This window comes from Erithacus rubecula, assembly GCF_903797595.1.
Source record: "Erithacus rubecula genome assembly, chromosome: 6".
Taxonomy (NCBI): Eukaryota; Metazoa; Chordata; class Aves; order Passeriformes; family Muscicapidae; genus Erithacus; species Erithacus rubecula.
Genome location: NC_136688.1, coordinates 3,859,809 through 3,921,742, shown reverse-complemented (window position 1 = coordinate 3,921,742; position 61,934 = coordinate 3,859,809). Strand labels below are relative to the sequence as shown.

Below are 61,934 nucleotides of genomic sequence, written 5' to 3'. Positions count from 1 at the left end.
ATTCCCTACTTTTTCTGCTTCCTTCCCTGCCCCCCTCTCCCTCCCCCCCCCCCCTTCAACTCCTCTTCTTGGTTTTTTTCCCAAGCTTTTGGCTGACACCCACTTTGGCCCACTCACCCATCCTTAGAAATACAAATTGTTCTCACCCTGTGTTATGATTCCAGGAAGCTCATTCACTTCTCCTGGGGCAGGGTAGTAAGTCACACCACCAGAGCATAGGAAGATGCCTGGAAAAGGCACCAGTGAGCAGCTCCAGCCAAGGTCAGCATCTCACCAAGCTAAATATGAATCTGGCACCTGCCTGCAGTGTCATATGTGGAAATCTGCCCTCTTCCTGCCAGGGCACTTCCCTCCAGTGAATAATCTCACTTCTGAGCAGCTTCTGAGCCAAGTATTTTCACACTCTGACAGTCTTCCCAGCCATGCATCCCATACCCAGGAATGAGCTCTTAGCTATCACACATTTCCTACACATGTATGTTGAAATCAAGTCAGATTCTTCCAAAATCATCCCATTGCCCTCAGGGATGAGTTGGTCCAGAGCTTTGTCACATTCACCAAAACTTTCTGTGCCCCTCAGTAACAGCCCATGCACTACATGGCAGCAGGGACCAGGAATGAATAGAAGTTGGCCCCGTTCCCTAATTACTTATGCTGAGTATGTCCCCATTGTGGGCTTGCCATGGATTCATAACCCCTTTGTCTCTAAGCCACATTCACTCATCCAGGCTTACCAACAAAGCTGGAGGTTCACCAGGCTATTTATGCATGTAGCTGCTGTCCTGAATTATCAGCATGACCCATCTGATTATGGCAATAGCTGTAATCCTGTGTGGCTCCTGCTCATCAATCCAAATGTTAACGGCAGCATCCCAAAGCTGCTCACTTGCCACATCACAGTGTCACAAAATATCTTCTTTTCTGCACCTCCATCCTTCACAGCTATAAATAGCAAAACACATCCCCCCAAAAAAAGGAAAGGAAAGGAAAGGAAAAGAAAAGAAAAGAAAAGAAAAGAAAAGAAAAGAAAAGAAAAGAAAAGAAAAGAAAAGAAAAGAAAAGAAAAGAAAAGAAAAGAAAAGAAAAGAAAAGAAAAGAAAAGAAAAGAAAAGAAAAGAAAAGAAAAGAAAAGAAAAGAAAAGAAAAGAAGTTGAAAACAGGAGATTATATGAACTGAGAAGCATCTTGTACACCTTGCAACATCTTGTAGACCTAAGCAATTATTCCCAGAAAAAACTCTCAGAGATGCTGCTTGGAGAGGAAGGAACCAGCAGCAGTAAGGCCTTCAGCAGCAGCAGCCTCACTGCCTAAGAGGAAAAATGACTCTTAGATCAACTTTTGTGCACTGGAGGGCAGGCAACCCCAGCTGCCATCACTGCCACAAAGCTGGCATTGAAACTGCTTCCAGGGAGCTTAAGATTGCTTTTTTTGTGTGTGTTGTTCTTATCCCTCACACTATGGCTTTTCTTTTCTTGCTTTCTGCCCTTTTTTCCTCCTATTCTGAGGAGTGAAGGAAAATGGAAAGCAAAAAATAAACCTTTTGTATTCTCCAAAATTGTATTAGGCACAATTTGGTTTGGAGACAACACAGTCCTGCTGCTAGGACCTTCCTTCAGGTTCTCTTGGAGTACATGCTGGTCAGGGATAGCTGTGGCCCTGGCAGGGGCAGCAGGGGCACAGTCCAACACCTCCTACATCAAGAAGCTCCCAGTTACAGCCTAAAGCCTGCTGGGTTTAAACAGGCCATGCCAACAAAGTCTTCTCCAAAAGCTGGAAGTGGAAAAGCATTTTCAAGCTTTGCCTTTTCTTATTGTTGCTGTTATTTTAAGCAGCTCAGCTGGGTATATTTGAAAACTTTGGTCTTTAGGTAGAGGGAGAAAAATGCCATCACCATAGCACAGTGACAAGATAACATATACTGTTTCCCAGGACTATTTCAGGTGTTGCATACTCATTTCTCATGTTTTGTACTCATTTCTCACACTGCATCACTTGCTGTACAGCCCATAAAGTACCACAACTACCTTCGCAAAGCTCTCAGTGGCTTTAGCAGCTCTTTATAAATAAGCAAAATTTGCAAGAATTCAGTTTGTGTCTGGGTGTCACATGCCAGTATCTGAGTGTGAGTGCTATGAATAGGGCTGATGACTTCCCTCTTCAGGAGGAAAAGCTGGTTTGAGTGCTCAGGGCGTGCAGTCATTCACAGAGCAGCCAGCTGCAGACAGGGCTGTGAGGAAGCTACCTACCTCCCTCAGGCCTTTCATCCTTGAAAGAAAAAAAAAAAATAAACTCTAAAAATACATTTTTTAAATCCCTCAAACCCCGAATTAAAAAAACAAACCCATCCCCAATCAGCTATTTGATGTGCTTCTGCAATTGGGTTTGCAGGTAGAGTGGAACAGCTGAGAGCAGAGGTGCTTGTGGTGTTTTTTTGTGTCTGTTTGGTTTGGGTTGTTGGGGTTTTTTATGAGCCTGTTTATAAAAGCCAGTGTCATGCCTGTGAGTTTTTACACCTCTGGGTGTGACTCACCAGGGTCCGTTGGAGCAGATGAATTTAGCAGAACATCCCTTACCAGCAGGACTCAGCAAACCCTCAGCAAGCCCTGGGACTTGGAGCCTGATTATCCCAGAGAGACACCCACCTGCCTTCCAGCAGCTTTCCCTCAAAACCCCTTTTGTTTAATAAAAAGTGAGGGAGGGGGATGAGAGTACAGACACAGATCCTCCCCAGCTCTTACACGGGCCTGAAGAGCTGGCAACCAGGATGTGAACTGATTGCCATCAAGGCAGGGTCTAAACACCTCCTGACCAGGGTCTCTGGGAGATTTGGGAGAGCAAATGGGAATCCATTATCCACTGAGGACCACAGGGTGGCTGCTTATGTCATACTCTGACTTGCATGGCAATTCCCCTGCCCTCCTCAGCCAGCTCAAAACTGACAGATAAACCATGGGGGAAAAAAACCCACATCATCTTTCTGGGGAGATCCTAGTTAGCTTTAAACCACTATTTCTCATTTTTATTGCAAAATACAACAGAAATAGCCTGAATTTCCAATTTACCTCTGGTGGTAAAACACCCCCAAACAACTGCAGCATCACCAAAGATCTTTAAAGAGGACATTTTGAAGATGCATGATAGGAAACTCAGAAACTGGTCCCGTGGGAGGCTGATAGTTCCAGAGCACACAGGGGTAACTTCCTTGGCCGCCAACACCCCACAAAGCTGTTTTTCAAGAAAGAGACTTAAGCAAGGGCAAAGTGCAGTGTATGTACCAGCCTATGGAGCTCCATCACCTGAGGAGAGATCCATCTACACCTCTGGGAAGTCAGCCAATGCCTTCATTTGGAGAAAAAACCAAAACAATATGAGGAATCAATCCCCATGTCTAAGGGGACATTTTCAGAATACCTTTCTGTGCCCCAGCAGGAGTGGATGGTGACTACTTATCCAAAAATCCCCGTTTCCATCTCTACAGGCTGAGCTGAAGTACTGTGACAGTGTGGGGGGTTGCACTTGCCTTGCAGCCTCAAGGGAGAGGGATGCAGCAAGCAGAGACCTGTAACTGAGCCTGAAGTTTCTGTTTCTAATAAACTCAACAAATGGTTCCCATCTGCCTGGCCTGACTCTCTGCCATCTTTAAATATTTATATCAAAGTCTCTATGGTGATAGGTCAGGTTATATAAGTGGGGGGGAACGACACCATCAGCTCCTGCTGGTGCTCCAGCTGAGGGAGTGAAAACCCAAGTGGGCTTCCTATCCAAGGAGACACTCTCTCTTCTCAGCTTATGAGCTCAGAAAATGAACATTACTTTTCTCAGGGAATCAGAGAAGGCTGAGCCACAGCTGGGCTGAGTTGTGCTTTGGAGGTGCCATGTGGGACAGCAAGAGCCCAGCCCATCGATGCAGACAGCTCTTATTGTATAATCAATGTATAATTCATTAGTAGGTGAATAAAGACTGGAATAGTTTATTGCTGATGTAATAGGGCTAAAAAGAAGCCTAGCATGTATGTGACCAAGCTGCTGCACACAGACAGGGGTTAAGCAATATCACTTAGTGATGCTGAGGGGAGACAGGGGAATTCTGTCTTGGGATAATATAAACAACCCAGCTAGCTGACTGCCAGTGACTCCAGGGTGAGCAATGCAGGGATATGCATCTTCCTGGCAAGAAATGCTGGGAAGGACCTTTCTTCTTTGCTTGCTGGAGTCTAAGGGAATAGAGACTGGAAGACAGCAGGGCTTTAGCTGTTGGTGGGCACCTCCAGGCTCGTCTGAACTTAGCTCCCAAGATATGCCACTTCCTTGCAAGCTGAACAACCACCACATATATCCCCTCCAGGTGAAGAGGTGTTTTTTTTCCCCTTGACCCTTCTGGCAGGGGTAGATATGCAGTTTGCCTCCAGGAATAAATCCCCAAATGCCAGGTGATGAAGGTAGCAGCAGTTTTGTGCTGGGGGTGAGAGGGATGGCATGGTGGGGAGTGGAGTGGTTTCAGCAGCAGGCCTGCAGTCAGTCACGGGTTTGCCAGCTCTGGCCAAAAGCTGCAAAACACACACAGCCTGTGTTTTTCCAAAACAGCACCCAAGACTTCTCCCTCCTCACTCCCACGCTCTGCCCTGCTGTCCCACACATTGTTACATCTCTGGATATGTTGCTAGTTGTTGCTCATCCTCCCAGAAGAGGAACTACACAGTTAAGAAATACATCCCTTTTCTGCATTTTACTATCAGAGAGAGCTGCAATGACATTTCATGTGAAAGTTGTAGGATGTGTGTGATCTGTGTATTCACAGCAGCTTCTGCCCTCATCTGCTTTCAGCTGTGCTGGCTGAGATCTGTGTGGGGCATCTTCCACCTCTGGCTGCATTTCTAGTGAATTATAGCCAGCTGCTTTACCAAATGCATTACTTCTGCACCTGGTTAGAAAAACATGTGTCTATCAACTCTTACTTCCAAAAATATTTTGTGTGTCTGTAGCTTATAAACACAGCTTTACCTTGGCAGGAGTTGGCTTCCTTATACAATAGCACTGTAAGGGTCCACCCAGATTTGCCAGCTTCCAAGGCTTTGGAAGGACTCACTCAGCAGTGTCTTCTCTAGGAGCATGCTGTAGGCATCAATCCAAGCTGCATAGTGAAGGGGCTGCTGCACGAGGAAGTTGTATTTCAAAGACAGTAGGAACTTGCAAGCGCATGGTCAAAAGGGCAGGAAATAGCAAACCTGTTTGGAGCCAAGACAGTACACCACAGGGCTGAAAGATTCTCACTCTCCTCACCACCAAACCACTGTGTTATTTAACCTGTGCTTTCCACAAGTGCTCCAAGTGCCATCCACTGCCATCAGAGCAGGTGCTGGGAAAGCTCCTCTGGCTCATAAGCAAGCTCTGGTCAGTCCAGCCATGAGCATATGGTGAGCCCCATGCAGGGTCTCTGTGGAATTTAATGGCCCTTTTGGCAGAGCAGTGCCTGAGCAGTGAAAGGTGCAGAGCAGCACAAAAGGTGCTTGCTGTTGCCATGAGCTGGTGCTCCTCAGCCCCACAGACTTATAGGTAGCCCCAAAGGTGGCCTGCTGGTCACTCTTCCTGTGGCCTCAGACAAAGCTGGGAGGTTGTCTATAGTAAAAGGAAAAAGGTAACTCATGAGCAGAGGCTAATGCATGCTCAGAGAGAGGCAGACTGCAAGTGCCCAGATGACCTTAGTGGAAATAACTGATAATTGCTGCAACTTAATTGACAACTAACTGGAGGCAATTCACAACTAAATATTTAACTTTGCACCTTTGGTCTAAAAATTCTTTTTTCCCCTCCTATATATGCCTACCTAAATAGGATTTCTTTCCTAGCAGAGTGTGAGTGTTGACATGTTTATAACAAACAGCTTCCTGTAGAGCAAGCCCCAGGAAGGCTCAGTGCTCTGCAGGTGTTTCCTAGTCTGGCTGTCAGCTTGCATCCCCAAAGCTCAGCTCCATGCTCTTCTCCCAGCAAAATCTCTCTCTCACTCTTCTCAACACTGTGTAAATCTTGGCACCACTTATCAGTAAGTTCCTGGGGTTTTGCTCTGGTCATACAAGAGCTGTAATTTGCCACTAGCCAGCAGAAAATTAGGGACTAGTAAGTGCAAAAACATTAACTGTAGGACAGGGATTTTTTGTTGGCAGAGGTGTAAAAACACTGTTTAACACTCACCCACCCCACAGGTTCCATCCAGCCATTCCTCAGTGCTGCCACTTCTACAACTGTGAACAAAATATTAACACAGCACATTTCTGTAACATGTTTCTAGAAATCAAGGAGCTGAAGGTATCTGCTTTGCTGCTTCTGAAAATCACTGTGGGATGCCATTGCAGGGTAGCAGGAGCACCTGCTGCTACACACAACACAAGCTCTGGGAGAAGAGCCTGTCCAGCTGGGCATGGCTCTGTCACCTCCTTGTTGAAGGTGCTGCCCATTGCAGGGGAGTTCCAGCAACCAGTGAAATGAGACTAAAGTAATGAGATGGCCAGTGACTGGACACACTCTTCTCCTAGAGCCTGTGTTATGTACAGCAGCAGGGGCTCCTCCTACCCTGTAATGATAGCCCTCTGCAATTTTCAGGAGCAGAAAAGCACATACCTTCATAATATATATGCTACTCCTGTCCATAACTCTACCTTTACATTAAAAACTGACCTGGAAAGGTGGAGCACCTAAAGCTTCAGCAGTCCTGGTGGTGATGCTTTAACAGAGATGCTTTGTACCTGTTGATGAGGCTTGAGCAGGTAGCCCACACTGATGACACTGACTCCACCAACTTGTCTGTGCTGTTTTTTGATATAGTAGAATATCAGCAGTTAACTAGGCAATACAGAGCACTGTGCAAGACTTCCTGATCCTTAAAAAAGTGAAACCATAGACATTTCTTCCATAAAAATACTCTGGTTGTTACAGCTTAAACACATCCTTAATCATTTTTCCTGCCTCTGCTTACATTATTCCCTAAGAGGTACCTGCATGCTGTCCCATCAGCTGGCTGAGGGTGGAACAAGGCTGATGAGATGCTCCTTTTCCTCCAAAGGACCAATGCCATCCTCTCCCTCCAGCACACTGCTAGGACAGGTGAGCACCAGCTGCCTGGGGAATATCTCTGCCCAGCACTGAAAGAATTACTGAGTCTCCTCCATAAGGCAAACCCCCAAGCAATGCAGGCAGCTTCATGCATGGCACAAAAAAGGAGAAGCAATGATGGCCTTTTGCAAGAAATTAATCTTTATTGAAGCAACCATGAGTCACATGAGCTGCCAGCTGGCCTGAGGAATAACAATAGCAGTGGCCTGACAGTAGCAGCTGGAGCTCACAAGGGAGATTGTCTCTTTCCAGAGATCAATATATGTGATGATACACACACACATATAAGTGAATACTTCCCCACTAGAAAGGGCATATGCTGAGAAGTGCATATCACACCCAATTCCCTGCCAGAGTGAGGTGTGTTGGTGACTGCCAGGAGGTAGCTTGAATATTACACTGGGGCAGTGTGAACTTCATCCTGCTTCCAGTGAAGTCAGTAGTGAAGCTCTGCTGGTTCCAAGGGCATGGAGTGAAAAGTGACAGCCTCAGCCCCCCACAACACAACTCTTTCCAAAGCAAGGTATTTGCAGCCCAGGTTAAAATGCCAGCCAGGTGCTGTAGGCTGTACTGCTGTTCTTGCACATGCAGCAGCCCCTGCCTGAGGGCCAGAACATGTCGTGAACATCAGCACAGAGTTGTTCATTTTTATCTCAGGAAACAATTGCTACTTACCATTTTTCATGCCTAAAAGCCACTATGTGTGAGAGGCGTGAAAGCTGTTGCTGGTTCAACAGACATTTCACACAGCTGTATAATTTACAGCAGGTGCTACATATATCACAATGATGGGTTTCAGCTCAGAAGTGCTCTGCCTCCTCGACATGAGGGCAGAACGTGCCAGGGAGCTGCTCTTTCAGCTAGACTGACAGCCTTTTACAAATTCTGTTTATTATTGATAAGGTGATGTAAAAAGGACGTGGAGTTGGACATTGTGTTGTTTGACCTGGCTGGAGATCAGTCCTGTTCTTTTATAGATTTAAACTTCTGTTTGTGTGTATAATATCAAAGTCCTTTTGCCACAGGAGCACAGTGGGTTAGTAAAGCCTGATAAACATAGAGCTGGGGCCAGAAGTTACAGAATCACACAATCAGCCAGGTTGGGAAAGACCTTGGAGATCACCAAGCCCCACCTATGACCTAACACCACCTTATCAACTAAACCATGCCACTGGTGCCACATCCAGGCTCTTTTTTAAACACCTCCAGGTGCAGTGACTCCTCCATCTCCTTGCACAGCCCATTCCAATGCCCAATCATCTTTCCTTTGAAGAATTTTTCTCTAATGTCCAGCCTAAACTTTCCCTGGTGCAGCTTAAGACTGTCCTCTCATCCTGTCACTGGTTGCCTGGGAGAAGATACTGACCCCCACCTGGCTGCACCCTCCTTCCAGGCAGTTGTAGAGAGTGAAAAGGTCACCCCAAGACTCCTTTTTTCCCCAGGGTAAATAGCCCCAGCTCCCTCAGCTACTCTTTGCAAGGGCTTGTGTTCTAGACTCATCACCAGCCTTCTGGCCCTTCTCTGAATATGTTTGAACATCTCAACATATTTCCTAAATTGAGGAGCCCGGAATTAGACACAGCAGTCAAGGTGCGATTTAACAAGCCCCTGTGAAATCAGTGTGGCATCAAGATTTAGGAGAGTAAATCCTAAGAATTAAAAAAACAAAAAAAAAAAGTTGTATTGCATTATCAAGGAGGAATAACAGAGAAACATGTCCTTCTGTTGGTCAGTTGTTTCAAAGATCATTCACTACTTTCTGACTTTTTGTCCTGATCTCTACCAAAAGTTCTATAAACCTGCAACATTTGAAAATGGGAAAAGTAGCTGACAGTCATTGGGTGCCCATGTACCCCTGCAGGATCAGAAACATGCCCAAAGTTAAACATTGCAAGTGTCCAGGCTGGGAGAGCACATTTCCCATCAGTGGTGACAGCTCCTGTCATTTATTTACTGATAGCACAACATTGATCCTGGGCTGCAATCCGAAGCCATCTTCCTAGAAACATTCACCTTTGGGGGTCACAGGGAACTGCTCAGATGACAGCAGGAGAGAAGTTTGGTTTAATGCTGTGATTTTTGCTCTGCTTTTCTCTCTATTTGGTTGTAAAGAGCTCCTTGTGTCCTGGTGGAGCCACAGCCTGTATGTCTCGCATCAAGGGAATCTGCATCTCTGAGCCCAGTAGTAGTGCAGGAAAGGGCAATGTGTGACACACATCCCACCACCTGACCCCATGAAATACCTTCCCAGAGCATTTTTCAGGTGACCTCAGACATCTTCCTTTGCCAAGAGCTGGCTCTGCCTGGTAGGATGCCCAGGCATCAGGTTTCTACCTCTCTCGGAGGATGTATTTGCCTTTCCGGTACAGATTGCTGCTGAAGTGGATGGAGAACCAGAGGAATGAAGTTAGGATCATCCCATAAACCTAAAAGGAAATAAATGAGACAGGCATACAATTACTGTGTAACTGATTATGATGTCATAAATATTGCCTGTTGTCACATTTTTCTGAGAGAGCTCGTTTTTAGTGAACTGGTGAACACCATTTCTGATATGTGGGCTTAAAAAAAAAAGGTAACACATGGTTAAAACATCTGATTGGAATTAGCATAGCACAGCTCAAACCTGGCCCTAAAAATAGAAATGAGATGAAACCAGGAAATTCAGATTTCAATTCCTGCCACATTCCTCTATGCAAACAAACATAACTCTGTCATAACAGTAGCCTTTTGTAAAGATGCCGTGGGGAGACAAAACCACAACACCCGTGTCTTGTTTGAAGTAAAAAACCCAGCAAAACAATCAAGCAGACAAACCCCTAAGCCAACCCTAAACACTTATGATTGCAGAGGACAGTGTACTTCCTCTCTATTGTGATACTCTGCCTGGTATATGACACATCAGGCTTAACGCAGGCAACATATCCAAGGTAAGGCTGCTGTGGCAAGGATAATGAGGGCTGCAACAATGTGCTCTTTCCTCAAGTATGCCCTAATGTGCTAGTGCCTTTGCTTGCAGCTTGATCTGGGGATATGTGTGCATTGTTGGCTGGGGGACAGTGACATCAGAGCAGCTTTAACCCTCTTTACGTGCTTCCCTTGCATCCTGCCATCACAATAGTGAACTGTGCAGTGAGATTTCCTTTAGCACAGGCTTCAAAGACAACTGCCTTATCTGGCTATAGCATCAAGCTGTGAAAAAAGCGTATCTATTATAAAAGTGCTCCTCCTTTTATCTGAATATAGCTGCAGTGAAATTTTCCCTATACTTGAGAAAAATTGAAAAGTGACACCAAATATTCACACATGACTTTACATTCACAGCTCCATAGTAATGCCTGATTGTTTTTGCAATTTACTGCTAGCAGTATAAAATACAAATAGCTTGTTCCTCTGGGTTTTACTTAGATGGAGAAGAATCCATGATTGTGCCAAGGTGGACACCAGGCAAACAATCTCCAAAGACACTTTCAGTCAAGAAAGGTCATCCCAGCTGGGGAGCAGCATGGAGATATCACAGCAGATCAAACCTACCTTCATGGTGGAGAAAAGAATCTCCTGGCACATGCTCTTTTCTGGTGTGCATCACCACATAATCAGAGCACTGTGTACAGGTAATTACAGTGATACACCTCTGCCAAGCAGTGGGTGGGCAAACAAGAAAGCAATGTTTAATTAGTGGCCCTCTCCGGCTCCAATTTGGGATACTTTGTCCCCACTGGATCCCATCTTTCAGGGCAAAAATGTTAAAAGACAGACACTGTTACCGTGAAGCCAATGGCGACGCCCAGGAGTGAGAAGACAAAGTCCATGTGCTTTTTCAGAAAGTCCTGGATCTCCCGCAGGCAGTCCTGGGAAGAGAGAAACAAATGCCAGCACAGCAGCAGCTTGATGGGGGGCTTTATCCCCACAGCAGCACTTCCACAGCCTCAGAGAGAAAAGGAGGCAAGAAAGAGGTGCAGCATTGCACAGCCAGGCAGTTCTACCTTCTTCTGTTGCTGCTGTAGCTTGGGAAGACAAACATCTGTGGTATCTTTTCTATTACTCCAACATGCCTACAGTTTTATTGGTGCAATGCATTTTGGACTGTGGGGGATGTGTGCTTAAGTGTGGTGTTGCAAAAGCTTTTTTCTTTTCACCCACTGAAAAATGGAAAGAAGGAAATGGAAAGATAGAAAAGCGGAGCACACCATGATGCCAAATGTTACAAATGTTACCCCAAGGTTACTAATGAACAGCTCGATTTTGCAAGGTGCTGAAAGCATTAATATACATTAGCTTTAAGCATGCCAAGGGCCCTACAGAAATCCCCGAGGTGTTAGCTAAGGCAGCTATTTCAGAAATACAAGAGCATGCCCTTGATGAAAGGATTTGCAGAACTAGGAAAGAAGTGCTCAAAGCAAGGAGTGAACATAGTGCTGCCACCAAACTCTGCGATTTCCTGTGTTACACAAAGCACATCCTCCCACTCACTTCCCCGGCTCCCAAGCGAGGGAAACACAGACCACTAAGTGGGAGGAATGAGTCGCCCATATGATGCCCAGCTTTCTCCTGCTCTCCCTTCCTGCTCTTTGAGTTCCACCCTGCCCTGGGATGGGAGGCTGTGCTTTGAAACTCTGCCCCTGCGGGCTGATGTGCGCCTGTGCATTACATGTGCTTTTAGCCCTTGACATCTTCATCTGCGAACGTGTTTGTATCGCTGCAGCAGTGTGGTTTTGGTTTTACTAGAAACACCATGTATTGATGCTGGTGGCTTTAGCTACTCTGGTGGAAGAAAAATGATCGTGCAAAGATTTGCTCTGAGAGTATGAAGTAATAGCTTCAGTGCACAACAGTTTAACACTGATGGCTTCTCCAGCAGCCTCACTGAGATACTTGATAGAGCCAGAACGAAGCATATTTGAAGAAGCTACTGCCGGGCATCATCACCCTGCTTTGTGAGCTGCTCATTGTAATACCTGTTTAATGCCCCAGGGAAAAATTAATTACATCAAATTCCACATTTGTTTTTACTGGAACACATTTTAAGTGTCAGAAATTAGAGTCATGTGAAAAAATCAAACAGGGTTTTTTGTGCTCTGGTACATGCCTATGATATCTCACACTCTCTGCATGCACAGATGAGCAGGAAGCTGGAGGGAAGTGAAAGGGCTGCAAACACAAGCATTTTGAAAGCTTTCTAGTGCTCTGAAGGAAACTGCATCTGTGGGTCTGAGACCTGCTGATCCACCAGTGCTCTTCCTCCTAATACACAGGATCATAGAGTGATTTGGGTTGGAAGGGACCTTAAAGAGCCCATCCAGTTCCAACCCCCCAGCCATGGGCAGGGTCACCTTTCTCTATACCAGGTTGCTCAGAGCTCCATTCTGCATGGCCTTAAACACTGCCAGGGATGGGGAATTCATAAATTCTCTGGGCAACCTGTGCCAGTACCTCACCACTCTCACAGTAAAGAATGTTTTTCCTAATATTTAATCTAAAACTACTGTCAGTTTCAAGACTTTACCCTTTGTCCTCTCATTACACTCTCTTGAAAAAGTCCCTCTCCATCTTTCTTGCAGCTTTCTCTTTTTCCAGAAGGACACAATTAGGTCACCATCTCTTTTCCTAGCTGAACAAAAGCAATCCTTCTAGCCATTCCTCACAGGAAAGATGCACCACCCCTCTGATCATATTAGTGGCCTCCTCTGGACTTGCTCCACTAGGCCAATGTCTTTCCTGTGCTGGATCCCAGAGCTTAACACACTACTCCCACTGTGTCCAGTGTTATTGAAACAACAAAACAAATCCCAACCCGTTTCAACCCCAGACCATGAAAAAAGCACAATTCCCATTAACACTTCAGCACCAGTGAGGTTTTGACAGCTAGAAAATAGAGGCACAACCCCACTATGGCATGGGAGAAACCTTTCCCTTACCTGTCCTTCATCGTGCACTTGGCCGGGTGGGCACGTCTTGTTCTCAACATTGGTTGTGTCCCCAAAAGGAGAGTGCTTCCCACAGCACAGGAACTGGAAGAGAGGGAGAAATTTGCCAGCTACCTGCCAGGGCTCTCCCCTTGCAGCAGGAGATGCTAGCAATAGGCCCCTGCCCAGCCCAGTCAGGGTGGCAAGGATCAAAGCACATAGGAATCAACAACAATGCATGCTAAATTCAGGAGAGGTGGACAGATCTGGCCTCAAAGTTGCTCATGCTCCTCCAGGACTGCTGCCTGAGACTGGGGCCAAGCCTACCCCTTCTAGTCATACTAATGCTCTCAGTGGCTGCTCTGGAAAGGCCAGGGATACACAGACTCATGTTTCCAGTGATTATTATGGGCCGAGAGGATCCCCAGCAACACCCAGCCTGGAATTGGTTTCCTATAGCTGTGGTGCACTGGAGAGTTTGGAGCTTTGGCAGAAAGAAAAAAAAAAAAAAAACAAAACAACAGGTGTAGAAAGATTGTTTCTGGGTCAATTCAAGTGGCAACTAAAATACGTAACAGGTGAATCCAGGCATTGTGCCTGCCTCTCCTTGTCAAATGGGACCCTGGGAGTGCTCCTCCACAACCCTGAGACCAGCACTTCCAAGCCTGGTCATGGCTCTGAGGGCCTTCATCATCACTGCAAACATTTGCCCTTTCTGTGTTTTGAGAAGCATGGATAGAAACAGCCTTGAAAAGTACTTGCTATGATGATTTAAGAAAACACAGGAGGATACAGGGAGTTGTATGGGAGGTGTCTGGAAACAGCTGAGCAGATCTGACCCATCCAGCCTTGCTGAGTGCCATGAACTCACTCCCCAAACAAGCCCTGCTGTGCAAAGGAATGGCATCTCTTTTACTCAGCAGGGACTCGGGAGTTTCTCACTGTGGGGGACATCCTCACTCATCTCCTGTGGCTTTGGGGGCAAGTGTCCTCCCTGTGGTCTGGGTAACCACCCTTGCCTACCTGCTGAGCTACAGAAAAATCCCTATGCCAACAGCACCCTGGGTAGTGGTTTTTGGGAACCTGATAGCAGTGTCCAGCTGTGTGAGAGGCCACATAACCTCCAGTACTCCTCAGACACAAACTTGAGGGTAAATAGGAATAACCACATGCAAATACTACTGCTGGACTATGTAGAATTCCTGCCCTCTCCTCTCTACTTGACCAGGTGCATATCCACACTCTTGTACCACAGATAGGGAGCAAGTCACAGTGGGTGCTGAGACAGAAAATACTATGGCAGCTGCAGGGTGGAAGCTTTGTAGATCTTGCACCACAGTGATGCTCAGAGAGGTGACCCTTTCTTCCTTCTGATAATCTGGTTGGTCAGACCTGAGAAAGGAGGAATACAAAGGGAGGAACAAGCTCCACAGCAGGCTGGAGGACTCAGTTCTAGAGGGGAAAATAGCATTGCAGCATTCACAAGACAGAGCACAGATGTCAGGCCCAGCCTCCCAAAACCCTTGGGAAGATACCCCAGGGTAAGGTTTTTCTCCTGCAGGTGAAAGACAACTTACTGCTTCATGGATGGCAGTCAGCTCGTGCCTCCTAAAGCTGGAGGTGTTCCTCCTCACCTCCTCGTACACAAAATCATACACATCCATCATGCTGTCTTCCACCTGCAATGGAAAACACGAACAAAACATGATCACAGTTGTCTCTGAGGGGAATTGTGCTCTTCCTGATTTCCACAGAAGCTCTTCCTGGTATAGCAATACAAGCAGTGCAGCTACTAAAACCACCCCTAGGCAGCAGCAGGAGCTGGTGCACTAAGGAGCCAGGGTCTCACCAGCTGATGGCTGGAGCTTTTGGCCAGTTTTGGATTTTGTGTCAGAGAAGAACTTGGGTGCCTGCGACCACTGTGCCTCTGAATCCCTCTGCCAGCCAGGGCTGATGCCATCTCCCCATCCTTAAGGTGGTACTGTGAGGACAGGCACACACAACCATGAGATGCTAAAATACAAAGGTGAGAGGATCTCAGAGAGTTGGTGTTATCTAAGTGGCAGAGCCATTTCTCTGAACAGAGTCAAAAAAATAACGGGAGTGATTCAGTGGTGAGTCAGACCCTAAATATTTACGAAATGTGTGAGAACTTGAAGCTTGACAGATCCCAGCCAACTCCTATTTGGGTGTCAGAGGAAAAAAAAAAATATGGCAGCTGCCTTTAGTGCCTGCAGTCAAAACCTTATTTCTTCCTTCCATTTTCCCTTGCTTCCTCGGCAGCTCTGGTCCGAGGGGGCCTGCAGTCAGTGCTTGTCTTTCAGGAGGGAAAATCGATGGGACAGACAGGCAGAGTGGGTGAGCACACAGGGAAGTCTCTGGGAACAGAGCCATCTCCCAGTGAGGCTTTGCAGCTCAGTCTGAGGGTTCACACTTGGAAATTACTCTAAGGAATAAAACCCCACCACTCTCTGCTCAGGGGTAAAACCACAATCATTCAATCTCTGACTGCAATAGTGCTCTGTCCTGCTCAGCTGTCCAAAACACAAGCAACAAACAGAGGGTGATAAACAGGGAGGGAGGCTACATTATTTGTAGCCAGATTGGCTCTGTGCTTCCAGGAATAGAGTTTGAAGGCACACATCAAAATATTTCCATGGCTATCAACATGGCATAAGAGTGTCCAGTGACAGACAGAGCTCAGGTATTATGGGCCAAGTAAAAAATACTCCATAGCAAAGTGTGTGACACTGAGCTGTCCCACACAAGTGAGGAAGGAGGATGCTCCTTTTGTCCCCCTGGTGTGTCAGAGTGCTTAAAGTGGGGTGGGTGCAACAGTGAGACCAGATTTCTAGATGACTTCTGCACCAACCTTCCACACAGCAAACCTTATAACCCAATAAAGAGGAAAAGATCCAAGTTTTCTAACTTCATGTGGGCTATGACATAGCTTTCCAGAAGCAGCAATTAAATAAATGGATTCGACAAAAAGAACGTTCATTTCCACTGAAGAATAATGAAAAAAAAAAATCTTCTGAGCTCCTCTTGTGGAGAAAGGAACAACAGAACAGCAGGTTTCTTAATGTAAGAGATTATTACCTTTTGAATATCCTCATTCCAGTCTAAGATGTAGGAGTAAAAACTGTTTTGTGCTGTGACAACATACATATGTGTTTTGGTAAGGGAAACAGTGCTGTATGTGCAATATTTGTCTTTTCATATTTACCATGAGGGTGAGGATGCTGAGCTTCCCTCAAAAAGGCCTAATATTGGATGACTTTAAAAAAAAAAAAACCAAAAAAAAACCCACGTTGAAGCAAGCGATAATGTTCAAGCAAGAGTTCAAGGGGTGAAAGCAATCCAAAAGTTTAACTGCTTTCTAAATGTCTCTTGAAATCTGGGCCAGGAAATACTGAGAGAGGTAGCTGTTTGAAGGATAAGAGCAGATAGGAAAGAACTGAAGGAATTGAACTGAAGATGCCCATAAAAAAAACAGTGGCTGAAAATTATTTCAGCTGTTGGAAACAGTAATTGAAGAAATCACAAGCAGTCATAATTCCACAGCCAGCTCAGCTACAGTGATGGAAATGCTAATGGCAATCTCCAGGTACAAAATGAGTACTAAAGACTCCAACTGCACCATTTCAGATCTTGCTTGTGAGCTGACTTCTCAGTTATCTGCTGATTTTTTAATTCTCATTTTGTCCAGCAGCCTCCAAGAGCTGAAAACACAAGTCATTAAATGGAAAATGTTTAATAGCAATAATTTCCCTTTAGAATGTGTGTCTGGGCAAGCCTAAGAGTACAATTTGCTGATTAGTCATTCTCAGCATTTCTATCTAGCAATTATATCTAGAATTTATATCCAGACATTATCTGAATAGGCTATTCAAATCCTAGTAAGGGAATATCAAACTCTAAATCCATTTTTCTAAAGAGTGAATCGCTTGTAGTTTTGCCTCATCATCCTTCTGATTTTTGCTAGGATCATTTGATTTTAGAGGGAAAAACTGCTGTTTTCATACAACATAGTGGTCTGTTTTCAAAGACTACTGCAGACAGCTTTCTCATTTAAATACTTCAGATGTAGGTAGATAGTAGAAAATCTCAGTAGTTATTATTGGCTGTTTCCTTCTGTGCAGAAGACTGTGCCACAGAGCATACAAGAGGTCTGGTTTAATAAGAGAAGACAAAGGAGAGTAAAACATCACACTTAGCTGCCTGGGATGGGGTTATGTTTATACCCAGAGCTGCAGCCAAGCTCTGAGGCATGGGTCTGCATGGCAGCATCTATCCAGCCCAAAATACCGTGCTTGCTCATGCATGCCTGATGATGCAAAAATTAAAACCTGAAAGCGTGAGACAGTCACCAGGTAGTTTCATTACTTATTTGTAACATTGCTACATCCAGCAGAAGTTCATCCCCATATTTTCTGTTGACCCAGCTCCTAACACAGTGAAGAGCTGGACTGCAGCACTGCTCTGTACTCAGTTGCCATCCTCAACAGATTCCCATCACACACTCCCCTCCTGTGCAACTTTGAGTCCATTGCCTCAACACAAGTTTCTTTTCCTGTATCTTACACTGGTTGTTGGGGGGAAAAAAAAGTAATCAGGGTGTCTTCTCTCATGTTTAAACAACAGTATGACTGCTGAGTTAGAGTGCTTACACTGATACTGATACTGTTAATAATGTGCTGTGTCCCATCACTTAAACTACTTAGCACCCAATGGGCAGATACAGCCAGAGAAGAGAAAGTCCATTTGTTTTTTGTAAGGTTTTTCACTCCTCCCACACATAAGCATCATAATAGTCAAGTGGATTTTCCTGTTCCTAGTGACAGGCTGTGATCCACTGCTGGAGGAGTTCTGCTGGACAAAGCTCTCCCTTGGAGGGAGATTGAACCTACAGTGCTCATCAGGAAGAAACAAGAACTGAAGATAAAGCATCAGCTAGGCTTTGGTTAAGAAAAATCTCCAGCTTGAGTGATATGGATGTAGCACCTTACAGTAATTCTTTTTCTGGAAGAAGCTGGGTGAAATGTTTCAGCTCTAAATCAGGTAAATAATTGCTGCCTCCCACTTCTGTCTGCATTCCTTAATAAAATATTCATTTAGGAATTATATTGATGGGTTGCTGGATACAACGAATGGAAAATCACCACTGAAATTGATGCAGCTGACTCCAACTGACTCAGTAAGTACCATTTTTCACCTTAAGTAAAAGAAAAAAGGAATTTTGAGATTGTTTATCATCCTCTAAATCCTTTATCCCCCAAGAAGCAGAATGTATGACTGCAGGAAGACATGTACTGTAAGCAGTTAGAATTCTTGCCCTTGGCCATTAAAACTAAAGCATGTTTCCACCTTACCTCAAAGAGGAAAACTGACATTTTTGACTTAAGTTATTTATCAAGACCATTTTTACATATAACTGGACTTGGAACAGAAAGATGAGACAAGGCCTGCCTGCAGTTCCTGATGCCTTTGCAAGTCAAAGGTGCCAATGAATCCCAATCCTGCTGCCAGTGAATGTCTGTGTCTAGGCAACCTGGAAGTGTTGTTAGGTGGGAACTAAAGTAGACTTGTAAAAGAACAATGGTCTGAGTCTTAATGAACCAGCTTTGAAACTGATGGGTAAAAATGGGTTGGGTAAAAATCTCTTGCCAAAGCTCAAGGAGAATATAGTGAAAGGAGATGTCAGTATTGCCTCAAAGACAAATCCATCTTCCTCCTTTCCAATAAACAGGAATACTCTTGACATGGCAGAGGAGGAAGACAAGCATGGGAAGCAGGAGGAGGATCCTCCTCTCCTGTGGGTCTTTGTGCCTTTGAGGAAATAAACTGAGCAGATGCAGTGCAGGCTCAGAAAAAACTGCAACCTCAGCACTTTGTGTTCTTTTAGCATCACCACAGAGGATTCACTCAGCAGCCTCACTCAGACATGTCCCTCTAGAAGTGGCTACTGCAGACTCCCACACTCAGCTATGAACCACAAGCCAGCCAGTTAAGAAGTGAAACTGGAATAAAGTAATGAGCTCAGTCAAAACCCTTTCTTGTTCCAGGAAGAAAAACACTTCTGCATTTTTGCTGTCTTTGTCTTCCTTTCCCTCCCCAGTGTGCAGAAGTGTGTACATTCACAGTGTGTCAGAAACTGGGGTGGGAGCAGATGCAACAGCCTGGGTTTGGGCAAAGCAATGATGCAACTGCAGTGCAACAGAGGAGAGAAGGCACTGTGGGGCCATTAGCCAGGCCACAGAGCAACTCCCACCACAGAGCAACTGTCCCATGGACAGAGCACATGGTAAGATGGGCTTTCCCCATCCATGCTCGACCAAGCCCCATCTAACACAGTCATTGCAGCCTGCTGATCGTTTTTGCTTCCTTCACTGCACATCAGTTTCTCTCCTTTAGAGCCTTCCTCTAGCCAGTCATTCCCAGAAATCCAGACAGTGCTGTCAAACAGAGCAGCCTTTGAGGTCTCCTGTGGAAAATGAGACAAGAAAAGAAGGTGTTGCTCCCCCTCTGACTGACAGTGGTCACTGGGGACCACTGATGCCAGAAGATCCAGATCAAGCTTTTAACCAAAAGGTTTTCACTTTATTTTTTTTTCCCAGGTCTGTATATAAATACAGAATTTGTATCTATCTGTACATACACACATGAAAAAACACCAAGCCAAACCATACGGAATTCCCTCTACTTTCTGCTATATACACAGAAGGAGACAGACCAAAAACTGCTGTGAAACAAAAAATTCAGAAAAAACAAAAACTCTCTCCAGCCTCAGCACTTCCATCCTGTTCTTTCACAAAACACATAAAACATGAGCAAGTGCTGAGCTGTTACACAGCTCACCTCCTCATTTCCTATCTCCACACCCCCAAAAGAACAGCAGATTCAAGCTGTGTGGGTGCTATACATCTCTCTTGGCTCATGGGCAGGGGGACTTTAGAGCCTCATGCTCAGCCAAGCCATATAACCCAGAGGCCACCTCTGTGCTGCTCAAATGCAGCATTGCTCTCTGTCTGTGACAGAGTTCCAGATGCTTTATAGGGAAGTGCAGAAAACCCAGGCAGGCAGTTAATCAATACCAACAAGGATTTTTTTCCTCTAAATCCTCCAGATCTGTGGCTGCACACCTGTGAATGTCACGAGTATATCAAGATCCTCCTGGATTTTTTTTATTAGCTTTTTATATTTGCTCTTTGTTTGTTATTAGTTTTTGGATTTTTTTTTTTTTTTAGTTTGTTTTAAAATCAAAATTTTGTTTCAAAATCTCAGTCCATTTTATAACAGAACTGGAAAGCCAACAGGCTGCCAAGGGCTCACACTGACCCTTTGTGTCCCTGTCTTTCAAAACACACAACCCAGCAATTTGTAAACACCCCCTCCCCAAAACTGTGGTCAAATTATCTCAGCCATCCCTACATTTTCACCTGTAGCACTTGAAAACAGTGCCAGACAAAACTGCTTCCCAACAGAAAGCACTGAACAACGCTGAAAACAGTTTTAGCTTATAAACCAGTGGTATCAGCAATGGAGCCAGACCCAGGACAGCCCTGTCACCTCTGAGCAGGTGGTGGCTGTCCTGCTATGGTGGGCATCCTACAGGTTGGATGTGCTGCAGCGATGGCAACCATCTGAGTGGCCTCAGGTGACACTGCTGGAGACAGAGCTCCAGCTCCAGCTCTGCCACGGAAAGCAGCAGAAACGGGGCCATGTGGGTTCAACGCCAGGGCAGCCATAAATTATAGAACCCGGGAGTGCAAATGCCTGTGTGGAGGCTCAGACAAAGGACAGCAGTGTCTTGCTGGGGGGAGTGGGCTGTTGCTGGGTGGTGAGAACATAAACACTGGGAAAGAGGCACAGTGTTTAAAAATGTTAAGGAAGAGGGAGGGGTTCCCCCCCCCCCTTTTTTTTTTTCCCATGGAGTTCAGAGACTGGGAAAAGCTTGGTGCTCTTAAAGTGATTGTGCCTCTTAGATTAGCAAAAGCAAGGAGCAAGGAGCTTGTCAGATAGTTCACAGCGTTTTCACAGTAACATCGGTGATTTTTGTAAATGCTCTTGGAAGACCCCTGTGAGGGGCTACAATCCTGATCCAGCCCCCCTGAATCAAAGCCCAAAAGGAATCTACCTGTATGCTTCAGATCTGGTTTCAGAAAACGCCTGAGCACACCTTCAGCTTGTGTTAAAGTCCCACTAAAGTCTCTAAGATTTCAGCCTGCATTTAAGACCCTGCAAGATTTTGCCCCAACACACACCAGAGGCAGTGATGGCAGACACAAACACATCCTGGGGAATCCACAGAGGAAGGACCTCTACAGTACCACTTAAGAAATTAACTGGGAAGTGATGGGCTGTTTCCTTACATACCTGCAGAAACAAGATGCATGTGCTGTTTTTATGCACAGTAGGAGATGATTTCCCTCCTGGAGACCTAGGCAATGCTGTCTCTGGATTTGCAAAGGTACTGCTTGGAAAGGAGACCCACAGACAGAAGACCAGCATTGATTCCATATGCACAGAAGGGAGGAGGGAAGCTGTTTTGCTCAAGAGCAAGACCCAGATGTGGCCACGTTTGTTATTTAACAGCTGTAACTGTTAATTCCAGCTGTGTACCCCAAGCTTTCTAACAAGTTAGAAAATCGCCATCTCAAGAGGTACCACCTTGCATGGACAACTCCATTTCCACCTTAAGCAACAAGAAGCAGAGCAAGGCTACAGGAGAAATAGGATGTAGACAAATGGCTTGTATTCATTCGCTGCCCATAAAAAGCTAAATCCTTGCACTTGTTCTTGAAGTACAAGCAGTGCAGCACAGAGGGGCTAATGCCTTTCCAGTCATGTGTAACCAAAAGCCACAGGTGAAACTCATTTTGAAATCACCCAGTAACCTGAGAAACCACTCAATAATTAAGAGATCAACATATCATTGCAGCTAGTGCAAATCCAAGCAAGTTCTTCATTCAGAGGACACAGCAAATCAGGCCTTTACAGAAATTTACACCAGTTTCAAATTCCTGAGTTGGGAAATTGTAATTTAATCCATTTTATGCTTTCACCTGTGAATGAATCTCTGTAATTAAAATGTCCATTCTGTTGCAATACTCCTTTTATGTTGCAGCAATTTTTGTGTCACTGACTCACCCTACCATCCTGGCTCATGGGGCCAAGGCCACAGGGTTACTGGAAGAACTGGCTCAGCTGCTGCAGAGAAAGGAAACAGCAGAAGGTGATGTGGAATAGAAACTCCTCTAGCCTCTTTCACAGCAGGGCCCAGAACATAACCCAAATCTCAGGTCCAGCAAGGTGAAGTGCCAGGTCCTGCACTTTGGCCAAGTGAGGTCAACAACCTCATGCAGCACTACAGGCTTAGATAACAGTGCCTGGAAAGGGGCCCAGTGGAAAAGGACCTGGGGGTGCTGGGTAAAGCTGACAATGAGCCAGCAGTGCCCAGGTGGCCAAGAAGGCCAAGGGCATCCTGGCTTGTATCAGCAATAGTGTAGCCAGCAGAGCTAGGGCAGGGGTTGTCCCTCTGTACTGGGTAATGCTGGGGCCACACCTTGATTCTTGCATCCAGTTCTTGGCCCCTCACTACAAGAAAGTGATTGAAGTACTAGAGCATGTCCAGAGAAGGGCAGTGGAGCTGGTGAAGAGTCTGGAGAGGAAATCCAGTGAGATAGAACTGGGGGTAGTTTAACCTGCAGAAAAGCAGACTCAGGGGAGACCTTATTGATCTCTGCAACTACCTGAAAGGAGCTTGTAGCATGGTGGAGGTTTGTCTCATCTCTTAGGAAACAACTGACAGCATGAGCCTCAAGCTATTCCAGGTTCAGGTTGGACATCAGGAAGATTTTCTGGAATGGGCTGCCCAGGGATGTGGTGGAGTCACTGTCCCTGGAAGTGTTCTGGAAACAAGTGGACATGCAACTAAGTGCTCTGATCTAGTTGACAGTCAAAGGTTGGACTTAATGACCTTAAAAGAGTTTTCCAACCTTAATGATTCTGTTTATGTGTTTGTTAGTAAGGGTACCAAATCTCTATGGTTGCTGCAAGTACAGTTCTGCTTTAGTCTCTGCAGACAGGTTTGTAAAGCAGCAGTCAATGGGTGAGGAGAGAAAAGAAGCTGGGGAGCAGGAGAAGGAAGAAACATGCCACATCTAGCACAGCTTCTGGAGAGGGCTGCATCTCCTACACCCCTCTCTGCATTCCACATCCCTGATCTTTTTGGCCATGCTGTGAACGACACAGGAACCTCACTTAAACAGGCAGCAGTTTGTGGGAAAGGAACTGCCATAAAAATAACTTTGGAAAACAAGACAGCTCTTCAGCTTCAGGAACCAGGACTTTCTAATGCGGCTGAAAACCAACCAAAAATCTCATTATTTCTGTGGTTACCACAGCAGTTCCAGCAAAGACCTTGTGTAGAGGTCATCCCACCCTCTCTGCCCTCCCATGCACGTCAGTGTCTCGTTTGCTTTGATTGCGCCACTGTCCTTCCTCAGACAGGTTTGCAACACTTCCCTACCAAGACCACATCTCTCACCAAGAGGAGGAACAATTTGGATGCAATCTTTTAGGCTAAAGTATGATAAATTTCAAGTTCATGACTGCTGCATGCCTGGCCTACATCACTTTAAGAAAACAGACTATGGTGACATCGAGTCCATCTGGAATGTGGATAACTCAAAATTAAAGCATTCAACATCTGTCTGAAAGAATTCATCCAGAAGCTACAGGAGGTCATGAAAGCAGAAAAGAATGGGAAATGAGAAGATTAATTTTGTTTACAATGCCCAGGTCTGAGAATATCAAATATTTACAAATAACTCTTCCTTTCTCCGTGCCCAGCTTCTCTGTAGGAATACTGTAAAAAAGGCCCTGAAAGAGCCACACAGGTAAAAATCTCATTTTCATCATGTTCAAACAACATTTCTACCTATTGTCTCTTGATAATAACCATGAAAACAGTTTTTTAACTGAGTATTGGGGTTTACTGTTTCAGATTATTTTCTGTAAGAGGGGTCTGCTTTATGAAAAAAAATGTAGATTATTTTTTAAATTTTATTTTTTTTTACCAACAGGAGTAAACCAGTGAAGCATCTGCCATGCATTAGTGCAGGGGAGACCTCCCATCCCCAGCTTGCAAAGAGAGGGAAGGACTGTTTTCAGTGCTGCCTGTGTTGGGCACCTTGCCAGCAGGGAGGGAGAGGACAGGAACTACTGCCACCAGTTCCCAGCTGGCATTTCCAAAATGAACAGCCTAATTTTCTGTCTGGCATTCCACTGGAAAGTCAATGCATTTTTCATGGGAAAAATTGAAATTTTTGTTCTAGCCATGAACATGGGGGCAGTACCCCTCAGTGCTCTTTAGACACATGTAATGGCCATATTCACCCCTATTTAGTTTCACATCCTCAGTTCCACTCCTTTCTTGATAGCTGTACATCCCATCATACTTACAAGACACCCACTCACTTGGCTGAGCTTAATTTCCCCTCTCCCAGACTACCACAATTAACTATTTTTGAGAGTACTGACATGCAGTAGGCAGCAGAGGAAACCTGCTTGAATTTGATCTTTTATTTTGAGAAAGACAAGCAAACAAAAACCTCCATAATGAGACTTAAGAAGTCATCTCCCTGCTTCATTCAAATTTCTATATCACTGTGATCCTGTCCTGAAGGGGTGGACACATCTGCATTTCTTTCTGACACCTGTATTTTTTTTTTCACATCTGCATTTCTCTCTAGTGAGACAGGTTACTTTTCAGTTAAAACTAAATTTCCATATGTTCTGTAAGTGACACTTCTAATTAAATTTTTCTCATTTATATTCCCTGCTTTTCATTGGATTTTGGGAAGCAGAGAAACACAACATGGCCTCTAATGGTATTTTTTTTCTGTTGTCAGAAACTGCTGGTGTTCTTTGCCCAGAAAGTCAACCTTTTACAGAAACCCCTAATTTTGCCTAGTGGAAGCTGTTTTGCTTTCAGAAACCCAACCAATTACCAAAGCTAACCACAAAAAAAAAAAAAAAAAAAAAAAAAAAAAAAAAAAAAAAAAAAAAAAAACCCAACAAAAAAAACCAAACACAAAACCCCATGAAAATAATTTGAAGTAAAAACAGATGTAGTGATTAAGAAATATACAAAGCAATACTCCTTTAAATATTTTCAGCAAAATAATTTTTGCATGAAATATCCCTGTATTACATAACCCAACATACAACCTTTTTCTTGCAGTCTTTTTATGGCCTACACCATGTACAACTTAATGTCTGCAGAAGAAGGAGGAAAGTGTGCTCCCTTCTGTGTTGTTAATGAAAACAAAATTATTTCCATATTAAACTGTTAGCGGGAATGTAATAAATGTTGATAGTTTCGCCTAAAACAATAAGAAAAACAATAAAGAGGTTGTGAAAAGACATTTTTTCGTGGATGTCTCAGCTCTGATTGAATCCACTTCAGCCAGTTAGGCATACAGATAAAGGATGCTGTTGGGCCTTCAATATTCACCTAACATTTCCAAAGCAATTGGACAAATTCACAGAGGAAAAGCCCAGGGAGAACATTAAAGGCAAAGGCACCAGCAGGTGCCACCAGCAGACACCTGGGCCATAAGTTGCTGACATCTGAAAAAGCATTGCTTTGTGCTCACTGGGTTTGTATGCTGCTATCTTGGCTAACAGCAGGTCAGCCAAAAGTCTCCTTGGCCAACATCTTTAGCCTGGTCCAGTGTAGCCACCTGCACCTTTCAAAGGATTTTCAACTACTGTGGGCACTGGCCAGCTCTGGGAAAACTTTCTAGAGAAGCAGGACCTTATCCCTTACCTTAACACCTAACATTGACTCTGCTTTCAGAAGAACTGGGTTTTAATTTATGCACAGGACAGGGCTCCATGTGCCTGCAAAAGCAACTGCCACAGTCCTAGTATGGACTGAGCCTCTTGAAAGTTGTGCTCCTCCATCACAGAAGGAAACCTCAAGGCCAGACTTCTGACACTTCAGACTGGTCTTTGATTACCCCCAATACCTGTAACCCTAAAAAGATGAGCTGGCAGCATCAATCCCTAATTCACTGGCATGATGTTTCACATTGCATCCTCATTGGTGCCCAGAACATTGCAGGAGATGGCACATGCCCAGGGCTGGGGAGGAGAAAAACAGAAGCAAGGATCAAGCCACTCCATGAAATACCTACCAAAGTCCCAAGCACTTCTCTGAATTATTTTGGTACTTGCCAAAAAAAAGTGTTCTACTTTCAAAAGAAAGATGTAATGATTTTTTAGACTCCCAGGTCTCTTAAATTTTATATTTTTTGAGTGCAGGGATGCAAAAACGGGAATAAAGACCAACTTACCTAGCACCTTGCATCTCCCACACAACCCATCTACCACAGCACCTGCAAGCTCTGGGTTAGCAATTCAAAACTCAACTTTTCCAAATTCAACCTCCTATAATCTTCTCTTTCTGGTCCAGCATGATAGTAACCTAAATCACCATTTTTCACTCTTGTGTTTTTCATGAACCACTGTTGCATGCTAATAAACACATCTCCTGGGTGCTTCTCCTAGCCACTGGCAGGAGAACAACCTGCCACTGCCTTCGAATACAAGCTCCTGATTGACGTCAGCAGGAATTAGAACCAGCTGGAAATGACTTTTCAAAAGTCAAGCATCTCATTTAAAACAAAACAAAGCAAACATCCCCTTAAAAAAAAAGAATCCCAAAGCTAAGGAGACTTGCATTTGTTTTGCCTTCAGCACAAAACATTTGCCCTGCATGAGCTTTTCCATGGGCTTCTCCCTTCAGATGATCCCACTGAAGAGGCAGCTGGTGAAGGTGACCCTGTTCTTCCAAAGGACAGATGCAACAGAGCATGGATCTGATAGACCTCAATATGGATGGCTTAATTAACACCAGATGTCCCTTTTATGGGAGAAATAGCTGCTACAAAAAAAATCTCTGACGAGATGCTGGTGGTATTTCCTAGCAGCCAATACTTACCTCCGTGCTGTGTGTGTATCTCCAGCAGGCAGCTGGGATCAATCCACAAAAGGCCAGAGCAAAACAGAAAAATCCCTGATGATAAAGAGGAAAAATACCAACAGTTACAGCCTGGGGAGAAAAATACCCATTTGCAAACACAATCAGCACATATTTAATATGCTTGTTTGAGCAAGTTTCATTAAAGTTTAAACATCACCTTCTTTTAATATCCCTCATAATGTCAGTTACTTAAAAGAAATTAGATGGACAATAATGTGGTTCTCCATCAGGAGCCCTCTCATTACACTGTGGCCAATTGACGAGTTTGACTAAAAAAACAGCAGCTTCCTGCAGAGCAGTTAATCTATTCTACTCAAATTCCTCTTGGACAAAGAAAAGGAGGTATAAAACATTATATTTACAGTATACTTTCCTTCTGTTGCAGGACTGTGTGCCAGAATAGCATTTCCTTACTCATGGGATACAATCCCTTCATTTAAAACTTGGCTATTGGCTTCAAAGAGGGGAAAACCCACATGAATGGTCCATAGAGAAGCAAATAACTGGGACAGAGATAGAAATCAACCTCTCTGGAAGAGGGGCTGGACTTACTCTGTGAGCAAGGTGACAACTGCATGGCCAAGCTGCCTTCCTTAGATCAGCACCATTCTAGTCAGACAACAGGATGACAGAAATATAATCAAGGCCAGAAACCGACCTTGAAGTGTCTAAACAATAACAGCAATGATGCAGGACATGGCTTGACTTTTTTCTTCTTTCCTAGGCTTGCAGAGCTGGAAGTACATGCTTTGTGTTTTAATTTGAACAAATCTGGACAAAAAAACCACACACCCTGATATAAAAAGCGCTCGCCTGCTGTGACAGCTGGACCAAATGATCTTGTTCACATTAAAAAAATAAAAAAAAAATAGAGAGAGGAAGGGAAAAGTGCCTGTAAAGTGTTTGAAGGCTAAATGGGCTCATCCAATATGAATCCACAGTTCAGTCTTGGAGTGACAAAAGATGATGAATAAGCATCAGCTGAAAATTAATGCCCTTGCAAGTTTTTCCATGAAACTCAATGTCTTTCAACACAACATTATGTGGGAAACTTACCCAGCTGACGGCACCTTATTTTTATTTCCAATTTTTTTCTCTGTTTTGATTGTATGATATAGTTGAAATAACTTGAAAAAGTTCTAATCTTTCATGAAATTTTACCAAATTCAAGCTTAAGTGAGGAAGAAGAACATTGATTCTACTAGTTCTGCTTCACAAAAGAAATTGCTTAAAGATACACTTTAAAAAAAAAAAAAAAAAAAAAGCTCCAAACTCATGCATAAACAGCAAGAAAGTAAAGTGTGCTACTTCAAATCCTGGAAATGAAAGTGAATGTGCCAGTAAAATCCTTTTGCTGGCTGCTGTCCATCTGCTCTGTTTCTCTGCTCTGCCTGGGGACTTTGCTCTTGGAACAAGACTGACACTGACATTCACCACTTTTTTTGGGGCCGCCCTGCTTCAGGCTCTGCATTAGTCACTGGGGAATACCCTGGTACAGCTCTTACGAAAAATCTTAAATTATGTATGTCCACTCTCTCCTTTCATTTATTTTTTTGGCAGCTGCCTGACCATATAGCTGATGAGATCACTCGTTGCCTTGCTAGGAGCTACAATGAGATTACCAAGACTCTAAAGAAGATGAGAGGAAAAGTCTGACCAAACACTGACATGACAAGGTGGCTACAAGTCATGAAGATATGGAAGAGCTCTCAGGGCAAGATATCCCAGACCTAAACCCAGCTGGAGTGCAGGGTTCAACCCTGCAGGTACAAAACAAACTGGAGGGAGGAGGTGAGGTTACACAGGCATATCAGGTTGCTCCTCAATAAGACCAAACCTTGAATTTTGCACTGTCTCCAACAACTTCCCCACCAAACAAACAGCATTTTCACCAAAATCAAGTTCAAAGACAAGAAAATTTTAAAAAAGGAAAATTAGTCAGGTGGAAAACCCAGCACTGATAGCAATGTGACCACTTTTCTGCATATCATTCCATTAAAGCTATAATTCAGGTGACCCACCATGAACCCAGAGAGTGTGAACAACAGGATGCCAGTGAAAACCCAGATTTCTTTCCCTGTGCTCTCCCTTCCTTCCTCACCAGCTCCAGCATTTAAAACATCTCTCTGGGGCCAAAACCCCCAGCAGATAAAAATCCTCCTTCTCATCTTCCTTTCCTCAGCTCACCCCACATCTCAGTCCTTCAGCATCAGCTCTCTATTTCTGTCTGGTTTCTCTGGGAATACCAAGATGCAGCCCCTTGGGAAGCTCTCCCTCCATCCAGCTGGTGCACAGCAATTACATGGCTCCGAGAAGATCCTATAAATGAATTATAGCCTGCTTTTTCCCTTCCCAGCCAAAAGGCTCTTGGAAGAGCAACTTTCTAATTACATTAGAAGACATTTGGAGGGGAAAAAAAAAAGAGGCAATGTGCAGTTTGCATACAAAATGTGGAAGGGCTGGGGCTGGTTCACCATCTCCCAGACCCTTGGAGCTCCTAGGAACCACCCACAGGCTGCTGCCTGCTCCCCTTAGTGAGAGACAGCCACATCAGTCCCGTGGAGGGCTGCCACCAGGCAGACATCAATTACTCTTCTATGAATGACCTTGCTTCCATCCTTGCTGCGAGGAACAATTTCTCTTTCACAGACTTGGCAGAATCTGCAGGAACAGCACCCTGTCTGTTGGCTGGTGCTTCTTTTAATTCACCTTTCTGATGCTTCCTCTTTGGTGAAGGGGGGCTGCTTTGGATGAGGGAGGGATCCTTTAGCTCATACTGTGCTCTGTAGCTGTGTTCTGCCAAACTCCCACACTTCCAGGGAAAGAACCGACCTCTGCCCTGCTCTGCTCCAGCTGCTTTTTGGTGCTGCTGTGGTCATTGCAAGGACCAGCTCTCTGCCAGACTGCAGAGCCCAGGGGTAGGGAAAAGGGGGGCAAACTTCACATGGCATCCATCAGGTTGTGTCCCTCCCTGCCTGACCCAGTTCATCTAAAATCACGCAATGTTTCTGCCCTTCTGCAGAGCAAACACGAGTCAGTGACATCAGCCTGAAAGAGGAACCTGTCCTCAGCACCAGCTCTGCCACTGGCACACAGATGCCTCACTCAGAAGTGTTGCACCATGAGGGAGAGCACGGGAGGCAGATTAAAATAGAAAGGAAGATGCTGAAGTGTGTTGCAGTGAGATTAAGGACCCTCTACACATTGGCCTACACCTGGGTATAACAAAACAAACAGCCTGTGCTGTTGCTGACCCTACTAGGTCATCAATCTTGATGAAAAACTGGGTTATATTGGGCATCCATTGAGGCTTTTTCCACTATTTTTTTTTAACATCTGCTCCATCTTGAGCACAGATTTTCCTCTATACTAGTCAGGTTTTAGACTGTAAAGTTCAAATGGGAGAATTTCAGCTGGGATATTATGGTTGGCATGCTGCTCCCTGCTTTTTCTTTTCTTTCCCTATCTCTGTCTGACCAGGTAACAATACATGATGCTTTAAACCTCACCGGTACCAGAGTCTTTCCTTTATGCAAACAGCACTAGGAAAACTGCTGTTTTTCTTCCTTTTCCTCCCTTCAATAGCAACACAGCCTCCAGGGGCTGTGAAAGCTGCAGGATATTTACATTCAGGATTGACTGCATGATGGGCCACAGATTACCAGAAAGCAGGGTTTGCCTGAGCTGGAGGGCAGTCAATAAGCCTGTTTAAGAGGAGCTTTAAGTGTAATATTCCTGGATTTGAGAACATAATTTTTATCCTTAAGTTCTCAATTACTTTCCTGGAACCAGCTTCCTCACAAGCAGCAGTGGATGCACAGTAGCATCTGTCTGGTCTCGTGATGCTGCTAATACAGCTAGAAGACAATCTCCTGAGACTTGTGTGCTTAAACCAATTTGACCTGTCCTGGTTACTAACCACTGTGCACCCATTACTGTTACTAGAACAGCACCAGTATGGCCTGCAAAGACCAGAGACTCCTCCTCTGTAGGCACACAAACCTCCAGATAGCCGGGCACCATGACGATATATAATCCAAAAATTCTCCTGTAAGCCCAGTCTGCATCCTTGTCAGCTTTTCCCCCGAGTGGCTGGTTTACCAAGTGGCATTGTGGTGGACCAGCCACATCGATGCAGACATCCCCCACGCATGGCTCGGTTTCCTGGACAGCCACCGATGTCAGGCAAATAGTCTGGTGTCTTCCCTCTTTGATTAAAGAGTGAATTAAATGGTCTCCTAAATAAGACACACTCTATGCAGGGAGGAAAAGTCCTTTAAAATCAATATCAGGGGAAGATGAAAGATTCTCTCTATTAGAGGAGGAAGAAGCTCCAAGCAGCAGGGCTGATCGCTCCTGTGAGCTACAGCACAGCAGGGATCAGCAGGACTGGACAACACATTGACCAGTTTTGGAGCCCCACAGGGCCAAACCCCCCTCCTACCTGCGACTGCACCTGGTTGCAGCCATCAGGGCTGGCTCTCCCTGCTCTCGCTTCTTCCTGGCAGATCAAAGATTAAATGTGTGCCTTGGGAGTGGGAACTGAGGGCAAAACAAACAGAGACCTGGTCCTCGGTGGAAGATACGGTTGGGAGGGGAGGGAGCAACTTATAAGAATAGGCAAAGCCCCCCTCTGTGTCATTTAGACGCCGATGAGCTCCTTGAACGACTTGGAGCCGAGAATTGCCTTGCTAGTGGGCAGCTCTCGAGTGTCTCCCAGGGTTCCCGTTAATTCCAGAGGGCTGGGGCTGCTGCCGTTCCGCGGCATCGCCCGGAGCGGGAGCGGGCGGGGAGCGGGAGCGGCCCCTCCAGCGGCGGAGCGCGGCGCTGGAGCGGCCCCGCGCGGCTGCCGGCGGCCTCTCGCCTCCTGCCCACGGCTCGGCACAGAGGCGGCGGAAACCCAGCGTAAAGGCAGCCGAGAGCCACCCCTTATCCCTGCCGAGAGCGGCGTGGGATGTCGCCACAGCTACGGGGAAGGCGCCTCGCACCTTTCCTCTGCTCCCCGCAAGGCAGCGATACCGTCACTTCCCTACAAACGTGCCATCAGGGGCCCAAAATGCAGACAGCCACATCCGTCCCAGAGAACCCAAACTGTGGAAGCTAAAGACAACAGGATGCACTAGAAGCCACAAAAACAAATAGCCAGTTTGAGGGTTCTGCCAGCCAGAGAGCAAGGCAACAATAAACATTATAGAGAAGTTTGCCTGTGTCTTTAGGCAGCCGTGACATTCTCCACTCATCTATATGTACCCATCTACTGGTTTAGATGTGGTAATTGCAGGCACACATTAAAGACACTTCAGCAAAAAAGAGAGTTACACATGTTCTGCTTAATTCATGGGAAGTCAGGCCCCTTTGGGCATCTCAAATAGAGAAAAGAAGATGGTGTATTAAGAAGGTGAAAACATTAATTTCCGTGGCTGCTTTGCACTGCATTTTCAGGTGTCAGCTTCTCATTTTTGCCATCAGTATGATTTCCCCCAATTACACAGAAAGTTAATGTATGACAGCAATGCAATTATTTTATATTAAGCAAGATTTCATGCTCAAAAACCTACCTGTTAACTCCTGCCCTTTACATGAGAAAACACACAGTGAGCAGCACTTTACCACTCAACCCTCCAGCTCCAAGGCTGGATGCTGCTCTGTGCAGGCTAAGCTACACAGGCAGGCTCTGTTTTGAAATGGAGCTTAGCTCACAGTGCAGTTTACTACTGCCAACATGGTCCAAGCCCAAACAAGCTGATGGAGAGGAAAAAGGGGGAATTTCAGCTCTTATGCTACTTCTTCACCCTCTTCTCATAGGCTCAAATGCAGGGTCCTGTCCAAATCCCCCATGCCTGCTGTCATGCTTTGTATGGATGTTTGCAGTGAGGTGGGAAAAACAGGGGCTAATTTTACTGCCACAGGTCAGGGGAAGCATGTGAGACTCAAAATCACACTGCTAAAGTTTCCCTACACAAACCATGTATTGATGAGGAGAAAAAAAATACCCTGAGAATTGTCATCACCACAGTTGCTTGGCAGATAAACACCTTCCCTCTGAAAGCTGCATACACAGGACCTTGGTGAAAGAAACTAGGCACAGAATGATGCAATCCTCATCCTGAAGATCTCTGCAAGGTCACGCTTTTTCAAAAATATCCCCTTGCCGCTCAAGGTGGAACAACAGGACCTCCTTCCCCAGGTGTGCATTCTCCCAGGCATAAGGCAATGCAGCCCCCAGTACCACACATAAAGGGGGCCAGCCCCAGGTGACCTAAAGCCCCTCCCAGTATCCAGTCCCTGCAGGTATGGATACGCACCATGGCAGTGAGGCACTGCGATTCCCGCACTGTGGCAGCCGAGCTCAGCAGGGCTGCCAGGATCAGGGTCATGCTCAGGCAGATCCCAAAGTAGAAAGCTGGAAGGAAGACAGATATGGGAGTTGTGGTCAGATGCAAGAGGCTTAGTCTGATGCTTCACCCAGAGAGGGGTCAAAATGTGCATTTTGGGGGCCTGGCCCCCAGTGATCAGATTGCTGAAGTGAAATTTTTCTGTGTTTTATTCAATACTCCCGTCTGCGTATGCTTTGCTGTGTATGTCTGCCAAGGCTGTAAGCCTCTGACTGGTTCTCACTTCTCCAGCAGAGTGAAGCAGCCTAGAACAGTGTTGGTCCACCCAACAGACCAGAAGCTGCCAATTACTTCAGCATTCTGATAAGAATCCCTGCAAATGGGGGGTGCTGGTGTGCAGCAGCTGTCCCACAGCCTCTATCAGTACTCTGGGCACTGCTAATCTGGTGCAACACTCACCCTCTGGTTTCCTCCTGACTCGGGCAGGATCACAGCCAGTACCCTGGGGCAGGGCTCAGGGACCACAGTGCTGCAAAGGGCTTTGCTAGCCTCACCACACAGAGGTAATGCTTGCAAACAAGGCAAGTGGAAGCATTGCAGGAAATGGGTGGCTGAGGTGGGTGAGCCTGCAAGGCTGCATCAGTGCCAATATATATGTAGGAACAGGGAAGGAATGTACCTTAGCCTTGGACTAACATAGTTTTTACACCTGCCTTGTTAAACTGAAATTGAGAACCAGGACTTCAAGAGGATATGAGTGTGTTAAAGCCCAGAGTGCAGCTCCAGAAAAAGAGCAGATCCAAGTGCAGCAATGGTGAGCAGGGTATTTTAATATCTGGGCTATCTTTGCTCTAGCCTTGTACCTGAGACTCAATTTATACTTCTCCCTTGTGAAAGTGAAAATACCACACATTTCCTCAGAAAAACTCAAGGTGCTGCCATGCATTTCTTCTCCCAAGCCTCAATTTTCTATGTTCTGCTTCAACTCCTGTAGCTCCTCTCCCTGTGCTTCTGATCTCCTGCCAGCCCCAGTGCACTTTTAGTGACTGAGGAGCTCCTCCTGAGCTCTTACCACAGCACAGGGGCCAGATAATAGAGGAACAGGTGCAAACACAGAAGCACCTGAGCACCCTGTGCACCCACAGCATCCTTTGGTTACAGGCACGCAGGTCTGAATGGGGAAAGAAAGTGCCTGTGGGACAGTGTTAGTCCTAATATGAGACCCCTGAATTTTCTTCTATTGCTTTAGCGAATTTTGCAACTCTGAGTATCACCAAAGGTCTCACTGGGATGTGACCACAACATACCTGTGTGGTGGATGACCCTGTAGGCGTTGCTGTGCAGGGAGATGTTGCTGATGAGGGTGAAATGGAGCCCATAGTGGGTGACTGTGCTCAGCGTGGCAATGGAGAGCCCCAGCAGCTGGAAAAGAAGGGTTTCAGAAAGGGATTTACAAAGCAGCAGCTCTTGCTGGGTGCACACAAAGGTTTGAGGATATTCCTAAGCTCCATGCAAATGCACACAGCCTCATAATCCAAAGACCACTAAATAAACACAGAAGGACAAACCTCAGACACTTAAAAATACTAAAGCTGTTTTTCTCTCTTACATATGAGTACATGTGATGCTGTGCAGCCCACAGTCTCTTGGCCAGTGCCTATGGATAAAATTCCCATCATGTGAAGAAAACTGAGAAGATTGATGCTCTTGCAGCACACCTGTGCAGTGCCACCCCACACTGCAGACTGTGTATGTGTGGCTGTGAGGGCTGCCAGCTTCAAGAGGGATTTTGAGCAGGGGTGAAGTTCTCTGCTTTTCTCTTTGCAATACCTGTCTCATTGCCTGCTGTTGGCTGCTTCTTATGATAAAGTGCAAAGATCTGAGTCCTGTACTACTCTAAGCTGTCTGAGGTGTTTTCTGTCTCTGCAAGGCATTGCTAGTCTGTCTGTTTCTGAGAGCACTGGCATGCCTAAGGCATGGGGTAACTACTTGCACATGACTGCTCCAAGTGATGGAGAGAGAACATTTCTGATGGCACCTGGCTCTAGGGCTGGGCTCCTTGCAGCACTGCTGGTGACAGAGCTGGGACAATGGCACCAGCAGCAAAAACAGCTCCAAATCTAGTGTAATGAGCCTGGAAAACACTAAAAAGTAAGGCTACTCCTAGCTCTGAAGATAAGGCTTCATCATTTTGTGTCTTTACAATACAGAAACACGAGGCAGCTATACCTGCGTCAAATGTGACAGTGCAATCTCAACATAATCCCTACTGTGTGACATTTTCTAATAGCTTTTGCTGGAGGCTTACAGTCTCAGAGACTAAATCCATCCAAACCATATCATTTTGTCTAACCTAATTTGTGGCACCTTCTGATCCTTCAGACTGTGCATCACTGCATATCTTGACTCACGCCCAGCAAAATATTAAGTGCAACACCAGTTAGCTCAGATTTCTGAGAAACACCAGCCTAAAATCCTAAAATGGTTGGCACCAATTCTCCTTTTGTTTCATCCAAGTGGCATATTCTGTTATTTGGAAGAGAGAACCACCTTACAGCCACTCCACTGAAACGATGAAATTTGGAAAAACTACAAACTTCATTTGTGGCCCAAAACAAGGTATTACCTTTTAATTAAATGCTTAACAAACAAGCCACCAACCCTCTTTGAACTAAATGGAGATTATTGTTTTGCTGTTACTATTATTATTATTATACTGTGAAGTTTTGATGAAGCAAAAAAGGCAAAAAGAACATATAAGTCAAAACATTTATGAAAAGTGTTCTCCAGTTTCCACCGTTTCCCATCAGCTCTAACAGCAAATGTCCAGAAACTCCCCTTGAATTTGCTTCAAAAGCTGATAAAGAGTCCTTGGAATTGCTTTTGCTTTGCAATGCCAATCCACAGGTTTCTCACACACACTTCTACCAAACCCTTGTGGTTTCATATCCTCACTGATCCCACCTGCAGTTGACTACCCTCCCAGCAGCAAGCACAACTCTTTTGCTCCAAGGAGACAGGAGCAAATATTGTTGTGCTGAAAACCACCCATTCTGCCAGCAGCAACTTTTTCTTTCTGCTTGGAGGCAGCTGCTGAGTTGTGAAAGAGCTGCAGTGGTGTGACAGCCCTGAGAAACCAGAAGTCTATCAGAGGAGGGGGGCGATGCTGGTGGCAAGTGATAACCGCCCATGGTGCAATGATAACTCAGGCAGTTGGCTGTGCTTGCCCTCCACCCGCCAAAAACAGAACGTGGGAAAACCATCCCCACACAGAGTGGGGATGGGAAAGACAACAGCTCACCTCGGTTCTGCAGAGATCCCCCCAAACCTGCCTGCTCACCATGACACAGAGGCTGGTCACCAGCAGCTGGCACTTGGTGCTCCTCATCCCGCACCTCAGTCCCATGGCAGCTTGTCCCCAGAGACAGCTGGCAGTTGGTCCCTCCAGCTCTTGATAAAGCCTGGGTTTCCACCAAAGGGAGGCATGGCCACACTGGGGCCTCTCAGGAAGTGGAGTCCCCACCACGTGCAGATGCACCTCCTTCTGCCTGATTATTAAATCCTCTTTAGGGCAGTCACCTTCTGCACAGGCTCTCAGTCATCTGCTGCCAGCTCCCACACAGCCAGCTGGGAAAGAAGGAAAGGCATACAGGAAAACAACCTTTAATGGAGTTTGGAGTAAAGTTCCTTAAAAAGAAAAAAAAAAATAAATTGTTCAGTCAAGAGTCAGTGTCAAAATGTCCTTGTTTTGACTTTCACTGGGATGCAGTGCTGCTTAATGAAAATTGTTGGTAACTTCTTTTTATAATCTGCATAAATAATATTTTGGGAAAATGTCTAGGAAAACACTTTAAAAAAAAATAACCTGTTGTTTAAAGAAGAGATTAAACCCCCCTAAACAGATCTGTGTAAGAGTCTTCTCTACTCATGTAGAACCACCACATGGCAATAACCTTTGGCTGAGCCTCGATTAGAACTTGCATTTACAGATAATGGAAAAAAACCACATTTGGTAGTATTTTATTCAGGAAGATGGCTATATGGACATATAACCCCCTGCTCAGGATACCTTCACCATCCATGGGGATTTTAACTCTTCCTTTTCCACCTCCTAGCAATGAAGACTCCATGGGTCCATGGCTGCAGAACACTCAGGTAATTTCTGGTCTTCAAAACCAGCTGCCTCCTGAATGCATATTTCTCAAAAGTAAATCACAAAGAAGCCTCAAGAACGATCTGGCCAAAGTGAGCCTGAATGACTGACTGCCTTACTCATCCTTACTTTTGGAACCAGACTGGTGGAGAACAGGTGAAACAGGTTAATGAAAAATAATAGCACTCCCCCCACGTGGCAAACAAAGGGAGTAAAAAGGTAAAACCATCCCACAACAGTAACTGCAGTAACAGGAAGATAAAAAAGGAGGAAGAGAGGAGTGAAAAAAGGAAGGAAGATGCATTTTGTAAAGCAAAGAGAAAGTGAGTTGCACAAAGCCCAGAGCATGGGAAAAGCATGTCATGATTTTCTGATTACATCACTAGCTTTCTTGCAAGCTTTCCTGCAGATCATCTTGGCTGCAGCCTCCCAGTGAAAGCTGCCACAGCCAGTGCCAAAAACACAAAACCACAAAAAACAAAAAGACAACAGAGCTAGCACACCGGCGGAGTTACAGGTTAAATCTGGAAGGGTTGCAAGAAAGTATGAGCACAGCTCTGTGTGTAACACCAAGCCACGTCAGCCCAGCCACGAGTGACAGTCACCGTGTCACCTGCCCTGAGCGCGACCAGAGCCTGTTTCACAGCGGCAGAGAAAAAACCATGGAGCCCATCGTCGTTCCCCCTAGATCCCACTTCCTTCCCCAATCCTAAACACCTGCCACCGCAGAGACCTGTGCGAAGCCAAGTCTCACACTAGAGGTCCCCACAGGCCAGCAGAACCCTTTTCCGAAGGGCGGGATGATCGACTTGGGCTTTCTGAAAGGCATTTCCCTCCCCAGTTCCATAAAAGTCTCCTCAGTTCCTGCAGAAGCCTCGCACCTCACCTCAGGTCTGTCTGAGAGGTCCCAAAATCGTCATCTACATGCCTTGCAAGGGCTGCTAGTCTTCTAACAAAATATGTCCTACCTCCTTTTGTCTCCAGCCATAAAAACGAGTACCTTCACTGACTCACAGAGCTCTGAAAGCAGGTCTGTAGCTTCAAACACCCCTGTTTTTGTTGAAAATTACTATTCCTGAGTAGTTTGACCATGTCTTCTGACATGGTCAGCATGCATTACCTGCATCACACCTGCAGTGCTTGGTGCCCCACCTTTGTACCCACTCCCTCCACGAACTGCTCTGCCCGCAGAGGTGGAGGGATTTTTCTGCTGTTTCTCTTTCCTCTCTCTTACCCTCTATCCCATACAGATATGCCTTGAAAAATTCCTGTTTGGGGCACAGCATAAGTGAATTTCTAACATCACAAAAATAACAAAAGCAAAAGGAGCTGCTGCCTCACACTCAAAAAAGGCAAAAGGAAAGACACTCCCTCACCCAAAAGAAAACAGAAGCATCAGTAGAGCTGGGGTATTAAGATGTTTGGCTGTGATTAAGGCATGCACATTTGGCACATGGAAGGACACTGCTGAAGGGAGAACAGAGGACTGACTCTGTGTGCTCATCCTACCTGTGCCCATCAAGGCAATCTGTGCAACACTTCACTTCCTCTGGGTGCCCTGTTGTTGGCACACACCTGCCTCAGTGGGCATGCACCTACCTCTCTGTCCAGAAAGCACTGGTGAGAAGCAGGGTGTCCCCTCAACCTCATCTCAGTGGGAAGAGAGGCAGGCCTGGTGGCATGCCAGGGAAGCACCCTCACAGCAGCATGTGGGCTGGATGGCAGCACAGTTTTTCCAGCAAGACTCGGCCTCCTGCCCATCCGGGCAGGTTTCATCAATTGGTCCCCTTTGCAAGAGCCCAACTTATCACTCTCAAAAATGGTGCAAAAACCACACGTGACTACAGCTCCTGCCTGTGGCTTCCTACCTTATCTCTGGTTATCAGTTGGAGCATGGAAAGATGGTAGTGAGTCTGAAAATACCCCAGGGAGCACAGGCGTTCTCTTTCTAGCCTTGTGGCAGCTTGCAGATTTCTGTTATGAAAATGCACACCAGCACCCCCAGCTGCACGGGTCTCAGAAGGATATGCCATCTCATCCAGAAGGGCAATTTTGATTTTAAAAAAGGAACAAAGCCAGATCATGTTTCTTTGTAAAATTATCAACCCTCTTCGAGCTGGTGGGAAATTATGCCAACTTGGTGAGAGAGACGTTCTGAAAGAGCTGGGGGATTTGATGTGTTAATGCTGCATGGACTTAACTTCACACACTAAACACAAATGGAGGAGAAGAGGCTGAATTCATGCTGGTGCTTTCTTGACATCCACTTTCCTGGCTCTCACTCTATCAGTGCAGCCCCCAGTGATGGAACTGCAGCACCTCAGCCTCAGCTGCTTGAACTCTGTCGATGTAGCAGGGAAGAGAAACTTGCCCGTTGGCTTTGGGGCACTGCTCCTGAGAAAGGATGGGATGGAAGCAAGAAGAGGATGTCACCCATCATCCAGGCAGGACACACCTGTGCCAGGCCCCTGCTGCCTCTCAGGAGCATCCTCCTTTTCCAGCCCACAGCACCATTGGGGTACCTCTCCTCCACGGCAGAAAGCAGCTCCCAGTGTGTCAGGTTTACAAGTGTCAGTGGCTCAGCCCATTCAGTCCCTCAGCTACTGCTGTAACACGGCTGGATTCACCCTAAAGCTGGCTCGTAAATAAAACATGTCCATATCAAACTGCAGCGAGCCACAGGGATGATGGGAGGCCAGGGAGACCTCACAGCCTGCCTCTGCCTTCCCGGGCACATCACAAGGATGCATTGTAAAGGCTGCTTAGCATTCATATGGCACATACACACAATCAAAGCTAAAAATCAACTTTTAAACCCGGGGCCATCTCTTTTCAAGAAAGGAAAGAGAGGAGAAAGGGGGGGAGGGGGTGTGCTGGGCTTTGCCAAGCTTCAGATTCACCATACAACTCCGCTGGAATGGAAACAAGGCTGGAAGACACAAAACCAGAGAGAAATCATAATATTTCCAAAGCACGTCTTTACTTACTATTATTTTCAAAGTGTGTCTCAAAAATCCTCCAGTGATTCCCAGGCAATTTGAAATTATTATAGGTGAGCAAATAAAATGTCAGAAGAGTTATTAAAAATAGTTCATCAAGCCAAAGAAAGATTACATTGGAAAAGAGCATAAGCTGAAGACAGGGAGTTCCCTTCAAAGAATAAACTCAAATGAACTTCTTTTTCCACTGGAAATGAAAGAACCGTACTCATAGCTCTAAAGCACACTGCCCTACTCAAATTAAATTATTTTTTCTTTTTCACATGCTATCTAATTGCAAACCATAACTGCCCAGGAGCCAGCTGTGCAGGCAGAGCTGAAGATGCAATGCGAGCCCTGCCCCATCTAGCCCTGCTCCTGGCAAAACCACTGTGAACACAGCCCAGCCTGGTAAACGGGCTCACCAAGAACAGGGCTGCTCAACTGCCCATCACCCTCTATTTCTAACATACATTCCCTCAAGCTTTATTGCAACAGGACCTCCATTGCTTTCCACTGAAATCCAGAAGGTTCTGGCAAAATACCCTAAAAAACTTGTGTCAGCTGGCTGTAATGCATGGGTGACACAAGGACTGACCCAGGACCCCACCTGCAGCACTTTGCTCTCACCTTTGGCAGGTGCAAGAACTAACATGTAGTGTAGGAGCCTTTTCCAGAGGCCCTTTTCCCTTTTCCCTGAGCAGCGTTTGGCCACCTTGCAGCACACTGCCTGAAGCCACATGGAGTTGCAAGGTGTCCACACCAACCATGCAGTTATCATTTTTGCCTTATCTGCTCCAGGAGAGGAGAATTTCTTCTCCCTGGTCTCTGGGGATGGGTAGCACAATGCTGGATGCTCTCTCTCTCCCCAGATTATGATCAGGAAGTTGATTGTGAACACAGACAGTGTTTAATGATGTCTTGTTCTACTGGATCTTTACATAGTCATTAACTTTATAAAGAGATTTCAACGGAGATTGCATTTCTCTGAGTACAAGATACACCTTCCTACCTACTTTCCTGCAGACTGCTGGGAAGCCAGCTGCACTGCTAGGGAAGTGTAAGCACTTGCTGTGTGTTGTGCTCAGGCCCAGACCCGATGGCCAGATCTGGCTGGAAACAAAGGTTGTGATCAGCAGCCCCGAAGCCAATTTGGAAAAGTCAAGTTCATCCTTGAGCTGAGCGCGAAATCTCTGTGGCTGGAGGATGCTCTCCCTTGAGACTGGGTTTACTGGGGTGCGTTATTAATGAAAAAAATTCCCTGTAGCTATTTTTGTGTGATAAAAATCCAGTTATTACTCTTGAGCGTGGCTCTTCAATACAGAAGGCTTTCTCTTGAAGAGTTTCAAGGGCAGCAGCTTCCCCTTTCCTGTGAGAAAGGCTTTCAGCAGAAATTAGAGAGGAGGTGATGAAAGAACATCAGTATTACTCCACTGCAGTAATACCCCTACTGACTAAGCTACGTCTGACAGTGAGCACCAGAGAAGCCCCCTGCTCCAGCCAGGGCAGCTTTGCAGATGCTGGAGACAAGGGCAGGGCATGGCCTGAGCTGAGCAAGCAATCTGTGCTCTCCCAACAAGGGACAAGCAGCTCCCCTGCTCTGCTGGGAATCCACCAGGAAAAATGTTCCTGCCTGTGCTGCACGCCACGAGCTGCTCCTCTTGGGTCAAGTCCTTCAGAGAAGAGATAGGGCTGCTCATTGCTTAGCCCCCAGGTCTACAGCACGGCCAAGAATGTCTCAGGAGAATTTGGGTGCTAAGGCTCCTGCCTGCTTGACTACCAGAGAATCAAAGTGCTCACAGTCTCCTTACTGTCAGGAATTTCAGCTTGGTGGCCTGGGACACTGCAGTGGGGCTGGTTCCTTCAAGCCACTGCCACTGCAACCAATCCCCAGGGACAGTATTTCCCTTTCAACATAATGGAGCCTTGCTGTTCTCTAAATACCCCACAAAGGTAAAAAAAAAAGCCTCCTCCGTGTCACATCAAGGGATCGTGGATAGCTCTTTGAACTACCCTTTTTTTTGCACTTGAGAACCAGCAGCAACGTGGTTTGGGGTAGTCAGAGGAATAGAGACCCTTTGATATCCAAATCGTGCTGCAGAGCCTTGCAGGCACCTGCCCATGTGATGCCACATCCCAAACACCAAGTCGGTGCCAAAGATGCCAACTTGGAGCATTTTCCTTACGTTGCATTATGTTCACCCCCCAAAAGTGAATCTCTGTAACTGAACTGTTGCACATTGTTGATTTTTTTTTTTTTTTTTTTTTTTTTTTTTTTTTTTTTTTTTTTTTTTTTTTTTTTTTTTTTTTTTTTTTTTTAAGGCTGGGGAAGAAAAAAGCCCTGAGGACAGCACTTCCTGAAGCTGTGCTGAAGCAAGAGTCGGTACAGCCCCGGGGCAGTGGGTTCATGTAGCTCCCCCTCCGTTCCTCTCGTTTATTTAGCAAAACACCATGCAAGTCATTTCTTCCCACAAGTTCCCAGGACTCCAAGAGGAAGCTCCTTTGTCCTCCCCATTCCATCCAGCTATCTGAATGCACCTTACCCTGCTGCTCTTCCCACCGGAGCTGGAAGAAAGGCTTGCTTCATGGAGAGCCAAGGGGGATTGCTTGGCATAGCAGAGGGAAACCGGGATGTCTTGGCTCCACACCTTTATCCTCGAAACTCCCATTGAAGCCCAAACAGCCGGTCTGTGTAAGACGACCCACGCCATTACTATGAATCTTTATTATACATTTTTGACGGATTTAACAAAGCAGAACCCCGGTGCGTCCCGTCTCTCCGTCAGACAAGCACCGACCGGCAGCCAGGTCGGGAGAGCAGGGAATGCCCTGGGAGCGGCCACCGCCTTCCCCACAGCGGCACCGGCTCGGGGAGAGCCGGCTTGGTGCACACCTGAAAGGACAGCAGCCGGGGCTTCACCTCATCCAGGGCAGCGCGGAGACCCGGCCGCGGGTGAGCGCCCGCCGTGAGGTGCGGGGCAGGCGGGGCGAGAGCGGGGCCCCACCCCCGAGTAACAATAAAAACTGCATTAAAATGTTCCGAGCTGCGCGGGCAGAGGCGGTGATCTGAGGGGAGGGTGGCGGCAGGGGGCAGGGAGCGCGGGCCGTGTCCGTCCGTCTGTCCGTGTGGGTGTGTGTGGGTGTGTGAGGGGAGGTGGGGGGGGCGGGTGCCGGCGGCGCCACGCGCCGGGCGCGCGCGGGGGCGGGGGCGCGGCGGCGGCGGGCGCGCGTGGCGCGGCGCGCGCGGCGCGTGCGGCCGGCGGGGCCCCGCGTTGATAAGGGCCCGGGCGGCAGCGGCACCCGCCGCAGAGCAGCGCAGCGCGGAGCACGGGCATGGCCGAGCTGCCCCGCGCTGCCCGCCCCCGCCTGCTTCGTCTCGCTTTCAGTTTAGTCCTGAATCTTTAATTTTTGGTTTTTTTATTCTAAAAGTTTTGGTCGCTTGTTGTTGGTTTTTTTTTTTTTAATTTTTCCGCCCGCCGCCACCGTGGCCGCCCGGCGATGAACGGCGGGGCTCTGCCGCCGCTGCCCCCCGCCGCCGCCCGCGGCCGCCGGCGGCCCGCCTCCCCCGAGCTGCTGCGCTGCAAGCGCCGCCTGGCCTTCGCCGCCCTGCCGGGCACCGGGGCGGCGGCGGCGGCCGCCGTGGCCCGTCGGAACGAGCGGGAGCGCAACCGCGTGCGCCTCGTCAACCTGGGCTTCGCCGCCCTCCGCCAGCACGTCCCGCACGGCGCCGCCAGCAAGAAGATGAGCAAGGTGGAGACGCTCCGCTCCGCCGTCGAGTACATCCGCGCCCTGCAGCGCCTCCTCGACGAGCACGACGCCGCCGCCTCGTTCCCCGACGGCCGCGGGCGGGTGGCCGTCGGGGAGGTTGGCGGCGGCGGCGGCTACTCCTCCGCTTCTCCTTCCTTCGCCTCCTCCGCGCCCGGCTCGCCCTGCTCCTCCGAGGAGAGCGGCTACGACGCGGCGCTCAGCCCCGAGGAGCGGGAGCTGCTGGACTTCACCAGCTGGCTGGGGAGCTACTGAGCCGGCGGGAGGTGAGGGCAGACGCAGGGGAGGGGGCGCCGCGTCCTGCCCCGAGCCGGGCACGGACCCACCGGGGCTCTCCCGCCGTCTCTCCGCAGCACGACGGCACCCGCGGTCTCGGCGGCAGCAGCAGCAGCAGCATCCCCCCGAAAGGACTGACCTGCGCCCCGGCGGGGCCCCGCTGGCTGCTTTTCTCGCCGGGTTCAGCCGTCTGCTGGCTGTGGAAAGTGCAATGGGGTAGCTGGCTGCGGGGTCCCGCTCCTCCCGCCGGGGCAGCCCGCCCGCCCGGAGCTGCCGACCCACGGAGAAGATGCCCGAGCGAACCTGCTTCCCCCCTCCGCTGCTGTCTGGTGTTGCTTTGGAGGGGTGGAAAAGAGAGAAAAAAAAAAAATTTAGAAACACTTGATGCTTCCTTGTTTCTGGAGGGGGAGGGAATTTTTTATCATGTCAGATTCTATTTTATATGTAACTTGAACTGCCTATAGGGACACTGGTGTATGAAGACTTATTTTTGTACAAGAAACCTTAGAGAAAAGGGATGAGATGGTTCTATTTTTAGCAGGTCCTATCCACTCTGTCTTGAATATTACCAGCTGGAATGCTTTGGGAACATACACGGTATAGATGAAAAAGTGTTTGTTTGGGTTTTTTTTTAATTATTCTCTCCAAACACTTTGGTAAAAGACTGTAAAGTTATGTTGTGTTTTAACGTGGTGTCTGAGTTTGCCTGGTGTGAAGTCCACCTCTCTGAAAACTGAAGTTTTTAAAAAAAAAAATGTATTGAAGGCATTTTTGTATGCACTTGCTAGGTTTTCTTAAGTTGTATATATGCAGTTTTTAAGAGAATATCATATTTTATGTAAATTGACTTTATAAATAAAAATCTATTTATAAATGGCTTCAGGGTTGTAAGATATGTGTATTTGCCAGAATTGCCCAAGGTGACTTAACTGTGGCCTGGAGGGGTGGGAGAGGGGAGTGAAGAGCAATACAACAGAGAGACAGTTCTCCCTGGACCGGGTTTCATGTGCAGAAGGGAATAAGAAGCAGCAGAGCATAATCTCCAGGCTTATTATTTCCCCCCTCCCTCCAAGTTTTATAAATTCAGCACTTGGAGCAGGTCCTGCAGGGAGCTGCAGATGTGTGTAGGAGATGAGGGAGATTCAATGCTGGTAACCCCTGTCCTGAAGGTGCAGCTGCAGGAGGCTGTGTTGCCCCTGCCTGGGATGATGGAAAACTCATAGGAAGGTGAAGAGGAAGTGGGTATCTGAAGTTTGTCCTGGCAGCAGCTCTCAGGAGGGGTAGGTCGGGGTGCCTTTATTCAGGGAAGCAGCACCTCTGAGATCAGTGTTGTCCTTTAAAAACCACATGTAACCCAGCTTGTCCTACTCTAACCTGAGCTGCATTATTCTTCATCTAGAGGCAATAAGCAAATGTGAATTTCTCCTTGGAAACTATGGTCAGATTCATAAGCTCTGTCCATTACTTTTGGACTCATGCTGAAGACTTGCATCAGGGGAGGTGGAAGCTGTCTACCTTTAAAGTAAGAATGCTGTGAAACAAAACATAGGGCTGATGGCATGAAAAGCTGTGGCAGAGACTGTTAATTCCCTTAAAGAGCTCTAGTGAATCCTAGGAGTTGAATGGAACAAAATGAGCTGGCCTGTAGAATATGCTGAATGAACACAAAGCAGAAATGGTTATTAAAATTGACCTACTTTACAGGGACCCTGTGTATAATCTCTGCTGCCTTGGTACCAGGAAGGCAAAATTTTTCAGGAGCATCACTCAGCAATTCCAGATCAGTAACTGCAGTGGATCTCTAAGAGTATTCCACATACATGATTCCATTTGAAGAGGAAAAAAAACCCTCCAAAACAAGCCATGGGAAAATGAAGGCTCCAAGAGATGCAGCATTTAGTAGCTTGCAATCAAGAGCAATAGTTCTTATGCTTCAAGTTCATTCCCTAATGAAAGTTGCTCTAATAAACAGTCCCTTTAAAAAGCACAGGGAATTCAAGTGCTTAATAAATGTTTTATAAAACTATGTTGCGTTCTTAACAAAGGTTTTGTACCCTTTATGGCTCTTCAATAGTACCCCAGGTAGGAGCAAGAGCTGTGAGCTGACCTGGGCTGTGCTTGGCAGCAGCAGGGAGGGCTGGTGGAATGGGGGAGTAATGTGATACGTCTCCCCAGTGAGAGTTTAAGGGCTTCATCCTCACAGATGATCTCCAAAAAATTAGCCAAACATAAACTCATATAGGCTCACACATACTTATTCTTAGTCTAAACCTACATCATGTTATCTTTTCCAGGCAAGTTTAGAAATAGTGACTGCTGTATTGGTCTGCACAAGTGTCCCTTTATTGCAGAATGCTTTTGTTTAAAGCATGTTACTACTGTTTGGCAGGGTGTTTGTTTTCTTTCCTTAGGTGCACTGATCATTTTAGTAGCTCCAAAAGCAGTGTTTGGCTCTCAGTCAAGTAACTCCCAGCATTGTTACCACGTTCATCTGATCACCTAAGATACCATTGCAGCAACTTTGAAGCCGTATCAGCTGTAACTCTATTGGCAAGAAATTAGCTGTAAGCAATTTTCACTTAAGCAATACTAATATTAGGGAGGAAAAAAGAGCTTAGTCAGCATCACAAGTTACCTTAATGCTGTCAGTCAGTGCTGCAGTCAAAACTAGAGGGAAATCAGGAAGGCACGATCTTCTTTTAAAAACCCTACAGGGATCATGAGTATTCCAAACAATTGAGGGGGAAGAAGGTGCAGCAAAAAGGATGTATGTGTGTTTTAGAAATGGGATGGACAGAGAGACTCCTTTCCCCAGCCATGGTCATGGTGACAAGTCATTGGCAGATTGTCAGATGAACCTGCTGAAGAGAGCTCTGGTACACCAGAGAGGAGGGTACTGAATCTTTCCACCCTTCAAAGGGAGCACTGGGCAGGATGCAAGGTAGGTTCTGCAGCAGGTATCTTCAGCCAGCCCAGCTCATTCATCTTCAGCACCACCTGAAGACCTCTTGGACCCCGCTGAGAAGACTTCTGACCCTAAAAATTCACACCTAGAACTCCATTTCATTTATGAAAAATATGTGCTAGTTCAAAGACTTGGAGATGAAAGCTGTCTGACCATGAGAGTCACCTGTCAGAGTAACAGCAGACCTGTCTCTCAGCCAGGTACTTCCCCTGCTTGGAGGAGCCAGCTACACTCGATGATGGGACCCTCAGTGTCTGGGTTAGCTGCCATCAACCAAGAACTGCCCTAAGGGATTCCAGGAAGCCTGGGTGCCTGCCTAAACTGCTGCACGAAACGCTTGTGGCAGGGATGGGGAATGCCTCTGATGAGAACATCATTTCTCTGTAGCTGTACAACTAGAAACTCAGTGCCTAAAATGGAAACCCCAGCTCCCAGCAAGACACAAACCCAGCCCGAAGGTACAAGGCTGCAGGAGAGTCAGTCAGATTGAGGCAGATGAAAATATGCTGAGGAATTCTGAGAACTAAGAGGAGGAAAAAAAAAAAAAAAAAAAAAAAAAAAAAAAAAAAAAAAAAAAAAAAAAAAGTCTGGGGGCTTCAGGGGGCACAAGTTTGTCAATGTGCAGATACAAAGCACACTTCTATAAACCTCCCACATCTCCATCCACCAATGGGTTCCCATTTTCCCAAGTAGCATTTCACAGGCCACAGACATAGCTAATAAAGCAGAAACAAGTTGCAAAATTGTGCTAGATAGCTGCCCCCATTCCCAGGCTGAAGAAACCCTTCAATTTTCAACCACGGTCCCCTCCTTGGCATTTTTTTGTTACTCGGTCTGAAGCTTTTCTTGTTACACAAAGCACTTAAAGCCTAGTACGTGGTAAAAGCAGTCCCATGCCTTACTGCCCAGCAGAGTTTAAACTATTATGTTGTCCCTCATGGGCAGCCTCAGCTTCGGTTCCATGGCTACACTCCTTACAAATGTCGTCACATACTACTAAAATAATTTTGAAGGAAGAACTTGTGCAGCCTCCTTGAAGGCTTGCACACCACAGGAGTACCTACGAAGCAAGGAGGAGGATGCCCTGCAGCATCCCCATGGCAGAATGGCACTGCTGGTCCTCCTTGCAGGGACAGTGGCTTCAGCAGAGCCCAGCACCGCAGAAGACAGAACATTAGGAGATAAGAGTCCAGGGGAAAAGGGCTCTCTCCTGTTCCTCCCACCACAAGGTACCACCGGTAAATGCCCTTTTTGCCACAGATCATCGTGCGGAAAATAGCCGGCAATTGGTTTCAATGTAAAACAACTCACATTTACATTAACACCTCATAAAGATCTTGTTACGGACAGCAGGCAGCGAGGCGAGCGAGGCTTGTTGCTGCCTCCCCTCCCATCCTAAGGAGCAGCAGCCAAAAAAATTCCTGTCCTGCCAGCTTTGGTCTGCCTAGCAAGGCTTTTCGGCTACCACGGTTTGTGGGCAGACGGCGGTGTGCCGAGACTAGTCCCGAGGTCATTTCACTCTTTTCATGCAGGTCACGGAATAGCTGGCTAACAGCAACGATTTTCAGTCATTTCTTATCTGGATTGGATGCGGGCCAGGATCCTGGGAGGGTGCATAGCTGGGAGGGAAAGGCAGCCCCTCGCACAGCTGAGGCAGGCAGAGCTGGCCGGGCTCTGCCCAGCTTGGGCATCGGCCAGCGAGGGTTCCATGCTCTTCCCAGAAACTGCCATCAACGCAGCATTAGAAAAGGCATGGCTGGGAATAGTGGGGCTGAGGTATGAGAGCAGCGGCGGTGTCATCACAAGTTAATGTCGCGCCCTGGGGAGGCTGTCGGGCGGTGCAGCACATGGCTGTGAACTCCGGGGAGCTTTGTGCACCATCTGGCACACAGCAGCAGGGGAGCTCTGCCAGGTGCTTTCAGAGCAGCCCTGGCGCCCACTGCAGCTCTTCTCTAGCTGGTCCCTGGGGCTTGCTCTCTGGAGAAGCGAGTGGATGCTCCTGTGGCTCAGTCTGAGAACATGGAGGGGTTTTACACTTACAGATTCTCAGTCTTTTTATTATATCTGAGTACTTTCTTCCACCCATTATTTTCCCATAATGAAGACCTACTCAGAATAACAGCAAAGATGGTACAAAAAAGAGAGAAGTGGCATGGTTAAGGCCCTTCACAGTAACAGAGGCTGGTTTGCACCTCTGTTGTCACCATCTTCAAGAAGGGAAATTAAAGGGGAGCATCAGCATCCTTAGCTTAGGAAAAGTATTGCAAAAACATCAGAGACTGAGTTTTCTGCTGTAAATTAAATTGAGAGTCTCTCTGTTTTTGAGAGCCTACAGTCAGACAGAGATTGTTCAGATTGGGATGACTACATTCTCATTTTCTGTCCCCTTACTCCTGCTGTCACCTCTCTTTTGTCCCCAGGCACAACAAGCTGGGAAAAGAATAATTGAAGTGACCCCCACGAGTCCTGTGAGGGTCTGCTGTGCTGCAGGTGAGGCAGGAGATCCTCAGAGAAACCCTAGCCAGATGGTAGGCTCCAACACCAGCAACCACACTTGGTGAGCAGGAAAAACCCATTTTGTTACCTGCCAAAGCCATCAGCATTGTTGTACAAGAGAGGAGAAACAGTCATGTAGAGAAACATAGAAATGCAAAGGAGAAGCAAGAATAAGAAAGTGGTCAGCAGTGGAGAGCATAGTGCATTAAATCAGAGCAAGAAGCCCAGAAAAATTGTTTTAAGTATTGGTGTGTGACACCCTTCCCTCCCCTTCTAGAAATGCTTTTGTTTATGGGTAGATGTTAATAACAGCAGAAGTACAAACATCAGAAAAGGAGAAACTTGTGGTAAGGCTGCAGGAACCAGGGCAGTGCTTCAGGCTTTGACCTGTGAGCATCCACTTTGCTGCTGGAGAAGCCTCAGTTCTCTCCTTTCATCTCCTGGCCTCAGCCCCAGCACTTACAGCCTGCAGTACAACAGCTACCCAGTCACCAGACCCAGTAAATTGTGCTTGCTTTTTAAGTTGTTTGGTTTTGCCTTCTTTTTTTTTAAGGGAAGAGAAACCAACAAAGAGGCATGATAGCCCCAAGGGGAATTTTCTGTTAAAGTCACTGCCAAAAGAATGACCAATTTGTAAGTGAAATGTTGACACTTTTATAACACAGCAAATATCTTTCCCTTGAATGAAGCACTTCAAGATTTTTTTTTTTTTTTTTTTTTTGTAGAAAAGATGAATTTTGTCAGGATGTTAAATACTAGTAGGAAGTGTTGCAATACTATAACACATTTTCCCTTTCACTCTGTTTCCCATATCCAATTCCTTCAAGGCTCCAAAAAAGAGCCACAGTCACTTTAGCAGAACCAGCCACAGAAAAAGCAGGTGAAACCCACTGGGTATATAAAAGCCTAGGTTAGAAGTATTAGTAAATACCATCATCTCTTTACCAGCAGAGTACCTGCAAAGCCCTCTGCACAGGCTACTTATTCCCATTTTCCTGGCACCAGCCTGCCTTCACCATGGGCTTATTCTTACCAAAGGAAAGCCAGCTGGTGCCAGTGGAAGAACTGTCCCCTCAGTGAAACACCTGCACGTGATTCAGTGCCAAGGGTGCTTCTGTGCCTTCTCCTCACCCAGGGGACACCAGAGGAAATGGGGCAGTGGAGAGGGGGAGATGTGCTTCAAGCAGCTTGCAGTTGGCAGCACATTGTATTTGGGTCTGATTTGAATGGAGGCAAGGACAGGAACTGAGTCTAGGGGAGCCAGCACAGCTCTGCACCATCTCCTCGCCTGATTCCCAAACCCTGTCTCCAGCAGCCCCCAGGAGTGTCCCACAGCCTGCATCCCTGCACACTGCACAGCCCTGCAGTGCTGCTGAGATAGTTTATACCCTTTGGTCTCTGGTCTTGCTAGAGGACAGCCAGTAAAGGGAGGTGAGAGCAGAGAAGCTTTTGAAGTGAAGACACCACAAAGCTCATTTAGGATGCACCAAAAAACCCCAGCCACCAGACAGTAATAACTTCAAAACACTGCTGACTGGAGTTGAAAACAGTGATGCACTGGCAGAAAAACTAGTGCCTAAGCCAAGTTCAGACGTGGTGTAAGCTGAATTTGACTGCTGAATTTGATGCTGAGTGCTAATGGTTGCCAGCAGGCAAGTCTTGCTGTTAAACACAACTTGTTAAAGGGGCCTCTGGGCACTATTTCAGGCCTAGCAGAAATCATAACCAACCTACTCTGTGCAGCAAAACCTGCTGGAGAAAGCAAAGGCAGTGTCATGTTGCTCGGTGGGATCTGGGGTGTAGGACACAGGCTGCATTTATTGTGCACATTGCAGAAATTGTGGAAGAAGCAGAAAACTGGAGAGGGCACAGAGTGTGTCTGTGTCTTCTGGGGGACACAGACTGGGGCAGGAGGCCACACAGGCTGCTCACAAGATGTTTACTTCTGCTGTGTATGGGGGACAGGATTTGGGACCATTCTTTGTAGAAAAGCAGATGCAGTGAGTAATAAAGATTTTAGAAGTGAAGTGTTTGCATTAGAAAATGGTCCATTCTCAGACTTGTTGAATGAAATGATTTTTCATTCCAAAATGTTGAACATTTTATTGAGATTGATGAATTTCTTCATGGTCAAAATGTAGAGCAGACCGTTTGCTGAAGAAAAGACTTTACTCTGGGTCAGCTTGGTATAAAATTTCATTTTAAGGTACCTCAGAATTATAGACACATCAAAGTGCAGTGATGACATTTGAACTACCAGAAAAATTCTGCTTCTTCCTTAACAAAGTGATAGCAGGTATGAGAAAAAGTCAGGTGGTCACCTAAAAAACAGCAGATTGGAAAAAGTAGGGGTATGGATGTGTGTGACAGCTTGTCCCCAGACTCCTCCAGCCATGGGTGTAGCCTTGACATTCAATATATGCTCCTAAAACATCTCAGAGGGCAGGATCTGTGTGGCATTGACAGCCCTGAGTGCTCTCTGCCCTAGGATTTGCAGTGCACATCTCGGGGACCAGAAGACTCTGCTGAGACACAGATGTCATGGCTTATGTCTAGGGAGGGGTTCTCCCCACAGGGTCCTCCCCGAGCCCATTTTTCTCCAGTGCCTTTGGTCTGCCCCTCCCCATCTCTACTTAAAATTAACTTTGCACCAGACATCAACCCACTTTCTTTCTCTGTGCTTTCACCGTGGGAGAAAGCTGGAAGTGGGAGGTGGAGCACAGGGAGCAAAGGGGGGAAAATAAAGGAAAATATAGAGGAAAATGAGAGGCTGAGGAGGGAGGAGTGGGGAGGAAGGGATTGAAAGGGCTGGTGAGGGACAGGGGCAGGGTGGCCCCCAGCTGCCCCACATTGTTCTTGGCTCTATCCATCTAAATAAAGGGACCATCCTGACTTGTGTCCCAGCTGGGAGAGCCTTTGTCGCTCTTTGGGTTTTGGTGTCGTCCCCTCCCCCTGTTTTGCTCCCCCTCCTCTCTTCCCTCCCCTTCCCTCCCTACTTTCATCCAGACTGCTTCAAAGTGCCCCCGTGTCTCCGACTCCTCGGGCGTTTCCACCCCCTCCCTGGAGGCACAAAGTGACCCTTTGTGGCCACCACCCAGATGACCTTTTCTACCTTCTTATCCTCATTTATCCCCGCGCCCCCGGGTAAATAAACCCTGAGGGGAGGGATGGGTAGAAGCTGGGATGGAGAGAGCTGCCCTGGGGCAGGTGCTTCCTTTTGCAGCCCCACTGGCCCCAGCGAAGCAGGGGTAACCTCCGGGGAATGAGGATGAAAGAGTTATTAGGAAATGGCTTGTGCACCAGGGACAATCAGCCTGCCCAGCATCCCACAATGAGGTAGAGATGCAGATTTCACCCCAAAAGAGAGTGCATCCCTACTTCCACTTCATTGAAATGCCCATGTCAGCCAGCCCCATAGGAGGGGCAGAGCCAGGCTTGAGTTGGAGTAGCCAAAGGCACTTGCATATGGACACATGGGCCTTTGAAGAGCAAATGTCCAGCCACAGCCTGACCGGGGATGTTCACAGAGGAGGAAAAAAAAACATTTGCTGCGCTCTGTGCACACACTGAGCCTACACAGCCCATCCTGCTGTGCCTGGGGGCTGCTCACTTCTCTCCTGCCTCTTCTCCCCCCTGCATGTTTCTCTTCAGTTCCTGCTGGTTTATCCATCTTTATTAGTCCCTGCTGGTTTTGGCAGACCTCAGTCACCAGCCAGGGCCGTGGTTCTGCACAGGGCTTCACCTCTGCTGTCCTGCCATATTTTCCAGCTCAGCATTGCCAGGGATGTGTTCCCAAGCACTCATAAATGCACTGTGGTTCAATACAGTGCTCCAGCTATGAAATCCCAGTGAAGGCATTTATTCTGCATCTTTATGTCTGATGCTTTCAGGCCTTGACATACAAGCAGATGTGCCTGTGCTGAGTTCTGCTCCAGCTGTGCACACTGGAAAGTCAGGTCTAGGATGGGCACAGGAACACCCCCTATTCCCTGGGGCAGACAAGGATATCAGAGTGGGCTTAGGTGGCTCAACCTGGCTGAGCATCTGGCTTGTGTTCCTTCACCAGCTTTATTCATAAAGGCAAAGCTCAGATCCACACAGTGCCCCAGGTTGTCCGAAACGGAGAACTCTCCACCCCAAAACCTTAGTCTTCATGAGTTTCAGATCCTATTTTGGCTGCCCAAGGTGATACAGTCAGATCCTAAATTAGTCCCTTATAATCTAAATTGAATTTAGACCCAGAAAAATCCCCAGCTTTCAGATGTTTCTGGTTACACAATAACTCTGGCTCTTCTTCTCCGAAGAGTGAAATGGCAGGATTTTGAAATTCCTTGTTGGTTCATGTTTGCATATAAATGCTGATTTTATCTTTTCTGTACACAAAGTAAACACAAAGCTGTTTTACAATAATGTTGCCGTTGGAACATGCACCAAGGATGGCAAAACAACTTAGAGATGTTTCCAGACCCAAGGACCATGCCTCCCTTCACACAAAGAAGCCGCTTGCTCCAAGATGCCCGGCACACCCTCATCCCTGTTTATGCAGATCAACAGGCAGGTTTCATTAGGCAGTAGTAAGATCCTGAAGTAAAAATTGGGTGGAGATGACAAAGGATGTGTATTCACCCAGGCTACCTAAGCACAGGTCCCTGAGAGAGCTGAATTTTTCCATAGGTCCCCAGGAGCTGTGGACCCTGCTGGAAGTGCCCAGGATCACGACAGCTGAGAAATGATGGCTCTTACTTAAACTGGGATTTACAACTCTGATAATGCTGGTCAACACAGGGAATGTAATTCAGATTAAAATAAACATTAAATTAATATAGCTATTGATGATTAAATGTCTGAGCAAAAACTCTTATGCTGAGAGAAGCTCTTTGTGAAAGAACTAAATGCAATCATTGCCAGAAGCAGAGAAAGGAAAATCTGCTGCTGGGAGGAGATAGCTGTCAGAGAGTAAATTAATTCAGCATAATCCCAGATTTACAGAGCCCTGCCAGAGGATCTGAGGTGGCCATGCTTAAAAAAACCCGACCCCTTCCACAAGCCTGACAGCCTTAGTTATGGAAAGAATAAGGTACAATCAAATAAAATCACATTTTCTGATGATTACTTCTTATTTGTCGGTGGATATTGCAGAAACTCAGTTTGAGAGTCAACAGCCTCTGGTGAAAGAGGTGCTCTTGGGTATAATGGGAGAGGATAAAAGTCCAGCCCAAATACCTCCCTTCGGCCATCCAGGAGCGCGGTGTCTACTTTCAGTTAGTCATTTGGCTACTCATCTGCTTTAGCAGCCCACGAAGACAGAGGCATTTTCTGAGAGCAATTCCTTCTGCTTGCCCCAGGATGACTGCTTGACACGGGATCAGAGCCCCAGGTGATGCCTGGCCCTCCCAACATCCATAGATGGGTCTGTGGTGAGGAGGTGCGTCAGCAGCAGCCAGCTTTAGGTGGTCACAGGTAGAGGAGTTGCCTCTTGCCCTATATACCTGGGTGCTCATGGAGGGTGAAACTCTTCCCCCCATCCCAGAAGTCATCTCTGAAAAAACACCTCCTCGCCCCAAAGTTCACTGAAATCCAGGTTGCTGCAGCTCCCAGTGGCATTTGTATCACACCTGCACCCTCTGGGGCAGTATCAAAAACAGACCCCAGTTCCCTGCTGGTGTGGTCACCACAGCTGATCAGCATGGGACAGACTGAAAAAAGCCCACAACCTCGTGCACTGGGCACCAGCCCTTCATCTTGAAATGACACTAAATGCATCCAACACAATCTGGGCGATATATTTCTTGTGTTCTAGCAGTCGTACAAGTTTCAAATGTTACACTGTCTTTGACATTGCCAGAGCAAAATTTTAAAAGTATACTTGCAGGATATGCCTATCAGAAATCACACTTTCCTTCTTGTTGCTTTGGACAAGAGGTTTAGGAGAAGGACTGGTATGTGTACATGTTCTCAAGGCACTTACTCCTGTATCCAAAGCAAGAGGCAGCAGAAGGTGGGTTGAAGAAGACAACTGAGAAATGTCTCATTATTTAGTAATATGGGTTGTTCCATGTCAGAAGCAATTGCAGTGAGACAAGCAAATCATCCCAAGCCTCTGGCTGTCCAAGTGAGGCTCATACATCTGCAGTGCAAAGCACAAGAAGCTTCTCCAATGCAACAGGTCCCATTGCAGTGTGCCAAGCCCTGCTGCCAGTCCCAGCTATCATTTGCAGGTAGGTAACACTGCTGCACATTTCATTACTACAGGCAGACTCTCAGCCTGCCTAGAAATGTGAGCAACAGCTTGGGTGAGTATGAAAGAAAGAGTATATTAAATTGTCAGGAACGATAGAAAATGCATATGCCAGTATCTTGTCTCTGAATGCAGCCACTCGCCCACACAAGCTCCTCATCTAACCTCACTTGGGTGGCTTTTACTCCTTCATTGTTTCAGAAAAACCTCAGAGGCATTCCAGTCCATAAAGAAGATGGAAAATCTATTAATTGCCTTATGGCTGCAAGACAAGCCCACCCCTACCTTGCCCTGAGCCCTCCTCCTTGCCAGAACCCCCAGTCTCTATTCCCCACTGAAATCACTTTTAAAAGGCTGGAGACATCTCCTCTCTGCCTCCACTCCTGCCCTTGGCTTTGCAGGAGGGCACGTATATATATGGCACGGCAAGTGAGGGTGCAGATACCCTTCTGTTCCCTGGAATAAGCCCTACCATGTGTATTTTCTGCAGGTGAACAGATGTGGCCATTCCGTGTCTCCCAGCCCGTGCTGCTCTGGTGTCACCGCTCCTGTCCTGGCACGGTTCCGCTGTCCCCAGAGTTCTGCCACCCCCTGCCCTGCTCCCCCCGTTCCTGCCCCACCTCCAGCCTCTCGGGCAGTGATTAATGGTGCCCATCAATCAGGCACGGCCGCGATGAATGCGGCAGCAGTTTGCGATTAACCTCGCAGAACCTTGTCCCCCTGTCCCCGGCCGTCCCCCTCCAGAGCCCCCCACGGAGATTATCGGGTGAAATGAGGCGGCATGGGTTTGTACCGAGGGGGGGTGAGCCCTGGAAAACAGCTCCCCTGCTCTTTTCATATTGAAATGGAGAGCTCTCAATCGCTCCTTTGAACTCTGTTCAGAGGCGTAAAAAGAAACCCAAGCCCCAGTGTTTTCCTTCAATAAAATCAGGATTGGAACAGTCAGGGTTAGTGACGACAGTGGTGCCAAAAGGAGTTGGTTCACCTGCCTTGTGGGAGAAGAGAAAGTGTAAAACCATGGGGTAGTTGCTCACAGGGGACAGAGTTTCACTTGACCTTCCCTCTGTTTTCTCTCCTGTCTGTGTAGCAAACCCTGGCTTTTGCTGTGTTGACACAGGACAGAACAGAGTCCTTGCTTTCAAGAAGTGATGGCAATGATTTCTTCATTTCTTATAATGCCTTTTCACAGCTTCAGCTGGGACTCAGATTATTCATCCCTGCCACTGGAGGAGAGTGCAAAAGGAAGGTGTTGCTATTTCTACTTGTGCTGAGTGCTTATATTGGAAATTGCTTGGCTAGAGCAGCCTAACATCCTTGCACACACCAGTGTGGTTGTCCCCAAAGCATCAGGGTGCACCTCGTGGCACATTGAGGAAAAGCCAATGACACCATCTGAACTTCACCTGCACTTAACACACTGCCATGGTGTGAGTTGATACTGGGTGGTTTTGATTTGGAGGCGTTCAAGGGCAAAGTTTAGGCCTCTGGGTGAGAGGGTTTGTCTGTGGTGGTGGCTCATTGCTGGGGTTGGCATTTCTCAGGCAGGCAATGCTGTCAGCCTGGGGTGATCATCCCACGGGTCATGTCACCTGCTGTGACAGCAGGGGAGGAGGTGAAACAGCCAGCACCTTGAGACAACCAGAGATCAATCTAGGGCTTGTAATTCCAGGAGGAAAGCTTTGGTGTGTGAGGTCATTCTCCAGCAGGTGGGATACCTTCCTATTTTCACTCCTCCAAACGTCCTTAGTGCCCCCTCATTTGCTTATAATCACCAAGAGGCTTTGTTGGTAAGAAATAAAACTTCACGTGCTCCCATTTAGAGTCCCATGGGGCCCTTTTTAGTCTTGTCTCTTGCAGATAAGGATGCAAATTAACAAACGAACTTCAATTAATAACCAAATCCCTTTAAAGAAACAGCTTCATACTCAAGCATTTCTGAACAGCGTTTTACCCATTATTTGTCTGTCATTTGAATGATCATTATAAACATTTTGAACTCTGTTGTTCATACATTTATATACCCACACATATACATACAGTCCTGCATGCATGCAAATGTTTGTGTGTCCAGCCAGTGTTTTCAAGCTCAGGAGGAAGAAGCCTTGCTTTGCTCATGGATTTGGCAGGGAACTACTCAGGTTGCCATAGCCTGTTTCATCTTCCTCTGCAGCCTCCCATCCTCCTCATCCCAGACTGTGGGTGCTTGAGGGGTGCCATGGGGCTGCCCCTTGCAGGAGAGCTCTGGAGGGGAGTGGGCAGGCTGCTGCCCAGGAGCCTGACAAAGCAAGGCTAAGCTTCACCACAGCATTTGGGAGGTGGGGCGAGGCAGGCAGGGCACATGACTGTTAAGATCTCCCTTCAAATGTTATTAAATAATGTTTTGGTGCTGCAGCACAACAGGTGTGGGGAGGCACGGGCAGGTAAACACAGCCCAGAGCACGGCAGCCCGCCAAGTCTGTTTCCTTACATAAATCTCTCCACTTCAAGGTATGCAATTAATCCCGGCTCCAGCCTCCGTTCACCACAGACCTTCTTTGTACACATGATGTATTAATCACCAGAAAGGACTTTTGCACCTCTGCTATCATTCTGGCTTTGCAGGCGGCTGCAAAGAACTTTGAGACCCCACAGAGACCAAAGGACAGGGTGGCAGGGGTGGGTTGGTGATGGCACCTCACCCCAGACAGCCAGAGGACGTGTGTGGGTACACAATGTGTGGGGTGTGTGCTCTGCCATACCATGCTGGGCTGCAGCTCCTCTGACGCTGATTTTGCCAGCAGATCCCCTGCTCCACTTTCCCTGCGGACAACGGATGTTAATCAGTAACAGCTCCCCACCCTGGGTTTTACAGGGCTGATTACAAGGAGAGCTCATTAAAAAGCCAGGAGGACAGCAGATCCCATCAGGAACCCTGCAAGAGCCTGCATGTAGCTCTCCATCCCTGGTGTACATAGGCAGCAGCAGCCCTATCTCCTGCATCTCAGCAGAGGGAGAGGGCATGGCTGGCCCACGGTGGAGCCTGCCCACACCAGGCTGCCACAGCACCCTGTCCTGGCCACGCTTTGGCAAGCCTAAACTGTTTGTGCTGCCCAGGCTGGGTCATGCTGGAGCACGACTCTGCAGCCACCAGTGTCCAGCCTGGACCAAGAGCCCAGCTAGGCCAGGCAGCTCAGGTGTCAAGAGCCCTCAGTTTTCCCTCTTACTCCCTGTTTTGCCCTCCATGATGTGCTCTTTGTGTTTAATATCCATTTCAGAACCAGCACCCATAAGGGCCCTGAAGTGACACACTCACTTGGATGCTGGCACCAGCTCTGATGGCCTCTCCCATCCACACTTCCCCAAAATTCCTGCAGCAGAGCAGGGCATTTCTTAGAGGCACAAAACATTAGGATGGTGGGAGACTGAAGCCAAGCAAGAGACATCCAAGTGCCAGCCTTGCTCATCTGTTTGTCCTGCCATCCTTTTGGCTGCCAATGCTGCCCAGGCTCCCCAGCACAGACATCCCTCTGCTGTTCTCCCCTTCTTTACCTCCTTCCAATTGCCTTAGGCAGGGAGCCCAGGTCCTTGAATTTACCTGGCTCACTGTTGGCAGTACATCTCCATAAATCTCCACTGAGAGAGCAGTGCTGCAGCTCAGATTGGGTTCACTGGGGAGGGATTTGGGGTAAAGCAGAGAGAGAGGGCAGCAGATGGCCAGTGTGGTTTAACGTGCAAGGAATGCTCCTATCTCCAAGGCCTCACAAAGATTACAGATGCACTTCTTCAAAGCAGCAGAGGATGGAGCACAGGACGGGCAAACACCCACCCTGCTCCCACCAGGGCCATGGGGATGCCTTTCCTCCCCACCTGCCTGGGAGGGGTCAGGGGCTGAGCCTTCAGCCCCCACGATAAGAGGGGTGGGAGGGAGCCATGAGCAAGGCTGGAGCTCACTGCCAGCTCCCAGCTGCCTCAGCTTGGCTTTCAGTGTGGCCACACGGGCATGAGGTCCCAGAGCTCCTGCTCCAGAGACTACCCAAGCGCTGCTAGCACCCACCTGAAACCTGGCTGTCACCTAGGGGACACAGGTGGGTGCTCAGCACCTGTTGCTTGTGGCTCCACAGCTGTACCTGAGCATTTTGGATGTTGGCAGCCAGTGCCTGGTTTATGCTGAGGAGGCTCTGCAGCCTGCAGGTACCCCCTTATTCCTGAACCTGTAGAGCTGTGCTCCTTCAGGCCACATTGTCCCTTGTTCCAGGGTGCTTCCAGCTCCTTACTTCAAACCATAAATTATTTCTTATTATTTATTCATTCATATTATTTATTAGCCTGACCACTCAAAACCTTTCAACTTCTTGTTTTCCTTTGGCTGTAATGTTTGTCCCTGGATGTACTCAGACTATCCACAGCAAGGTAAAAATAGCAACTGGGCTTCTCTGGCTGCTATTTCTTTGGCTGTAGCTTTATTTTCAGGTGAGAGGCAGTCTGCAAGGTGCTGGTTCAGTCATTTGGTGGGAACTTGAGCAAAAAATAAATTTTCCCATTTGTTCAGTGAAGACTTTCCTGCCCCAGCCACAGAGGGTAAGGCACAGTGTGAAGGCAGAGTGCCAACAAAGTAGCCACTCACCCCAAGATAAAGCTGCTAGAGACTGATGTTAATTAAACAGAGAATGTTTCAGCATGCTTATTAATTATTATTATGACTATTTGCAGTTTATATTGCAGTAATGCCTACAGGTCTGAATTAGAAGCCTGGAGTCACTGCTGTCCAGAGAGCAAGCATCCAGGTGGGCAGAGGCCAGGCCCTGAAAGCTTACCCACAAAAAAGCCAGCTTTTCATCCCAACAAAACTGTCCTTTTCTCCTTGAGGTGCAGCTGAACTGTGCTGTTTCAAGCAGCAGGGATCAGAGGTGTGTCCTGGACCACTTCTGCCATGTGGCCACCAGTGGGGACTCAGGGAGGGGGGAGATCTGCAGAGCTCACAGAGTGGCTGGGAACCAGGTCCACAAAGGACACTGGGTTGCCACATTACCTGTTTTTGCTGCAGTCAGTAACAAAGGTCTCCACAGTGCAATGTTTTCTCCCTTGAGGCTATTTATCATTGTTCTGTGATGCAGGGGCCACAGACAGGAAGAAGAAGGAAAAAAAATAGAAAAGAAAAATAAAGAAAAATAAAAAAAAATCAAAAAGGCATGATCTTCTATGAAATCATTGCAAAGTCTGGGAGCCAAGGGATCCTTTTCTCTTTTTGAGACAGGAGCAGGGAGTGAGAATGGATGTGAGGGCACCACAGCAGTGTGAGCAGGGTCCTCTGCAGTGCCCCATCACCACTGGCTCCCACACAGGACAGAGAACCTCACAGGTGAGAACGTGGTGATGTGGGTCCCTTGCAGAGTAGGAGGCTTTTTGTTTCTTCTCAGATTGGAAAGGAGAATACAGCTGTCCCTGTGCCCTGGCTTTTGGACAGCATCCCTGCCACTGGGGCCCTGCTGAGGATGGAATGGATCCTGCATGTAATGTTATCTGGGATCTCTGGAGGAGGCCAGGCAGGAGCCCTCAGATTCCCTGAGCACAGGGTTGCTGAGCAGCTCTGTGCTCATGCCTTGCACATCTCTGCATCCCTGTGTGCACCTGTGAGACAGAGCTGATCCCAGAGAGGGGCACCCACTGGGATCTGCAGCTGGGG

General features: G+C 47.0%; 2 protein-coding genes across 4 annotated transcripts; one reads left to right on the top strand and one right to left on the bottom strand.

Moving 5' to 3' along the window:
- Positions 1-1,260: 1,260 nt before the first annotated feature.
- Positions 1,261-43,618, bottom strand: TSPAN32 (tetraspanin 32). Of its 3 annotated transcripts, none has more exons than XM_079308465.1 (11): positions 43,453-43,558; positions 36,742-37,028; positions 34,709-34,823; positions 33,372-33,469; positions 27,025-27,099; positions 14,591-14,692; positions 13,026-13,118; positions 10,875-10,958; positions 7,783-9,533; positions 5,002-5,150; positions 1,261-2,265 (listed from the first exon to the last, which is right to left on the bottom strand). In XM_079308465.1, the coding sequence occupies exons 2-9, from the start codon at positions 36,805-36,807 to the stop codon at positions 9,438-9,440; spliced, it is 729 nt and encodes a 242-aa protein (XP_079164591.1). In that variant the 5' UTR covers positions 36,808-37,028; positions 43,453-43,558; the 3' UTR covers positions 1,261-2,265; positions 5,002-5,150; positions 7,783-9,437. The 3 variants fall into 3 exon arrangements, with proteins under 3 accessions (XP_079164591.1, XP_079164590.1, XP_079164589.1); XM_079308464.1 differs by lacking the exons at positions 1,261-2,265; positions 5,002-5,150 and adding exons at positions 6,207-6,239; positions 6,673-6,803 and having other exon boundaries at positions 9,351-9,533; positions 36,703-37,028; positions 43,453-43,618; XM_079308463.1 differs by lacking the exons at positions 1,261-2,265; positions 5,002-5,150 and having other exon boundaries at positions 6,813-9,533; positions 36,703-37,028; positions 43,453-43,617.
- A 362-nt stretch (positions 43,619-43,980) lies between these two features.
- On the top strand, positions 43,981-45,430 carry ASCL2 (achaete-scute family bHLH transcription factor 2). Its single transcript, XM_079309791.1, has one exon. The coding sequence runs from the start codon at positions 44,031-44,033 to the stop codon at positions 44,550-44,552; it is 522 nt and encodes a 173-aa protein (XP_079165917.1). The 5' UTR covers positions 43,981-44,030; the 3' UTR covers positions 44,553-45,430.
- Positions 45,431-61,934: the final 16,504 nt, after the last annotated feature.

What these genes read in the sequence shown, in the direction of transcription:
- TSPAN32 (XM_079308464.1), bottom strand. Translation starts at nt 36,807, where the DNA reads ATGGGACTGAGGTGCGGGATGAGGAGCACCAAGTGCCAGCTGCTGGTG. An exon ending in CGCAGTGCCTCACTGCCATG is followed by an intron (nt 27,100 to 33,371) that starts GTGCGTATCCAT and finishes CTTTATCATCAG; the next exon opens with GGATTTTTCTGTTTTGCTCT. An exon ending in GATACACACACAGCACGGAG is followed by an intron (nt 14,693 to 27,024) that starts GTAAGTATTGGC and finishes TTTCCATTGCAG; the next exon opens with GTGGAAGACAGCATGATGGA.
- ASCL2 (XM_079309791.1), top strand. Translation starts at nt 44,031, where the DNA reads ATGAACGGCGGGGCTCTGCCGCCGCTGCCCCCCGCCGCCGCCCGCGGC.